This window comes from Equus przewalskii, chromosome 11, assembly GCF_037783145.1.
Source record: "Equus przewalskii isolate Varuska chromosome 11, EquPr2, whole genome shotgun sequence".
In the NCBI taxonomy this organism is placed as follows: domain Eukaryota; kingdom Metazoa; phylum Chordata; class Mammalia; order Perissodactyla; family Equidae; genus Equus; species Equus przewalskii.
The window spans coordinates 17,554,334-17,623,383 of record NC_091841.1 but is presented as its reverse complement, the minus strand read 5'-3'; the positions used below and the strand labels follow the sequence as shown (position 1 = coordinate 17,623,383).

Below are 69,050 nucleotides of genomic sequence, written 5' to 3'. Positions count from 1 at the left end.
TGTCTCTCTCTTCTCCTTCTGGGACCCCTATAATCCAAATGTTAGCATGCTTGATATTGTCCCAGAATTCCGTTACACTGTTCTTATTCTGTCTAATTCTTTTTTCTCTTTTCTGTTCTGCTTGGGTGATTTCCTCTAATCTTTCATGCTCTCTGATACGTTCTTCTGCTTCCTCTACTCTGCTATTGAGTCTGTCTAGTGAATTTCTCATTTCAAGTATTGTATTCTTCATTTCTGATTGGTTCTTTTTTATATCTTCCAATTCTTTGCTGATGTGCTCACTGTGTTCATCCATTCTACTCTGCATATCTGCGAGCATCCTCATTATATTTTGTTTGAATTCCTTGTCAAGGAGGTCACTAGTTTCTGTTTCACTTAGTTCATTTTCTGGTGTTTTGTAGTGTTCCCTTGCTTGGAAAGTATTCCTTTGCCTCCTCATTATGCCTCTTTCTCTGTGCTATTTTCTTTGTACTAGGTGAGTCAGCTATGTCTCCTGATCTTGGAGAAGTGGCCTTATGTATGAGATGCCTTATGAGGCCCAGCAGTGTGCTTCCCTCTCGTCACCAGACCATAAGAACCAGCAGTGACCCCTTTGTGGGCTACTTCTGCTGTGTTCTTCTGCTGTGGCCGGGTTGCTCCCACTGCAGGTACCCAGGGAGTCTGATCTTTCCTTCCCTGGCCAGCTGTTTGTAAATCCAGTTTGTAGGGGCCTCAGCACTTTTGGCTACAAAGTCTATTAGCACACTCTCATTGCAAGTGTCCTCTTAATTGGGTTGGTACCCAGTGTAGCTGGTTGCTAGGCTCAGGGGCGTACAGTTGTGATAGGCCTGAGGCCAACAAGGCTGATGTCAGTTCTCTTAGTAGTGCAGCTGAGTGGGGCTAGCCCTTGGCATGGAGGCACTCAGTTGTTTCAGACTTTGGAAGGTGGGGCTGATCTTTTTTATGGCTATTTGTGAAGCACAAGTCTTCTGCCACTGATAAGCCTCACCCCTCTCTGGACCACATACACTGTCGACACAGTCCTGGTCCGTGCACACTTCTCAACACCCTGGATCGTACCCCAGTGCCACACTGCAGAGGCCCCCACCTCTGCCCCAATGCCCCCCACAGTTCACCTGGTCCTCACACAAGCCCTGCCCCACAGAGGCAGACACCCTTGCTTGCCTGTAGAGGATCAAGGAACTCAGTCAATGCAGGCTGAAAAGTAGCCTGAGGGCTTGCTGTTAGGTGGGGCCAGTCCCTAGGGCTGGTTGCCTGCCATGGCTGAACTGGATTAAATCTGTGCTCTAGTGGGTGTGGCAGACCCCTGAGCTAACAGCCCAAGGGATGCACCTCAATGGCCCCCACTTGTGTCCATATCAACACGCCTGGACCAGCTCAGAACAACAGTCCCCACCAATGTCTCAGTCTCAGGTGAGGATCCTCCTCTCACTAAGATGCCCCAAGAGCCCACCAGGTGAGTCTTGTTTCACCAAAGGACAGTCAGCCTTCTCTCTGGAGATTTTAGGTTGCTGCAATGAGTGAGTTTGTGCATGGGCCCTTTAAGACCTGGATCTTTTCGGCTTTTGGCTAATAGTTTTCTGGGGTGTCCTCGCTGCAGTTAATAGCCAGCAAAGCCAGATAGTAACACCCCCATCTCAGTTGGGCTGAGTCCGAAGGATGGTTATAGCAGTATTGCCCCTGCTCCGGACCTCACTCCTCCAGGGAGGGCTGCGTACCTTAGGTTGGCTCTTGCCTGGCCAGCTGAGAAGCTCAGCTGCTCCCAAAGGTGGCTTTTTTCCTCTCCGGCCAGAGTTACTGCCTCTTCTGTTTACATCAGGACTGTCCCTTGTTGTTGGGGTTCTTTTTATCCAGTTTTCAGTTTTCAATCCAGGGTGATTCTTCTGAAAATTGTTGTAACCTGGTTGTGTTCGTGGGAGGAGGCGAGTTCAACGTCTGCTCACAGCGCCATCTTGACGAGAACTCTCATATTTACGTTTTTAAAATCACATAGTGTTAATTTGTTCTATGAGCTGAGGCAAGGATCTAAACTATTTGCTTGTCCAAATAGCTAGTTGCTCTGATATTGTTAATTAAATAAAGCATCTCTTTCTTATTGATTTACAGTTAATTTAGACTTTAAAAATATCACCTTATTTACTAAAATAACTCAATAAAATCAACCAGCTTCTATATATCATAAAAACCTTGGAGTTTTAGAATCCTTGATAGTTCAGGGGCATTGTTACATATCCTTTTTTTTGTAAAAAAGTATCTTTTTCCAGAATACAAATAAAGAGTATGTATGCTGATTATAAAATTTTACATATAGAAAGATACAAAAACATATATATAAATCATCCACTAGAAGTAACTGCCTTTTAAGTTATTTTCTTTTACCCTTCATATTTTTATGCATTTTATTAAATTGTGTTCATAGAGTATATGACAATTTACTGCTTATAATCTCCAATTTTTGACCGGAAATATATCAGAATTTTACAAACTATTTAATATTCTTCCCAAAGCAAGCCTTCTAATAATCTGTAACAGTTCCTATTTTAAAATTTTGTGATTTTTGTTCTAATTAGTGCTGAATTCTATTATTCAAAATTTGTTTAGAATGATACAGTATTTTCAGGATAAAGTACTAACAGACAGAAATATTGAAGAAGAGAATCTGTACATTAAAATTTTTTGCTTATTGCTAAATTGTCTTTTTCCAGCATTCTTTCTTGTAAAATTTTTTCTGTTAACATGTTACCTCCAATTTACATCCTCTGACTTCTCTTGAAATCATTCCAGTAAGACTTTAACCTCCATTTTGCTACTGAAAGCCTCATTAGCAAGGTCACATTATTTAATCTATCAGTAATATTTGCAGAGTTAATCATTCCTTGATTAACTTTCTTCACTTGGATTCTCACATTCCTGGTTTTCCTCCTGGATGTTCCTTCTCAGTTTCATTGCTGGTTCCTCCTCTTTGTCTTCACCTCTAAATGTTGGAGAGCCACAAGATTAGGTCTTTGTCATTTTGTCTATTTATATCTATACGTCTTCTTTTATTTGTTAATTTCATTCAATTTTATACCGTTTAGCAATGGTCATCTGCGAATGATGCCCAATACAACTTTTCATCCCAGTTCACTCCTCTGAATTCTACAGTCCCATGTTCAACATCCTAATGACATCTTTACTTGGATGTGCACTAAGCATCTTAGATTGAGTGTCCAAAACTGAGTTCCTAATACCCTGCCCCTCCCCACCTCAAGCCTGCTCTTCTCAAACTGTTCTTATCTCAGCACATGGTAACTCTATGGTTACTCCAGGCAAAATCCTTAGAGTGACCCTGGACTCATCTTGCTCAGATTCTGCACCCAATCTGGTAGAAATTCTGGTTGGTGCTACCTTCAGTGTATCCAGTCCAACTAATTTTTACCAGCTAAAATGCCACTCTGTGGTCTTATCTAGCATCCATTCACTAGATTCACTGTCTCCACACTTTCCCTCTCCAGTTGATTTTTAACACCCAGTAATTCTTTTAAACAGTGAATTAGATTATCTTACTCCCTAACACAGAATCTTGCAATGATTGCCCATTTCACCCAGAGTAAAATCCAAAATTCTTTCAAGGGCTCATTATTGTATAGTGATAAATGATAATGAGAAAAAAGTAAATCAAGGAAGGGAGTAGCAGTAGTAGAAACTAATGCTTATTTAGCACTTAGGATCGTCCAGGCATAATTCTACATCTTTAACCACTTTAACTCATTTAATCCTCAAACAGTACTTGAAGCACTTACTATTACTATTTTTCTTTTAAAGATGGTAGAAACAAGACACAGGATATTATGTGACCAAGTACTGTGTTGGCACATAGTGGCAGAACCAGAATTTGGACCCAGATCATCTGTCACAAGAGTCCTCACACTTCCCCACTGTGAAAGTGTCCAGGGGTAAAAGAGTGGGCCGTAAAGATATCTAAGAAAAAGTATCCATGTAGAAGGAACAAATACTGATACCTAAGGCTGGCATGCCCTGAAGTATTTGAAGTCAGTATGGATAGAAGGATGGGAATGGGGGAGATAGAGATTAAAATAATTGAGATCAGAAATCCAACAATGGCCAGCTTCTTCAGTTTCACTAATGATTAAATAAATGCACATAAAAGAGAAAACTTCATTTTAAAATAATAAGCCTGGAACTGTTGGAATCCAAATTGCCAAAAACTTTCTGAGAGATTCATTTATTATTACAATAATTTATCGACTCTCCAGTTTATGTCAAGAACTACAGATAAAGTAACTAAAAAAAGAGACTTCTATTGAGTTATTTTTCCTTTTATTTCTAATTCCTAACTCAGTTTACATCAGTTTTTTTTTTCTTACTCAGTTTATGGTCCTTAATTTCTGATGTCTCTAGTTTCAATCTTTCTTGTTTAACTGCAAAGATGTTTGTGATTATGCATGAATAATCCTCTACATATGCCTTTGCTTGTATTCCTTAAGTTTCTGTTTAAGCATGTGCAGTATCTCTGATAATTTTAAACTGAAAATTTTATTTATTCTTTCAAGCAAGTTTATTTTATTTATTTTTTCTTGGAGTAACTCAATTTGATGTACTTTAATATAATGTTTGCAATGCGATGAGATTTTTGTGTCCTGTCCTATTTCTAGAAAATGATCAAACTATAGTTGCAAGCATTTCGTCATAGTTCAGTTAATAATGCATGTTCTGAAGATATTCAGAGACCAATATTTTGTCTAATTGTTGCAACTCAGTGACCATCACCTACATCCAAACTGTACATACATGGGATATGTCATTCTTATATTACTAGCATGTAACTTTACATTTGATATTTCTATCCTATTTTCATTTGAATAGGGCTCTACTTAGCAGACCTTTTTGGATTTCTTTACTCAGGGAAGAATTAAACATCCATTAGTATTCTTTAATGAATCTCACAGGGCCTTCTGGTTATAGCATATGTCAAAAACCCTAATTGTGAAAAAAGTGTTAGTCAGACATTGATTTGAAAAATTTTAATCAGCGATTATATTTCCAAAATATTTGATACTGGTTAATATACAGTGTCTCACCACAGAACTTACAAGTTCCAGTGCATCTATTGTCTGCTTATACTACATAATATGAAAGTAATTAGGTTAGCCTTTCCGTTTCTAGTCAGGCTATAAAAGTTCAGAGTATCTGAGAAAATTAAGAAAAATGCCACTTTCTGCAGCTACCATTCTTCATCTGTTGATTTTAATTAAATAATTGCTGACCATTAAATAAAAAGAAACTGAAGTCAGAGTTTTCCTAAGTGTTGAAGATGAAACTGTCTCTCTGGGTCTTGTTACCTAACTCTTTATCGCAAACAGAATTCCCCACTGTCATTGCTAAAAGTGGGTTGACTTGCTAATAAGTTTCAAAGGGCCTTATTAAAATTACTCCTTTCTTAGCTTTATCATGGGTACGTTTTAACTGAAACCAATCTCAACAAACATAAAGTTTCAAATAAAGATTAATGAATATGCAGTTTAGTTTGAGTGTGTCTGATTATCTGATTCCCCCAGGGATGACAATTTCCTCTACCTCGAGGTTTCCTTTGGGAGACAAAATAGTGTAGTAGGAAGAGAGGAGGATTTGGAGCTAGACCGAGGTTTGTGCTCAGGCCCTTCTACTATCTACCCATGTACTCTTGGGAAGATCATAGACTCTGAGCCTCAATTAAGACATGAAACACTAGTTATAGCACAGGACATTTTTAAGGAGTAAACCTATCATGGATATTAAATTACTTTGCAAATTGCTGATGCTGTAATGATTACAAGTAGAATGATAACAATAATAATAACAGTGCCTAAAATTTACTGGGTGCTTATTACAGGCCAGGCAAGGTACTAAAAAATCTACTTACATTATATTATTATTCCTTAAAAAACACTATGATGTAGGAAAAATATTCCCACATATCAGATGAGAGGCTCAGAGAACTTAAATAATTTGTCTCAAGTCACAGACGATAAATGCATTAGCTAGAATTGAGATTTAATGTGCAACTGTAGGATGGATACTCTTAACCACTCTTCTGTCTTCTCTCTCTCTCTGTATATGTATATATTTATATATATATTTATATATATATGTACGAATTAATCTAATTCCAAAATTCTCAAGAATATATTATTATAGCAATGTCTTTTAGTACCTGCAACAAAAATCTTGAATACTCTTGCTATTTGTAGTAGCAATAAGAATACTGCCTTAGATAGACAGACAAATACATGTACATGTATATATATATATATGTACATGTATCATTAAATTGTTTTATATATCTCAACCAAAGCACTTCTTTTTCTTCCTCCAAACAAGAATCTCACTGTAACTATGATTCCATATGACACCAATAACACAACTCAGGGAATACTAAAGTATAAAAGTACATCTCTAAATTCTCTCATTTTATTTTAAGCAGTATACACGCCATCTACAACATGAAATTTTTTCATTTTGAATTCCATTCTTTTTCTATTAATTTTTCAACGTATTAGTCTCTTTCAAATTTCCTGCATGTTATTTCATCATGTTAAGCCAACATTTTCTTTGAGGGAGCTCCTGAAATGTATCTGATTATATTAAGCTTGTATATAAGACATTTCTATAGTTTCTCTCTACTGTAGGATTTAGTCCAGACTCATGAGTATGACATATAATGCTGTATGAGATCATGGCCCTTACTGTCTTTCTCACTCTTTCTCCTGCTTTTTCCCTCCTTGTCCACTATACAGGTATTCTCCTTCATTGATTGTGGCTGTCCTTCTTGTCCTTGCACATTCTGTGTCATTGAAATACTTTTCCACAGCTTTTCCTCCCTCTGTAATGTCTAAGTCCTTCTCACCCTTCTAGGACAAGTTCAAAAGTTAGCATTTTAGTAGGATTTTCACCAAATTCATTCCATCTTCTAATTACCCGATCCCTCAGAAGGGAAAAAAGAATGTTTGATTATTTCTCAGTATACCCTGTGCATTCCTTGTGTCACTGCTATATTTTTGATGCTGTATTGTAATACATATTTTCCGTATCTGTCTACCTCATTAGACTATGAGTTACTTCAGGACAGGGAGTCTGACAGAGTCATACCTTTAACACCAGAACGGCAGTTCAGGCTATTATTTTTAATATTTTCAGTAAATAGTGGACTAATGCAAATAAAATTATCTAAAAGAAATCATCAATGTAGTAGAGTATTATCATGTTCATCAAATTTCTAAGCCAAAAAATGTATTTCTTTAATGCTTTGTTTATTTGAATATATTTAATGTATGTCTTAGTTCAATATGGACGTAAATAATAGATCTCACACTGTTATAAATAGGCTATTGTCCATTGTATTTTTTACATTTCTAGGATACCATTTTGGCAAAGTGTCACTATTCCGATTCATTGATTTCCTTGGGTTTTGCTGATCACATTATTTGTGAAGCATATTTTTACTTCTTCCTTTTAAAAATCCATACTTCCTATTTTTCATTTGTGCAGATTTGTTGGCCTCTATAAAAATATTTTAATAGAGATATACTGATAGTTCTAATCCAAAATTGGTGCAATTACTTATGAATTGTTAAAAGTTTTTATTTTTTACTAAATAAATGAATTATTATATAATAATTTTTTAATGAAAAATTTCAAACATACAAAATTCAAATAATTTACATAATAATCCCCCCATAACAATTGCCCAGCTTCAACACGTCTGTTTATGGTCAGATGTGCTTTATCCATCCTCTTACCACACCCACTAACTCCCAAAGTTATTTTGAAGTATATACCAGATTTTATACCATGTCATCAGTTGATGTTCTCCAGGCAAAGAGCACCAGGAACAAATCTCTAGTCAAAGTTGTATTATTATTCTTGTCTCAACGAGGGAGATTATACACCATGGAAAACAGGAGCACCTCAGTAAGAGGTCTTAGGGACCCAGCTTGCTACAGGATTTCAACCTGTGTAGTTATTTAGGGTAGGGTTCAATAACGCATGGTTGCACTCTGGATTGGGTGCTGTCAGATTGTGGCCAGCATTTTTGTGATTCAGTGTGTTAGTTGCTCTTATTTAGAACATGGACAAATTGGAGTACAGGTAAAGCTTTACTTTCTAAAGAGGAAAGAGTCCCTCATATTAGCCAGGTGAAAAGGGTGTTTGACTACTTTTGTGGTTTAGATGATGTTCCTGATTTTGTCTCTGCTCAAAAATTATTACTGAGTAATATCATTTTTCTCTTGCTTCACCACCATTATCAACTAAACTTATTTCATGTTGATATTCTGTGAAATTATTGATATTCTATAACACAATACTACAGCTTAGCTTTTAGGGCCAGACCAGATCCCAGTGAACAATTGGCAAGAGATGTTTTTTCTTTCCTCACATCCACATGTATTTCACTTCAAATATATAGTTTTGATCTCATGAATAAAATGTCAAGGGTTAATATTTTATGCAGATAGTAAAGATCCATGCAGAGAAGTTCTTAGAAATAAGAATATACAGAAATACAGAGAATTTCTTATTTCTAAGAATAGCTATCTTGTCCATTCTTTAATTTCTGGCTTGTTTCATTTTTCCCAATGTCTTAGAATACACCCACCCTCTCTTAAATACATAGAAGTGATTCTTCTTTGTAACAAATTTCCAACACATTTAATTGTCAAGCAAAAATGGGATGAATTGCAAGGGAGTCAGAGAATTATTGATCAGATTCCTGAGAATCAACCTATATAATTCAAATAAAGAGATGTGAACAAGAAAGGAATAGTAACGCACCTAGCATCTAACAAGAGTGCAAACTTATCACGACTCAAGGACTTAAAGAACGTAGAGAAAATTAGGAGTCTAATGAGAACAGGGCTGTGGATGAAAGGCTGCCTGAAGAAATCTCGATAGAGGGATGCATCTACTGCCAGAGACAGGCTGCCAAAGCAGAGAGAGAGAGCAGAAGCAGGGACAAAGTGCCTACCATCTCCTAGTACCACATGACCTCCTGTCATAATTGCCTATTGGCTGCATTTGACTGGATCCGGGCATACTTGATACCCAAGGGGATGCAGTCAATATGCCTATGCTTAAAGCAGAGCATGAAAGAGAAATGTACATTAGTGGTTATACCTCTGCAGTAAGTCAAAAGCATGGGTCTTTCATTTACTTGGTGTGTGACCTTGAGCAAGATTCCCGGCCTCTCTGTATTTCAGTTTCCTCCTTTGTAAATAAGAATAATAACACTACTTATATCACAGGACTGTGATGAGGATTAGAGGTGCTAATATATAAAATGCTTGGAAATGTGCCTTGCCCAATATGAGTGACCCTAAATATGTATTTGTGGATATTATTGTTATTAAAAACTGTGATGCTCTTTTATTCACTCATAGCTAGAAACTGAGAGAGAATTATATAAGATTGAGAAGCCTTACTTCCCTCATCTGTTTAAATCATCATGTTAAACTAGAGGACCTCAAATGCCTAGATTGAGGGTAATGCAAATAATTAGTTGTAAAACATTGAGAAATTGAAAGCGAGAGTTAGAACACAATTCTTGCCATCTGATGCTAAGCTGTGTTTGTGCTTGCTTATAACATATTTTTCTGAGTACTTATTTATAAATTATATGAGTTTAGTTAACAAATATTTATTTAACTTTTTTTTAATATTAGGAATTGCAGTAGTTGGCAGGGACTCAGTAGTGAGCAAGACAGACATTGTCCCTGTCTCATGGAGCTTATAATCTTTTGGGAGAGAGACCTGAAAAAAAAATTAGCTACACAAGGGAGCATGTAATCATAAACTGTGATCATGCCTTCCAAGTAGAGGTACATGATGATTAGAATATATAGAGGAACCCAACATAGCTCAGGTTTATGGGATGTGAGGTAAGGACAGCATTTAAGAAAAATGAGACAATATACCAAGTTTTCTAGGCAGAAATAAACCTATAAGACAAACTGACATAAAACTAGTGTGGGTTAGAAGAAAAGTGAATTCAAAAGAGAGAGCAAAGCAGGGCTAGAGAGGAAAACCTGGGTCAGATCATGCAGAATCCTGCAAAAAAATTCTATGGAATTTGAGAAATAAATTTGAGATTTATTGATTATTGAAGTTGTGGGCATAAAAAAAGATCTAGAATACGTAGGAACTGAAAACAATAACAGGAGCAAAGTAGAGACTGGAACTTATATCAGTACAGTAGGAGAAAAAGAAAGAAAATGTGATCTCTATTAAAATCCCAATGACATTTTTTTACAATCCTAAAATTCGTACAGCCAAAGCAATCCACATGCAGAAGAATGAAATTAGACTCTTATCTTACAGCATACACAGAAATCAACTCAAAATGAATTAGTTAAATATAAGCCCCAAACTATAAAACACCCAGAAGGAAACACAGGGAAAGATCTTCACGGCATTGAGTTTGGCAATGATTTCTTGGATCTGACATCAAAAGGACAAACAACAAAATAAAAATTAGACATGTGGGATTCTATCAAACTGAAAAGCTCTACACAGCAAAGAAAATGAACAGAGTAAAAGAAAACCAACAGAATGGGATAAAATATTTGAAAATCATATATCTGATAAGGGGTTAGTGCCCAAAACATGTAAGAGACTCCTACAACTCAATAACAAAAAAACTGCACAAATAGCACAATCAAACAATGGGCTAAGGATTGGAATAGACATTTATACAAAGAAGACTATAAATTGCCAACAGGTATACGAAAACACAATCAACATTTCTAATCATGAGGGAAACACAAATCAAAACCACAATTCAATTATCATCTCACACCAGTTAGGATGGCTATTATCTATCTATCTATATTTATACATTTATTTATTTAGTTTTTAGGAAGCTTAGCCCGGAGCTAACTACTGCCAATCTTCCTCTTTTTGCTGAGGAAGACTGGCCCTGAGCTAATATCCATGCCCATCTTCCTTTACTTTATACATGGATGCCTACCACAGAATGACATGCCAAGCAGTGCCATGTCCACACCCGGGATCCGAACCGGCAAACCCAGAGCCGCCAAAGCGGAACATTCACACTTAACCGCTGCACCTCTGGGCCGGCCCCATATATATATAGATATTTATAAAGACACGTGTTGGAAAGGATGTAGAGAAAGTAGAATATTTGTACATGGTTGGTGGGAATAAAAAATGGTGTAACCTCTATGGGAAACAGTCTGGAGACTCCTCAAAAAGTAAAAATAGAACTACCATATGATTCTGGCAATCCCACATCTGGGTATATATCTGAAATAATTAAAATCAGGACCTATAAGACATGTTCATTCCTGGATTCATTGCAGCATTATTCACAATAGCCAAGAAATGAAAACAACCTAATTATCAATGAATGAATGGATAAAGAAAAGGTGATATATACATATAATGGAATATTATTCAACTTTAAAAAAGAAAGAAATCCTGGCCTATGTGACAATGTGGATGAACCTGGAGGAGGTTAGGCTAAGTGAAATACACCGGTGACAGAAGGACAAGTATTGCATGATTTCACTTACATGAGGCATCTAAAATAGTCAAAATCAAAGAAACAGTGTAGAATAGTGGTTCCCAGGGACTGGGATGAGGAGTGAATGAAAGTTATTGTTTAATGGATAGAAGGGCCAATAATAGATCAATAAGTTCTAGAGATCTGCTGTACAACACTTTCTTTATAGTTAACAATCCTATTTTGTGTACTTAAAATTTTGTTAAGATGGTAGACCTCATGTTGTGTTCTCACTACAATTAAAAAAAGAAACCAAAAAAAAAAGAAAGTGTGATGCCACAAATGACAAAGACTGAAACAGTGTACAACACTGTCAAATTTCAGAAGAAACCCAACCAAAACTTGAAAATTGTTCATTGTATTTATCAAAGTATGATAGTTAAGCTAGGAAGGACTGGCTCTGATGGTGGAGGGAAAATCTGCATTGGAAAAGGCAAAAGATTATGAGAAATTGAAAGATTAGACAACTTTTTCAAGAATTTTGGCTATTGATATGAGCTGTGTTTTACACACACACACACAGATCTACTCTCTATATATTAGATTTGAAAAAAAATTCTAGTTTGAAATTTGCGAAAGAAATGGATTTTACCATTAATAACAACACATTTCCCTTCTTGTGTAAATTCATCGAGTTAGAATCTGAAACTGTAGTAGAAATAGTTGTGTTTTCTCAGGGAGTTTTCTGGAGCATCTTGATACGATTTATAGTTCTGATTTGTGTTACTTTTTAAGCAAGTATATTTGAACACTTACTACTTACAGTGGAGTTTACTGAGTCCTTTACGTAAATTCATTCATTCAATACTCACGAAAACATACAAGATGTACCATTTTTACTTGATTTTACAAGTGAGGAAATTGAGGCTTAAAAGGAATATGGACAGTGGCCAATGTTTCATAAGTAAGTAACTCATAACTTAACAGCTGGTCTTATCCTTTCACAAAACTTGAGTTCTTATTCAAAGGAACCAAAGTTCGTTGTCTTTTTATGATGTTTCCAACAGTATAGACTACCTTTGCCCTCATGAAGATTGTCTGATTGGTACACTTCAGGCATGGTTCCTTCAGGAATATAGGTAATTAAAAGATGTTTTCTTAATCCCACAATATAATTTGTCCATCTCATCTCACTTTGAGAGAAACATGGAGGGAAAAATTAGACCTTTGATATCTCTAGAGGTTAAAGTTAAGATCCGAAGGGATTTAGAACTAATATATCACCCAAACAACTTCACAATGAGCTCACTGGGAGCCAGGATCATTGCTAAGCAGGTGAGTCATGTGGAGTTTTTATGTGGAATGAATCGCCAATCCTCCACCCATAATCTGGCTTCCCTTTAGAAATCTCCCTCCTTGGTAAACTGTGGCATTAAATGGAATCAGTCTGATTTTGGTGATACTACTGTTAACATCCTGATTGTATTTCCCACTTTCATGCTCTCTGCTTTTTGGCAGCTTCTAAAGGATACCGATTTGTACTTAAAATTCTACTTCATCTCCAACTCTCTCTCTCTGTCACACACTCCTTTAATGACCTCAAACTGGTTTAACTAGATAATCTCCTAGAATTACCCTCCTTCCTGCAGTTATACCTACAAAAGTGAGTTGTTCCTATATGGCAAGTGAGATTTTCTGTTTAAAATTCTCTTATGAGGATTGGTCACCAAGAATGACTCCACACATAAGTGTCGATAACTGGATTTTTTTTAAAGTCCATCCTTGGTCTTTGGAAACAAACATAAGGTAAGAATTTCCCTCTTAAATAAAGATTGGATACTCACTGTAATTTTTGAATCCTGAAATAAAATAGAAGTCTACAGTCAGCCCTCTGTATCTGTGGTTCTGCACCCCTGGATTCAACAAGCCATGGATTGAAAGACCTACAAAAGTTCTGTGTGTACTGAACATGTACAGAATTTTTTTATAATCATTATTCCCTAAATAATATAGTATAACAACTATTTACATAGCATTTACATTGTATTAGGTATTATAAGTAATCTAGAGATGATTTAAATTATATGGGAGAATGTGCATAGGTTATGTGCAAATACTACTCCATTTTATATGAGAGACTTGAGCCTCCCCAGATTTTGGTATCTGTCGAGGTCCTGGAACCAATCCCCAGGGGGATATCAAAGCATGATGTATTGGTATTTCACTTCTCTAATATTGCTTCTCAGAAAAGAGTTTGGTCTCAAACAAGACTCTAAGGCAATCAGACTCAAACCAGTTCATCCTAAACTTTTTTTCATGTCATGGATATTATTTATACGTATTTGGGAAACATATACACATTTTTGGAGGGAACATCTGATGGCTTAAGAAGTCAGGATGCCTGCACACCTGGAGTACACTGGTGGTACACAGTGTGCCTCTGCGGTCTGGTTGGTAAGCTCTGGTAGAGAGACCAAGCTTATGTAGTCCTGGAGTGAAGCATACTTGGCTTCAAAAAGCCTTGTAGAGTCTGATAAAGCACAGAGCAGGACCTGGATAACACTAGGCAGTGAGTAAATCAGGAAATATCTTGACTAATAGAGCAGAGGATAGGAGAGGAGAGGTTTCTTAAGGACCATTTTCTTCTTCCCTATGAGTGAACATTTTTTCTGTGCAAAGTATTTCTGTGCAAAAGTAATATACTTTTATTACTGAAATTATTTCTTTGGTTATTTTACCTTCTTTACCTTATTTCTCTAAAACAAACACACACACACACACACATATGTTCACGCTGATTGGAATTTTATTCTTGTAAACATAAAGATCTATAGGTTCTATATGCTATAATATTAAAATATTTCTGTTTGAGGTATAATCACAATTCTCCTTAGTATAAAATGATTAAAATAACCTATGTATTTCTAATTTTGATGAATAATCTTTAAATATAATTTTAACTTTCATTTGAAATTTGTCTTATTACTGAGATGAGAATGTCTCTTGATGAAAGGAATTATCTAAATGCCAAAATTGTTTAGAACTCTGAATATTTTTACAACTTGGAGCAACGAATCGTAAGATTCCAGATGAGTTAAAAATATTTTTACTTGTAAAGTAGGAGAAGGGTGGATTTTGAAAAGGGGAGACCAAAACAAAGCAAAAATACAAGAGCACAGGTGCCTTCCAAGGCAAATCATTTCCAGAAAGAAATAAGTATGGAAATGGAGAAACTGAAAAGTAATTTTTTAAAACTATTCTTGTCCTTGTAACACTTGATGGGTCTTTTTATATGAACACAGATAGGCATACTCCAGTTTGAATTCCACCAGCACGGTAGAGTCATGTACTCAACTAATTCAACCATAAGTTAAGAAAACAAAACTAAAAAAAATAAATAAATAAGTTTGAAACTATGGCTATGCTCTGCTTGTCATTCTAATCAGTGAATTTCTTCTTTAGATTATCGTTTCTCAAACATGGCTGTATACTGGATCCACCCGGGGAGTTTTAAAAATACTGAAGCCTGGGTGCTACCCAAACCTTCTGATTAATTTGGCAGAGGGTACCTGGACACTAGGATGTTAAAAACTCCATAGATGATCCCAATGTGCAGTAAAATTAGAGTCAAAACTTGCGTTAGGAAAGATGAAGTTTCACAAGAAACAATCATGCTTATTAAGGAAATCTTTGGGTAAAATGTGTCAGTGATTTCAAGAATTTTCCCTCACAATTGAAAGAGGTGAGGAAATGATTGAGTAAATGGTTAGACTGTGGAATAGCTATTGCTTCAGAACAACCTACAGAAACTAATTGGAAGTTATGAAGAAAAACTACTTTTAAAAAACTAGAAGAATTCATAAAATAATGTAGAGAGTTATAAGGTAGATGCAAAGCCATAAGTGATGTGTTTTATGAGTAGTTTAACAGACATTCATAGGCAATTTTGTTTTCACATGATTTTTAAGTTTTTTGAATTTTGAAATCCAAACTCTACCTCAATAAGCAACTCCACAGTAAACTTTGCTTTTCTATCATTAATTTGGTGCCTGTATATTCCACTTGATGGTAAATATCCTCCATAGTTAATGCTCTCATTGAGGCATTTATCTTCTCATATGGTTCCCTCTGAGGTGGTTTGACATGTACTTTGGAGCCACCATAAATCCTGAAGTTATATAAAAGAGATAGCAAAAGAACCTGTAATGCATAGATGGTCTTTGTTATTTTAAGTAAAATATTATGATAAATCATAAATAAACCTTTCCATCTGACACCATTTTTCAGTGAAGGTGGTCTGCTTTACTTTTACTTTGTATAGTAGCCTTGCTGTTGTTCTCCATTATATTTTCATATGTCTTCACAGCTGGAATTGATATAAAAGACTTTGTGAGAAAAAATTGAGTATGTTCAAGTCCCATATGCAAGTAAGATAACCCTTAATTCTAAATATTCTTGAATGAAACAGTTGTTCACCAGGCAGGAAAGCATTGCATAATAACTTTTTAAAAGCTCAGGCTCCTGCAATTTTCTTGGCAAAGTTTATGTAAAGCTTAGCAATCTTCGGTAAACTACAGCTTTTATGTTTGTCATCTCTAAGCTATAAAACTTTTGCTTGATACTATAGCAAAATGGATGCATTAGCCAACCTTATTTTTCTATCTTAGTGACTGACGCTGAACAAGCAGGCCACTAGACTTTGGACAGCATAGCTTGATGAAAACGAATATGTGCTGTACTGTCACACTCATACTATACCATCTATTCTCTGTGACCACAGCCAAAACCCTGAGATTTTTCAATTGTTAATCAGGAATAATGGGATAGAACCTTCTTCATACCATTAGGAACAGACTATCATAAGTGAATCCACGTATTGCACTAAGTAGAGTATCTGATAAGAACAGCACTCAATTGCCACAGATAAATATTAATGATAGTAATAAATACAATTTGAAATATGAAGAATTTACATATGATGATCTCTCAACACTCCTTTCTTTCTTAACATTTTATGATTCCACTTTGGGGAAAATAAAGCCAGGAGAAAAAAATAAAGTTTAAATGGGATAATATTGGGTTTAATGAGTCTTTTACAGACATAAGTTCTGCCTCTTTGGCAGGTATACAAATAATTACAATTATTCTGAAACACATCAAGAACTCTACCTACCTGTGCATATATGTTTCCATAAAACTTTACCTACGACTGAATACCTCCTTAGGATGCATTGCTAAAACGTGAATACTAGAGTAAACGCTTTGGATATTTTAAGCCTTTGAAATATATTGACACATATTTACGGGGAAAGATGTTTATCTACACATAGTTTAGAGTAGTAAGTTATCTGGTAGATTACTTCATGTTAACTCCTTGGGCAATAAACTTCAAAATGTGGTGAATGTTGAATTGGAAAAATCATAATTCTGTTTAATTTGTATGCAAATAAAATTTTACATTTTATCTTCTTTTTCATTAATTTTCTTTTGGCTTCTATAGCATCAAGTGTTTATTCTTTATAAGTGGGAGAAGGAATATAGGAAAGTCAGTCAGTCATAATAGATTATTTTAGTATTTTTTTTAAGTTTGTGGGAACATGCACACAATTGAAAAGATGGAAGAATAAATTTAGTTTTATTTATGAATTAGATGTTTTTGTGCTACCATATTTATATATGCATAGAAATGATAGAGGCAGGAAAAACACTAAAATATTAGTGTTGTTTGTCTCAAGTGGTTTCTTTCAGATACTATTTAACTTTTAATCATAATCCTCTCATATTTTCTAAAAGTACAAAGCTACATAACTGTAAAAAAACTATTTTGAGAGTAAATTACGTCTTTCTCTGGGGCAAGAATGGCATGTCATCAGAGAGGTAAGGTGCCCTTTTTGCCCACATGATGGCATGATTCAAGGTAATAAAATATCAGTGATAATTTCCCCCAACACTGGCAGAGGCCATGAGAAGTGTCATTTTTATTTTTCAATTGCAGCAAAATCCACAAAATCTATCAGAATAAATGGCTGAAGTTAATATCACTTAACTCATTAATATCACTGAATTCATTCTCAAGGGAATTACAGACCGGCCAGAGCTTCAGGCCCCATGCTTTGTGGTGTTTTTAGTGCTCTATGTGGTCACAGTGCTGGGCAACCTTGGACTGATTACCTTAATCAGGATTGATGCTCGACTCCACACACCTATGTACTATTTCCTCAGTCACTTGGCCTTTGTTGACCTTTGTTACTCCTCTGCTATCACGCCAAAAATGATGGTGAACTTTGTTGTGGAACATGACACTATTCCTTTCCATGCTTGTGCAACACAACTGGGCTGTTTTCTCACCTTCATGATCACCGAGTGTTTTCTTTTAGCTTCCATGGCCTATGATCGCTATGTAGCCATCTGTAGTCCCCTGCATTATTCAACATTGATGTCAAAACGAGTCTGCATTCAGCTAGTGGCAGTTCCATATATATACAGCTTTCTGGTTGCCCTATTCCATACCATTATCGCCTTCCGTCTAGCTTACTGTGGCCCCAATGTAATTAACCATTTCTATTGTGATGACCTCCCTCTCTTGGCTTTGTCCTGCTCAGACACACACATGAAGGAAATTCTGATCTTTGCCTTTGCTGGTTTTGATATGATCTGTTCCTCTTCCATTGTCCTCACCTCCTACATCTTTATCATCGCCGCCATCCTAAGGATTCATTCCACCCAGGGGCGACACAAGGCCATCTCTACCTGTGGCTCCCATATGGTGGCAGTCACTATTTTCTATGGGACACTCATCTTTATGTACCTACAGCCCAAATCAAACCACTCCCTGGATACAGACAAGATGGCATCTGTATTTTATACAGTGGTGATCCCCATGTTGAACCCCTTAATCTATAGTCTAAGAAACAAAGAGGTGAAAGATGCCTTTAAGAAAGCTATGGATAAAGGTTGTGAAACCTCAAAGATATTAAAATTAAGAAAATAATAGTAATAAATGCTTTATTAAATACCAGAAGGGAAAGCAATCAAGCTTTCTGTTGCTGAAATTTCTTGTAATTCTTCCCTAATTGACTGAAAATGTGACTGTTACTTCAAAGAGCTTGACACTTTCTACAAGGACCTAAGCCAAACCTGGAAAGTCTGTATGACACAAAGTCCCATTCAGGCCATTACAGCCTTTACAGACCACTGAAACTATGTTCAAATACACTCTCACACACACATATGTGTATCTCAAACAATGGCAACTGCATGTTTTTGTTAGAACTTAGGACCCTGGAACTGCCTGAATTTGAATTCTATCTCCTTGATCTGAACTCTATGTGACTCTCTTGTCAATTTTGGAGAATAATAGGACCCAAATTATCCGTTTGTTTTGAAGACTGAACAGGTTAATATTTATGAAATGTTTAGAACAATATACTGTGATAATAAGTGCTGTGTGCTTGTTATGTAAATGTTTGTTATATATAATTAAAGGTTAATTCATTCATCTCTCAAAGGTTTATCAGTCTTTAAGTAAGAAGACAAAGCCTAGTTAGGTTTCTACTACCTGCAAGGTACTTAAATAAGTAGTCTAACTTAATAAAATCAAACAAACCTAAGAGACGTATGAGATTTTACTCTGGGCCCCAATTATCTATAAATTGTCTAAGGTCACATAATTAGTAATATGAAAATTCTAAATGCAAATTCATGTCTGTTTAAATTTTATTTTCATAATACTATAGGTGTTAAGAATAAAGAAGGTTGTAATATAGATAATATAAACTTAAACGTGCCATTATCAGATTTTTAAATAAAATTGAAAGACATTTGTTAAGAAATTGTGTTGTTAAATGAATAAGTTCAATGCATCTGTACATTTGTTCAAATAGAAAAATCTTAAATTATAATGTTGTAACTGAAAGTTCGGTCCCTGAACCCAATGCCATCCAAATAAGGAGAACGGTGTCTTGAGTGGAAGAGGAAAGTTTTTTTTACCATGCCAGGCCCTGGGAGCAAAGCAACGGCTCATGCCTCAAAAATTGCTACCTCCCCAATCAGGAATGGGTAGGGATTTTTATTTGGGGTTTTGGGTAGGGGAGGGGGCGCATGTAGCTGTGCAGTTTGGCATTTTCTCACCAGCCTGCATTTGGCCTTCAGAGGCTGCTTACAGGGAGGCAGGGGGATGGTGAGATAGGAGGATGGCAGATGGGCATCCTTTGCCTTTGTCTTGCCTTCCTGTTTGAGGCAGTTCAAGTGCAGGGAGTGGAGGAGTTGAGGTCTGGGAAGCCTCCGCTCCTTGATATTCTTGAGACAGCAGCTTTCCTGGCAAACTTCAAGGACACATGATTAGCCAAACTTTAGTGTGCCTCCAACTCCAGGCCACCTGGGCTTTTGACAATTTGTAAGTCCTATTTAGTTGTAAAGCTCAAGGAGTCCAAGGTTAAAGAAGCAGGTATTTACATATGAGTGGAGCTAGAGAAGCAGGAAAGTGGATGATGGGTTTTAGTTTTAACCCCATATATGTTGGGTTCAACGTGGGGGAACTGATATTAGGGCTGGTGTTAAGAGGCTGTAACAACGTCATTTGTCTGTGTCTTCTATTTATTCAATTACCCTGATAGGATCATGACATAAACTTTAAAAATTAGAAATTTGTTATGCTTTTATTATTTTGATACTTCATAAAAAGTAATTAAATTAGTGATTTAGTATTATCTTATCATCCCTATTTTAGAAGGAAATTGTGATGGTGGCAGTCATTATACTTAATACAATTTGAGGTTTGTAATGCATGTGAGTGTTTCCTCTTCTGCACTTAATTTGTAAATAACTCAGATGTGCTGCCATGAGGTGCTTTGGGGACCTTGTGAGTGGAACGAATTCTCAAATTTTTAAGGTAGTTTTGAGGGAAACATGGTGTTTCTATTCACCACACTTTATCTTTTGAGAGTATGTTTACGTGGATAAATGCACACATGCATCTTCACATCACATACAAGAATGCATGGAAGAATCATAGACAGTCTCCTTTTTAACAGGTAAAGAAGTAAGACATATGGAGTCTTTTTTTTGTTGTTGAGGAAGATGAGCCCTGAGCTAACATCTGCTGCCAATCCTCCTCTTTTCGGTGAGGAAGACTGGCCCTGAGCTAACACCCATGCCCATCTTCCTCTAGTTTATATGTGGGACACCTACCACAGCATGGCTTGCCAAAAGGTGCCATGTCCGCAGCAGGATCTGGACCGGTGAACCCCGGGCCACTGAAGTGGAATGTGGGCACTTAACTACTGTGCCACCGGGCCGGCCCCCAGTCCTATAGAGTCTTGATACCTCACCTGAGGAACACTGATCTGGGATCTCCCTGCACCTTTCTTCTTCATAAACTTATTTACAGAAGTATTTATTTACAGAAGGCTTAGACACTAATTGAGTTGAAGTTTTCATGTATTTACACAATTTTAATTCTTTACTATTAGCAATCATTTCATAAGGTAAAATTGGCTTTTCTCAGGGAAATGAACTAAGAAATTCAAGTGTAATCAATAGACATGTCATCCAACTTCTTCGTGGGCAGATGCAACCTCTAAAAGTGGACTCCAGCAATTGCTCTAGATGACTGGGCTCATCTCTTGAAACACCAGTCCCGCAGTCAAAACATTCTTCATTTTGTCTGCAGGTATACCTAAATAGAATATTTGTATGTTCACCCTTCCTTCCGTGGTCTCAACAATGTTTTCCTTTTTTTTGTCTTTATCCGGATACAGAATCGGGAGGATGAAGAAAAAGAAAGTAGGAAATAATCCAACTTCTTCAATGTCCAAGATTAGTGAAGAACGTGACTGATTTCAGAAAAATTTGGCCCCAAATTTGGGATTTTCAATTCCTAGTTTTATTGCATACAAAACCCCAGTTACTTGTAAAATAATGAAAATCTCATCTCACAAACTGGTATATAAGCATTTAGATAGAAATATATGCAAGGGCCGTCGCGTATTCTTGGCATCTAATACATAGGATTGATAAATATCAGCTTTATTATCATTATTGTCAGTGATGTAGACAATCCTGAAGACGTTTTCTTGTCAATAAAGTTTTCTTCTGTAACCACAGCCAATTAATTGTCTACTTTGAATAAGAGTCCAAGCAGTTGTCTTTGCATATTGATATTAGAAGCTTTTAGACTTTGTTTTAGATTTTCTTTGATTTAGATACTCTTCAACTCTTTTCAGCTTATTGAATGAAGACTGAAATGTTCTAAAGAAGACGTCACATTTTCTGTATAAGTTGTTCTTAAATCCTTTAGTTGAATAAATACTACCACCTAGTTCTAAAATATTCTGCAGTAACAAGAATAAGAATAAGGATAGCTAACATTTATTGAATGTTTGCCATTGTTTGGACTAATTCTATGTATTTAGCATTTATCAACTCATTTAATGCTCTTATCAATACTAGGAAATGTCACATTTTCAAGTTTAATACGTGAAAATCAAGATTCAAAAAATAGATTAATCAAGTGATCCTTAACCCATCTTACTTTCAAAAAGGGATCATTTAAAAATATGTGAACTTAGGGCCGGGCCCAGTGGTGTAGTGGCTGCACATGTATGTTCTGCTTCAGTGCCCCCGGCTTCATGGGTTCAGATCCTGGGTGCAGACCTACACATCACTCACCAAGGAATGATGTGGTGGTGTCCCCATGTACAAAATAGAGGAAAATTGGCACAGATGTTAGCTCAGGGACAATCTTCCTCACAAAACAAAGAAAGAACTTGAAAATATGCTTTAATTTAATTAAAAATTCATTTTTTTAGAAGCATAAGATTTTCAGTAATATATCTAGAATGTAAGTACTCTGATGAAGTTGGTTTTACACTTTTTTGGATGCTTACTTGCATTTCCTTCATATTTTATCAATTATATTTTTTATTTATGTATAAGTTCAGAGGAGATTGTATTTTTCCTACATGTTTTGACTCATCAAAGTAATAGTAGAAAGTAATCTATGAAGAAGAACCTCTAGAGATTACATGTTTATACACTATTTTTTTTTTCCTCAGGGCTTCTTCTTGGCACTCAATTTGGTCTGTAAGTAATAAATTAGCATAGAATGTTGGCATCTTATTATATAAGTAATCACACAAATTGAGGACAACCAGAGATCATTTCTCAAGAAAGTTTCCATTTATAGATGCGAAAAGTGCGTGTGTGTGTGTGTGTGTGTGTGTGTTTATTAAGTTCTTTTCCTTAGGTTCTAAACAAAGGCGGTTATAAAGAGTCATGCATGCCATCGATATTTTGGTCGACAGACTGCATGTATGATGGTGGTCCCACAAGATCAGTACCATATAGCCTAGCTGTGTATGTAGTAGGCTATAGTGTCTAGGTTTGTGTAAGTAAACTCTATGTTGTTCCCACAACAATGGAATCATCTAATGATGCATTTCTCACAAAGTATCTCCATCATTAAGTGACATATGACTGTAATAGCACATGGGACCCTGTGACATCAAAGTGTCAAAGTGAAATGTGATTAGCCTTTACAGAAACAGCTATGAATCTGGTTTTGGGGGGAAATGGGAGGTTCTTAGAAAGATTTGAAGTTAGGGCCACTGATAGGCAAAGGGGTGATAAAGGCAGAGCGTCCTCTGCCCCATATGTAGTGAATTTTCCTTTGTTTTCTTCTCTAGAGTATATGAACAACGTGGGCAATCCATTTTCTGTGCCATACTCAGGCTCACATATCTTTCCAATTACTTTTCCAACTTATGAAAAATTTAATTTAAATCTAGTTTGGGGCAGACATTTTTGTGAATCACCATTCAGGTTTTTTTTTTTTTTAAATCCCAGTGTTGTACAGTTTGTATCACTGGAAATATAAGATACGCATTGAAAAACATTTAGCTTTACTGTTGGACAAAATTGAACTCAAATCTTGTTTTTTCTAGTTATCAGTCATGGTGTGTTAATGAACGACATAAACTGTTTTGAATTTCTTTATTCTTTAAATACTCGTCTTAGTAGGGGTTACAAAATTAACTGAGACAGTCCATGTAAATTACATCACCCAGCATGTGACACAAAGAAAAACACTAAATAGATGTTGGTTCTATTTTCACTTTGAAAAGTTTAGAACAAAATAAATTGATAATGTATTAATGTAATCTTTATTAAATGTAACAAAAGTGTCTTCTTTCTTCAAGAAAAAAGCTGATTTTTTTAATAACAGTAATGGAGACCCTAAAAAGAATTAGCTTAAAACATGATCACAAATACACCCCAAAAGAAATAGGAAATAATTAAATTACTTCAAAGATCTCCAAATAATAACTCCCTAGCTTTTATATTCTCATTTTGCTGATTTTAAAATGAAGCATATCATGCTGCCAACTATTTCTAAAAAGGCTATTACCCCATTACCTGAAACCAAATAAAAAAAGAGATCATGGCTCCTATAACAATGTTAATAATGAAGTATAATAGTCAACATTTCTGAAGTGCTTCCTGTGTCCTAGGAACTGTGCAATGCCTTTTATAATTATGGTTTTATTTAATCCTCACAATCAGTCCAAGAGAAAGGAACTGTTACTGCCTTTTGCAAATGAGCAAACTAACATATAGAAATGTGAAATAATTTACCAATGACAATAGCTGTTATTTGGAGAAGCTAAAATTGTTCATCAAGCTGTGTGAATGAAGAGTCCATGTTCCTAACCTACATTAATAGGCAATGAATTATAATTGTGTGAAGTGGCTCCAATGAACTAAAGGGACACAGAATTGATGGCAATAAATGCTCCATGCCAATGTAGCTCTGCTGGTGCTATCCTATCAACTAAATGCAGAAAGTGAAGTGTTAGGGAGATTACCAAGAGTGTTAAAAACAAAAATCCTTGTTACCAAACCTTGACGTGTTTTCTAGATTATCTATGCAGCAAGCCTGAAGTAGAAGATACTGGATGTTGATTGATTTCAGTACTACCCAAATTTCTCAATATGACACAGAATTAAGATAAAGCCAATATTTCCCAATTCTTTCTTTAATTATGAAGACAAAATCATGGTTAAACAGGATTCACATCTCTCTCTTTTTACCTCCTTTTACAATTCAACACCTCAAAATTTACAAAACATCTTTCATGTGGAAATCTCTGAGAATGAAACAGCTGGTGAGACATATTCTGAGTGAATGTGAGCACTTGAAGTGAGGAATTTGGCTCCATCACTTATCAGCATTGCAACTCTAAATAAAGCACAATCTTAAGTCCTCTGATCACTCCGTGTCCAATGACTCTTCAGTTATTTTATAGCCAAACACAACTTTTCTTTCATTCTTTTCAGTGCATTCTTTCCCTCCTGATTTCTCAAGCTATAGATCGATGGGTTAAAAATGGGAATCACCACCACATAAAACACTGAAGCAAATTTATCTGTTTTTAGAGAATGGCTTGAATTTGGCAGTACATACATAAAAACGATTGTCCAATAAAATATTGTGATGGAAGTCAAGTAGGAGCACAGGTAGAAAAGCTTTTTCTCTTCCTCCAGCAGAATGGATCCTCAGAAGGGCAAAGAGGATGAAGACATAAGAAATTATCACAATAAGTAAAGAGCAAACAGTATTGGACCCAGCAATGATTAACAACATCAGTTCTTTGATATGAGTGTCGGAACAATCCAGAGCCACCAAGGGAACATCATCACAGAGAAGTGGTTGACCACATTGGAACCACAAAAAGACAAGTGGAATGTTGCCACACTCTAGACAAGACCCACAGTAAATCTGTAAATATATATGCTAAGCAATTATTTGGTAATAAACTTTTCTAGGCATGAGAATGAGATAGAGTAAAGGGCTGCAGGTGGCAACATGCCGATCATATGCCGTAACTGAAGCAACTATAGTTCACAAACTATAAATATGATGAAGCAGCACACCTGAATGGCACATGCATAAAATGTTTCATGTTTAATGTCACACAGGAAATGAACCAAGGTGTTTGGGGTAACAGATCAAGTAAAAGAAAGATCAATAAAAGCCAAATGACTGACAAAAAAATACATGAGTGTATGAAGCTGAGTACTGATTTGGATTAGCACAATCAAACCAAGATTATTACCCAGGACACTAGCTAAATAGATCACCAAAGAGAATGGCTTGAAGCTCTAGATTATCTCTGAGTCCCAGAGGATAAACTCAGATACAGCTGAAGGATTGCCTTTGGCCATGGAATAGATTTAAAAGTTTTTTTTTCTTTGTTTGTTTTTAAAACCCTCCATACCTGCTGAGTTTTTTGGTCTCCACTGGCAATAATGAAGCAAATGTTAGGAGCTGGCTGACTCACCATGATCTTATGGTGAACACAATCAAAGGAGGATCTTCATGTTACTTCTGGTTTCAGAGTGAAGTGATTTTTTCCACGCAGAAATTCCAAAGCATGAAACTCTATGTAGATACGTAAAAAATAGAAGGATGGTATTTTATTTAAAATTTTACATGATTGAATAGTCTATCTCATAACTATTTCAATAAGAGATATTGAGAGTTATTTGAAAACAGATAATAAAAATAATATTTTACATTCTTGGAATACCTTAAAAAATTATAGTGGGGCTGGCCCGGTGGCGCAGAGTTTAAGTTTGCATGTTTTGCTTTGCAGCCGAGGGTTCGCTGGTTCAGATCCCGGGTGCAGAAGTGGCATCCCTTGTCAGGCCATGCTGTGGCAGGTGTTTTACATATAAAGTAGAGGAAGATGGGCATGTATGTTAGCTCAGGGCCAGTCTTCCTCAGCAGAAAGAGGAACATTGGCAGCAGATGTTAGCTCAGGGCTAATCGTCCTCAAAAAAAAAAAATTATAGTAATCCCTTCAAAAACTTTTACTTAACGGGAAGTGACAAATTACTAAAAAAAAATGATTCCACAAGAAGTAATATGAGAGGTAATAAACAAACTTTTGAATACTGATTATCTCTATACCAAGTATTCAGGATAATTTTTATTTTATTTTATGTTAGTTACGATTTCTAATTTTCCTTCAGTTGTCATGTGGTGTTTGTAAATTAAAGAGAGAAAACGAATATTTAGGAATATAGATAGTCTTGGTTTTTTTGAAAGAGGCATAATATGATTAAAAATACATAAGTGATTCAGAAAACATATTTATTGTGAACTTTCAAACATCTAAATACAAAGCAGGAGAAGAAAAAAATTCAAGGATGAATTTGTAGAAAAAAGAAGCAGGTTTTCATGATCTTTACGTGAACAGAAGAGAGATAAACTTGATTTTCTTTTTTCACTATTTCATCTCAGAACGTCTTTATACCAACCATATAGATTGGCAATATGGCTATCATCTTCATTTTCAGATATGGAAATGGACGGTGAGAGCTTCAGCCCTCTTTATGTTTCAGGATTAGTGTGAGATGAAGCAGAATAACTCATTAAACTAGTCCTTGATTCCCTAACATTGATTGATAGTTTATAGAAATGATCACTTTTCAGAGAAGCAAGAACTTCTCCATTAACCAGAGATGAGGGCAATTTTGGAAAGACAATCTAAGACTTTGTCTTTGTCAAAGGTTTAGAATAGTCCTTATCTTATATATTGTGTTAAATAAAACAATTTTAGCTCTTAATAGTATTAATAGTATTTAGATTGAGGTTTCCACTGCAGAAATCTCTGTGTAATCCCATCGTGCTGATAACTGTAGGAGGTTATTCTCTTTGAAATATTTCCAAGTGTTCTTGCATCACCTCGCTAACTTGTGATCTCAAATCCCTGGCCTGTCTGGGCTCTTATTCTTTCTAGTACTTGCATTTCTCTGATGTATTGGAACCTGTGTAGCTCTTTTCCTGATACTAGCAAACTCCTCCACATCTTCAATCACTTTATTCTCCTTTCCCTGAACTAAAACTTGGCTTCTCCTTGAAAACCAACTTCTCTCTAGGTCACTTCTCTGTGTGTGGCTCCATTTGAAACTCTACATTCTTCAAGTCTAGCATGTGAGATTAAGCATTATTCATGTTTTGAGCATTGTCATTATTTACTGTTACATCTAGTGTTCATGTAAACTCCCCTTATGCTTTCAAGATTATATTCATTTTCACCGTTGTCATATGAATTGCTAGGTCCCTCCCTCTGATTCATTGAAGATGCTGATACTAAGATTATTCTCTTCCTCTTCCACAAAGTTGTCATCAGTGCCCATGAAGACCACCTGTTTAATAATATGGCTTCTCATATTCTTGATCTTGATATCAGTGACCCCACCACAATTCGACTTGAGCTTTCATTCCCGTGGCTCCATTTTGAAACTTGTTTCATCTGGAAACTGATCAAATGCTAAGTATCCAAAATTAAAACATTATCTGATGACTACAACTCTCCGCTCTTTCCGTTTCACCTTGATTAAGACACTCTAACTTTTTATTAACCTATTCAAATCACTATTCCTTTCACTCCACTAATTACCCTTTACCTGTGTTACTCCTTTATTCTATTCTTACCCTAGACAGCTTAGACTCTGTGATTTATTACTACAAATTCTCTTTCCAACATCCAAAACCTTCCTGCCTTATTTCCTCCCAGATATACTAAAATCTAGGTATTCTGAAATATTATTCTCTTTGCAACTGGTCCTGAACTATCAAGAACACCATCTTGGTAAAAGTGAGTTGTTACAAACTTACATTGAAAATCAAGTAGTCGCTTACTTGAACTGCTTTTTCCCAAACCAGTATTTTGTTTCCCAGTCTGTATGTAGCTATTTAAACTCTTTGGATGCTTCCATACTCTCTCAGTAGTTGCTAACAAGTCCAACATTAGAAGAAGACAAAGAACTAAACTGGACCTTTCTCAACTTCTTGTCACCAGTTACACAAAACTACTTGATTCCACATTAATTGCAAACTTTTAAAAATTAAATTATCTCTAAAAAGAAATTCTAAAAATAGATTTTATAATTTTTGACAGAAGGAAAAAACTTAAAATATCTTTCTAAAACAATTGATGAACATAATCTCAGAGGCCCGTGGCTGTGTACATGCTGATAGATGTCTTTCAAGCTTACTTGAATTTCTGTCAAGTCTCTGAGGAAAATCGCAATTAGTATAATCATTTCAGATTAGATACACATAAAAATGCAAAAAAATACAGAGACTTCTGTATGATTTATATTTAAGAGTTTTTATTATTATTTTAGACAGATGGTGTTATAAAAATCAAAACTGGAAGTGGCATAGTGGTTGGGTTTGCATGCTTCACTTTGGTGGCCCAGAGTTCGCAGGTTCAGATCCTGGGCACAGACATGTGCACCGCTCATCAGGCCATGCTGTGGCAGTGTCCCACATGCAAAATAGAAGAAGACTGGCACAGATTAATTTGGAATTAATTCTGTGATCATGACTGTTTCAACTATCTACTGATGTACAAAAAACAACCCCAAACCTTAGTGGCCCAAAGCAATAATGATTTATTATCTCTCATGTTTCTGTGGGTTAACTAGATAATCCTTCTCCAGGTGGTGGCAGCTGGGGCAGTAGGACAGTTGTGTGATCCAATTGACCTCAGTCGCATGACTGACACTTGGTGAGGCTGTCAGCCAAAGTGCTTTCTTTTATCCTTGTGATGTTTCTATGTGTCTAGCTTGTGTTTCCAATAATATGTCCTTCAGTAGGTGAATGGATAAATAAACTGTGGTACATCCAGACAATGGAATATTATTCAGAGCCAAAAAAAAATGAGTTATTAAACCATAACAAAGACACGAAGAAATCTTAAATGCATATTACTAAGTGTAAGAAGGCAATCTAAAAAGTCTACATACTATATAATTTCAACTCTATGACATTCTGGAAAAGGCAAAACCATTGTGGCAATGAAAAGATTAATGATTGCTAGGGGTAGAGGTGGTGAGGAAGAGATGAATAGACAGAGCATAGAGGATTTTTAGGCCAGTGAAAATATTCTGTGTAATATTACAATGAGGGGCCGCCCCGTGGCCAAGTGGTTAAGTTTGAGTGCTGTGCTTCTATGGCCTAGGGTTTCGCTGGTTTGGATCCTGGGCGTGGACATGGCACTGCTCATCAGGCCATGTTGAGGCGGCGTCCCACATGCCACAACTAGAAGGACCCGCAACTAAGATTTACAACTATGTACTAGGGGGATTTAGGGAGAAAAAAGCAGAAAAGGGGGAAAAAATTGGCAACAGTTGTTAGCTCAGATGCCAATCTTTAAAAATTAAAAAAATATTACAATGATGGATACGTCATTATACATTTTTCACAACCCATAGAATGTATAACGTCAAGAGTGAATCCTAAGGTAAATTATGGATTTTGAGTGATAATGATGCACCAATGTAAATTCATTCATTGTAACAAATGTACCACTCTGGTGAGTGATGTTGATAATGGGAAGGCTAGGCGTGTGAGACAGTAGGCAGTATATGAGAAATCTCTGTACCTCCCTCTCAATATTTCTGTAAACCTAAAACTGCCCTAAAAAAATAATGTCTTAAAAAAATGTTCAACCATATCAATAACGACATTGTAAAGTGAAGAGTAAGGTCACTTTTCAGGCACTTTAAATCCAAAACCTTTTAACAAAGCACCTTGTTACTTTTTCCCTCAGTTCAACTATGAAAGAGAATATTACTTATATTTGTAATGTTATTTGCATAGTTCATGTCTTTCAAGATGACCTAAAAATCTCAATATCATAGTGAAACAAGATAAAATTATGATTTTAAGGTGGTTTGTTCTTTGTCTCTATTGTGGAAGCATCTCACATTCAAAGAGAATGAATGATTTTTATCTCTTTTTTATAATTCGACTATTAAACAAACAGACATTGAAATTCCTACTATGTGTAAGTCAGAACATTTTCAAGGAATTTTCAAGGAATGCCTTCAAGGGATTTTCAGGGAAATAAGCATCAGGAAACTAAGCCCCAGAGGACAAAGGCTCCTATACTTACTGGCACTTTCTGACACTTACTGGCATCATTGTACATGCCTGGATTTAAAATCTCCTAACTCAGGATCCAGTACTCCTTTGATAACAACACAATTCATTATCGATTACTAGAATACAACTTTTCAGTAATTTTTTTCAAAGCGTTTTTTACCTCCTGATTCCTCAAACTGTAGATCAATGGGTTTAGCATGGGAATCACCACTGCGTAGAACACTGAGGCAAATTTGTCTTTGTCTAGTGAGTGTTTTGACTTGGGCTGCAAATACATAAAACTGAGGGTCCCATAATATATAGTAATAGAAAACAGGTGAGAAGCACAGGTAGAAAAGGCTTTCTGTCTTCCTACAGCAGAATGGATTCTTAAGATGGTAAAGACAATGAATACATAGGATATGAGAACAGTAATAAGAGAACAAAAAACATTAAACCCAGCAATAGTTAACAACATCAACTCTTTGACTCGAGTATCAGAACAGGCCAGAGCAATCAAGGGAACATCATCACAGCAGAACTGGTTGACCACATTAGAGTCACAGAAAGACATGTGGAATGTAGCCACTGCCTGTATGAGTCCCACAGTAAATCCATAAATGTAACAGCTAGTGACAATTTGAATGCAGAGTTTCTTAGGCATGAGAACTACATAGAGTAAAGGCTTGCAGATGGCCACATACCGATCATAGGCCATGATGGAGAGCATTAATAATTCCCAAACTGAAAATGTGATAAAGCAACACACTTGAGTGGCACATGCATAAAATGACATACTTTTAATTTCACGTAAAGAATTCACCAGGGTGTTTGGAGTGATTGCAGAGGTACCAAAAAAATCAATGAAAGCCAGATGACAGAGGAAAAAGTACATGGGGGTCTGAAGCTGAGAACTGATTTGTATTAGCACAATCAAACCAAGATTACCCAAAGCAGTAACTAAGTAAATCAGTAGAAATACACAAAAGAGAATGGCTTGAAGCTTGGGATTACCTGTGAGGCCCAAGAGGATGAACTCAGTGATTGCTGAATGATTGCCTTTTGCCATGAAATAGATAAACAATTCTATAATAAACTCCTTCAGAGCACTGTCTCTGAATACCCTTGACTTTGTAGGAAATAGTCAATTAAATATGAGAAGATAGCCCTGGCTCACCAGGATGTTATATTAAATTCAGTCAAAGTAGAATCCTGATAAGCACTCTGAAGTATGTGAGGATTATAGTTATACTTTCAGTATGAAAGGATTTGGTCCAAGCATCAATTCCAGGATATAAAATCCACTTGAGAGCTGTAAAAAGAGAGAATATTTCAATTAAAATTTTATAATCAAAGTCTGTGTTGTACTTTTTTTAAAATACAAAAGAAAAAAGCAACGTTAAGAATGCAAGCGCCTATGATAATGCATATCAAAATACTTTCTTAAATTAGAAGTTTATCTAATAAAATTATTGCATAATTTCATCAGAATATTAAAAGTTACCAAAACTATGTGGCAAAAATGTAAAATGAAAGTCAAAAGCAAAATATTAACACTTTATCTTTAGGTGTCCTGTTTGATGTAACATTAAAATTTTCTTTTGCTCATCTCCATTTTCTACTTTTTTTTCTAATACATATATAATACTGACTTTAAGGTAAAATAGGGTTGTGAATTTGTTGGCTTTGTCTTTTGGCAAAATGCACACCAGTGAGTAATTTTCCAGATTGTAAAACGGCTGTAAATGTTTAAGAGACTTCATTTTAGCCTCTATCTTCAGTATCTAAGTGGTCTCAAGTGAATAGCATTTGGGCAGCATTTAGAACATCTAAATTCCAGAGAACATTTCCATAAACCCAAGCTGGATTCTGAACACTTGAAAGTTAGCAGAGTTGAACCCATTTTCCTCCATTCTTAAAGCAGAAAATAAATCAACTTGATTTTCTGACATTATCACTACATTGTCTCAGGTTACTTTGCATTCACCTTATAGACAGTCAAGACATGTAAAACAATAAAATAGAAAAAGCATCTGCCCTCTTAAATTTTGATTGACATTTCCTTGTAAACCTTATTTTTGTTACTGCTTTATCTTTTCTCTTCCTTTCACCACTTTTCAAGCAAATATCTTAGAATGGGCATCTACTCCCAATTTTTCAACCATATTTACAACTTAAGCAAGTATAATCCACTTTCCTTTCCTATTCAATCAAGAAATCCCCTTACCAAGTTTACTGTCATCTTCCCTATTCCTAAATCCAATAAAGCCTCCTTTTCTTTGGCAGCTCTGTAGTACTGAAGTCTATTGGATATACCTTTGGATTCCAGAAGAAAGCAATCTCTGAATTCATTATTTGTCCATTTGATTCTGCACCTTGGCGGCTCTGCTCCTATTATCTATGCTTTAGATGACACATTCTTCAGGCTGTCTCCAAAGCCTTCCAGCTTTCCTTCTTTACAGCTTCTTGTTAAAAAATCTTATCCAGTCCAATGTCCTCAATAAGTATCTACTTGCTGATTATGCACAAGTACATATTTCTATTCCAGATTTATTTTCTCTGTTCCAGCTTTATATATCTAAATGCTTCCCAGAAATCTAGATATTCTAGGTGTTCATCGAAAGTATTGCATTCAGAAAAGACCTTGGTGTCTCTGCACATTGGACCTGATACTCAAGACCCGGAGTATATACTTTGTATCTCAATGAATAAGGCCATTATCCATTCAGTTTTTCAAATCAGAGACAAATTTTTGTTTACTGTACTTTTCTGTTCCTCCTGCCAATATTCAATCTGTCCCCAATTCCTACCAATTTTATAACCTATACACTTTTCAAATCTGTTTACTTATATTGTTTCCTTGATCCAACCACAATGACTTTCTGTTTTGCTGGACTTTTTTGCAAATGGCACCTACCTTTCACTTTTGCCTCCAATCTCTCCTACTTTTCTCTGTTCCTCACATTTCAGTTTATATAAACTTTTTCAGACACAGCTTCATTCTTTTATACTCTTGATGAAATCCTTCAATGTCTTCCCATTGTCCATCAGATAAATTCTAACTTCTTTCACATGGCTGACATAACTCTTAAAAATCTAGTTTCTGCATCTCAGATCAGGCTGATATCTTCCAATACTCTTCATATAATCACCATGTTGCAGATATTCCAAACTACCACTGTTATTCAAATGTGAGACAGAATTTTTTCCTTCTAGTTAACTCTCTGTACTCTGTTGAATCACTTCCTCTTGGAGGCTTTCAGTATTTTTCAGGCCAGATTAAGTCCTCCTCATATATATGGTTTTGCATCCCCCGATTTATTTATTATAGGACTTATAGTGTTGAGTTTTTTGTTACAACACCATAATGCAACAGACTGCTAACTTATCTGTAACCAATTCTAAACTTAAAACTGCTATTTTTATGGAATATTACTTATTTTATACACAATTTAATCATCTACCTCTAATAGTATACAGTACAAAGATGGTCCATAACTATCTGTTAAATGATTAAGTGAATAAAAGTTATAGTTCTGCAAATCCAAAGGCTTTCCCACCCAAGAGAGATTGAGTATAGTTTTTTCTACTACCTGATGCTTTCAGTGTTCAATACTCTGTCATAAAGTTCAACCAGAAATTCCTTAATGATCTAGTGAACGTGGAAGGAATCTTTATGAAGCCAGTACAGTTTAAAATCACCTGGATATTATGAGACAACTTTGCATTTTGACGAATGTGTGTATGTGATCCCTCAGGAAACTTTTTTTTTTACTACATTATTTTTAGCAAACATTGAACAACAGTATAGTTTTCTATTCAAGAATATGCAGTTATTTGATGGCTAGTGTTTGGGGACCAAATTATATCTCTTGAAATGGTAGATCACTTTTTCAGTTATTAGTCAATTAAAAAATCTAGAGTAGAGGAACATATTAGTGATCTCTTTTGGGAAAACAGCTTGATTAATTGCCATCTCTGCTTTACTTGCTATATTTGCTTTAATATTTGTCACAATGGTTTCATATTAAAATTATGTATTTATTTAAAATAAATCTTCAGTTCATGGGCCTTAGATTTAGTAACAGCTTTTGGAAACCATTAGATAAAAATGAATTTTCCAATCACTAACATTCAAACCTTCCTTCTCAGATTAATATCTTGAATTTTTGTTATGATTGATATTCCAGTTCAATAGCAAGGCTTAATTTAATGTTCATTTTCCTTTTCAGTTTCTAGGAAACTGAATGCATGTAAGTCCTAGGTCGATTGACACACTGTTGTAGCCACTCCACAGAAATGGATGAAGCTTTCTATATAAATTTGCTTTAGATGTCCAGATTCACGAAGCCACACACTCACCAAGAGAGGATGAAAAGATTACTGCTCACACAATGAGGCTTTCTCATGTGAGCAGTGTGAGCTCCCAAGCTGGTCTGAAAATGGCTTGAGGGAGCAGGGAATGGTAGTCGGATTTGGGATTTGTATTGTGTTGAGTGGGTGAGGATTCCCACGTTCAGGAAAAGGCTTGCATGGTTCAACCTTCCATTTGGCACCAAAAGGTGGGGCAGTGAGTTTTTTATCAGGTTATCCATATGTAGGGTACAAGGGGGAGGGGAAGTGGTAGAGCTTGAAAGCTGTGAGTAGTCAAACATCAAAACGAAGTCAGACGTTTTATTACATACCTTTTCTCCTCAAAACCTTTATCAAAACCTCAGTCATCTCCAGCTCTTAGAATATTCTCTTTTACTCTTCCTTAACTTCTTCCTACTGCTTTATTATAGAGATAATTTTTCCTTCTCTCACAGAAAGAAAAAATTCTTCCTGTTTAGGACAGAAAAGGATATATTTGGATGTACAAGGATTGTTTACTGATCTCAAAGTGCTGGTAGCCAGATGAGGAGCACTATCATGATAATAAAATTTGTCCAATCACACCCGAAAGAGAGAAACAAATGCTACCAATTTTCCAAGCATATAGATTTATTTGTTTTATGTGTAAAAGATAAGATAGTATAAGATAGTATTAGTAAGATAGTATTTAAAGTAAAACCTCTTTGATGATTAGCAAGGATCTACTCTTCTCATTTTTAAAGCAAATTTATTGGATGCCAAAGTTTTGATGAATTATCTTGCTGCTGGCACTTTTCTTAACGATCATTAATAATCATTTTTATTAATATTGAGGCATTTTTGTATAATGAGTGTTAATATTCATTTGTAAAACATGTTGACAATATTTTACCAGATTTATTTCTATCAATTTTGTGTGCTGTATATTTTCACATATGGTCTATTCAATCATTGTCTCCAACAGATCTTCTCAGTTTTTATAATTTTGAATTTTTATCAAACGGCAACCCACAAAGTGGGTAGGTAATTGTTTATACTTACATCTAGTTCTATGTAGTATAATTTTGTACTAGTAATGCATTGATATTTTGGAATGCACACATGGCGTATTATTGTTACCGAACCTGAAGTGAGTTCGCTCACCCCTTGCGCAGCAAGCCAATCTCTGACACCAGGTGTGGTGGAAGAAAGTAGGAATTTTATTTTTGCACAGTGCTGAGCAAGGAGAGAGGGCAGCTAATGCTGAAATCCCAAACTCCCAGAAAAGCTAAAAGGAAGGGTTTTTATTTGGGGTTTTAGGTAGGGGAGGGGGAGCATATGGCCTTGCTGGTCAGAGCTTTCCCACCAGCCTGTCTTTGGCCTTGAGACTACTTGCAGAGAGGAGGGAGCTCATGACCTTGCTGGTCAGCAGCTTTCCCACCGGCCCTATCTCTTTGCTGGAGGAGATAGTCCAGGTGCTTGTCCTTGACAGTGTCTGTCTCCATGCAAGATAGTGGATTCTGGAGCCAGGAAGCCAGAGAGTAAGCAGGGAATAAGTGTTTTGGTTTTAACCCCATATATGCTGGGTTTAATGTGGGGAAACTGATATCAGGGTCGATATCATTATGTGAGACTTTTTCTCTAATTTTTAAATAAATACAAAATACCAAACACAATTTGTACTTTAGCAATAAATGTAAATTTCAAAATTATTTATATATTAAAAATTCAATCTACTTATGATTGTCTCTGGACTTAAAACTTCTGTGATCTCTCTGTTTATTCATTATTCAAACTACCTTAATTGAATTTTTGTTGTCAAACTTCTCCCACCAAATGGCTTCAGGCAATCACCGAATTGCTTTGTCATTATAGTATTATCTTTTTCAGAATTTCAGCTAAATGCACTCTTTGTGTTTGATTTCCTTCATTTCACACAATGTTTTTGAGATTCATCCATGTTATTGCATGTACAAATATTAATATTTGAGTTTTATCTCTGAGTAGTATCTTATATTGTAACTATGTCACAATTTGTTTATCCATTCACCAATTGAAGGACATGGTTGCTTGCAGTTTTGATTATAAAAAATAATGCTTCAGTGAACACTTACATACACATCTTCATGTGAACATATATTTTCATTTCTCTTGGGTAAATACCTGTGACTGGAATTGCTGGGTCATGTAGCAAATATATGCTTAACTTATGACATACTGACAAATCCAATGTGGCTGTAATATTTGGGATTCCTACCAGCAATATATGAGGGATCCAGTTCTTCCACGTTCTAATCAACTCATACTGTCAGTCTTTAAAACTTTACCATTTGAATGGGTGAGTAACAGTACATCATTGTGGTTTTAATTTCTGTTTTCTGATGAATGGTAATGTTAGCATCTTTTTATCGTCTTCTTGGCCAATCAATCACATATCTTCTTTTGTGAAGTGCCTATTCAAAATTTTTGTCTAGTTTTAAATGTGTTGCCTTTATATTTATTATGGAGTTGTAAGAATTCTTCCTACATACTATATATAGATATATGTTTTGCAAAATTTATCTCCCTGTATGTGGCTTACCTTATTATTTTCCTATCTTTCAAAGACCAACATTTTTAATACTAATTAATTCTATATCAAACTTTTCTTTTATATTTTGTGCTTACTGTGTCTTGTGTAAGGAGTCTTTGCCCAAAGCAAAGTCATAAGTTTTTCTTACACTTTCTTGTTGAATATTTCAGTAAGAGGAAGATTTTTAAATGTGTATTGAACTCATTAAGATGGAAGAAACCTGAGAACTTAGACCTTATCTGTACAGTAATAAATAGAGAAACTATATTGAAATGGCTAAAGAGAGAATCAAAAGTGAACAGTGGAAACAATGAACATGGACACATTTTTCAAGAAATCTGACTACTGCTTTGAGTGAGGTATTTAAAAGAAAAGTAAAAATATGTAAAACAGTGAAATATTCACTAAGTTCAGACAAAACTAAATATGATCATCTTTCATATGTTCCATATTCTCTCTTCAATGTTAGTAATACAAAATAAAACAAAAAAAATCTTGAGCATATGTGAGATTTTTAATTGTTTCGTAAAGTACCCTCAAATTGTTGCTATAGAATACACTGAATGTTTTTGAATAATAATCATAAAAGATAATATTATTTTTATGTTTAGAGGATTCATAAAGAGAGGTGATTTAAATGGGAAAATGTAATAATGTTAGTGTCAAAGATGGAATATATAAACCAGAGCAAGTGAAAATGTGATACATATTGGAATTAAGGGGCTTCCAGAGATGATAATGAGTTCTGAGAAAAAGGGAAAGAAAAAAAATCTTTTACAGATAATCCAATTGAAAAACAGGAAGGTTATATAAATAGTGAGGAATTTAGCACAGTCTGGGTATAAAATTGTAAGCAACTCTGTGTGGAGAAATAATCCCTAAGGCAATGGATTTGCACTGACATGTACTAGTAGGTACTTAGGGGATACTTGTAAAAGTACATCTGGGGAGTTTTGTACCAGTATAGAATATATGAGTGGATAGAGGAAAGTTCATTAACATAAGGTGCTCACCCATTTAGGATGCACTATTTGGGCAACACCACCTGAAGGCTGCCCTAACAATTTGCTGGGATGGCTCCTTAAAGCCTATACTCAAATATGTCTGGTTCCATATCTGATAGATATGCCAGATCATCCTTTGCATAGTAATAAAGAAAAGGGGAGAAGACTGAGGAATGTGAGAGTATGATAATGAATTTACCATGTAGAAAAGTAAAACTCTCTTCCTGGACTTCTCAACCTGCAGCAGCTGATAAGCTAAACTAAGAAGTCCTGCTGCAACTAGGCCTTTAACCAGGCCATGCACTCCATCCAGAACAACCTTAGCATCTCAGCCAACTTCTTGACCATGTTCATGTAATGTCTGCGCAGGCTGAAATTTGAGGTGGTGCAGATGGCCCTCAGGAAAGTGCTGAGTTCACCTTCCTCTAACAAGATCCCTTGGCTTTCTTGCTGCACCGGGCCTTCCTGGTGGGTGTGTACGTCCAGATAGACACCTGAGCCAAGATCTCTGAGGCCCAGAGGATCCTACTCATGCAGGCTTTAATGTTAGCTTGTGCAACAGTCTGACTGCTTGTCAGCCCTGTGTTCCTCAGTTCATTAACTGGGGTTCCCCCTGCTAGGTCCAGGATGCCCTGGTCCACTGGTGGTCTCTTTCCAGAGGAGGGGAGGGCACCTAGTTGCCTCAAGGCTGGGCAGGTGAAGCATTCAGAGCCCACAGCAAGCAGTATGGGGGGTGGTAATCTGTCCCCAGGGTTTCCCTGCCCACAGAGAAATGGAGGGACATGGCCCAGCCATGGGGAGACACTGACGACCAAGGTATGGGGCTGATTTTAAGTGAAATGTTCTGAACTTCCTTAAAAAAAAATCTTTATTATGTATGTTATAGTTTTGGTCCTTGTGCTGTTGCCAATGGCCTAGATGTTTATTCTGCTACTTGGAAAGCTTCATACAGGTAGATTAAAGATACATCTCTTTGTTGCCACAAATGATGGAGGCAAATAATGGTTGCTGATTAATTTGTCTTAGATTTTCTCCAAGTGAGCTAAGGTGGAATCTATATAATTGCTAATACATCCTCTTGTACCTAGATTAATGCCTTGGGGCAAGTGAGAACGTCATTGCAAAACCTTCAAGAGAAAATCACCTGCCTTTCTCAAGCAGACCATGATATATGGGACTTTTTCATTGATAGTGCTCCATCAGAGGTGGCCATAAAAGACAACGGAGAATAGAGATCCTCTCATGAAGCTTAATTCCAAGCAATGCATGTGGCTGTTGACTTTTCTTGAAGGAGAGATATCCAGAAGTATGACTCTACAGTAATTCATGGTTATTGGATGATAGTTTAGTTTGATGATCAGGGATTTGGAAGTGACAAATAAAAACTTGATACAAGTAGTTCTGGATAAACGGTATGTGGAGACATTCCTCTGAATGTAAAATGTGGGTGGGAGGGTATTTGCTCACCTAAAAGCATCCTTACCACAGAAGCCCTCAATAATCAGGTAAGTAGGAACATCATACTGTGGATATGGTATACTTTAGCCACTTCTGCCTTTATGCCATGTGCTCCCGAATAAGGTAGCCATGGCAGGATGGATGGTGGTTATTCTTTGACTCAGTAACATGGGCTTCCAGTTTATATTGCTAATTATTATATTAAACTGCTGAGAATCCAACCTGTCAGCAGCAGATAATAATAGTGTATGTCCAATTTGACAATGTTTGATGGAGGGACCAGCCAGACCTCTGGTGCCAGGTTCATTATATCACCCACTTCCAAAACAGAAAAAGCAGCAACTTATCATCACTAAAATGGACACTTTCTGTGGTCATGGATTTTCCTTTCCTGTTTGCTATGTTTCTGCTAAAACAATCAATTTATGGGAGTACTGTCTTTAATATTATTATATTCTGAGCAACATTACTTCTGGACAAGGAATTTATTTTATACGAAATGAAGTAGAAAATAGTTTTGTGCACATGGAATTCACTTGTCTTACTGAAAGGAGTTGATGTGATAGAATTTTACAACAGTTTGTTGAAGATTAAATAAAAGTAGCAGTTGTACAATAGCTGTAATAATGCAATTTTTCTCTTGGATGGAATATACAGGTCTAGAAATCAGAAGATCATTAATATAATTGTCTATCTCACTATTAAAATCAAGGATCTTCTATCAAAACATTTGCCTCCTTTACCCATAACTTTGTGCTCTGCTGGATTATAGGTTTTATCTTCAAAGAAAGACTGCTCCCCATAGGGAAAACAATAATGTTTTCATTTAATTTATGTGTAGATTTTTAGTTTCAACAAGTTGACTGTGTTGGCTTGTCAGTTGAAGCTGGATATTACTGTGGTATGCAAGAAAATGACACCCCATGGGGCCGGCTCCATGGCCAAGTGGTTAAGTTCGCTCGCTCCGCTGCGGTGGCCCAGGGTTCGGATCCTGGGCGCGGACATGGCACTGCTCGTCAGGCCACATTGAGGTGGCGTCCCACGTCTCACAGCTGGAAGGACCTGCAACTAAGATATACAACTGTGTGCAGGGGGTGTCTGGGGAGATAAAGCAGAAAAAAAAAAAAAAGATTGGCAACAGTTGTTAGCCCAGGTGCCAATCTTTAAAAAAAAAGAAAAAAAGAAAATGACACCCCAAAGACGTCCACATCTTAGTCACAGGAACCTGTGAATATATTAGATTACATAGTGTAAGGATCTTGGCAGCTATGATTAAGGTTATGGACACTGGGATGAGGACATTATCTTGTATTATCTGAATGGGCCTAATCTAATTATGTGAACTCCTAAAAGCAGCGAACCTTTCTCAGCTGGAGTCAGGGCTGCAGGGGAAGAAGAGGCAGGAGAGAATTATTCTTCTTTTTCATGAATTGGAGCATTCAATTTAAAGTGCTATAAAAAAAGATTGATTTTAAATGATCTATGAATCAAAATTTAAGGTACTGTTTGTGATTCAATTTATTTCATTCTCAAGTCTTTTCAAGATTAATGAGAGTTATTTTCATATAATATAAAATAAAATCAGAAAAGTAATGTATTCTCTGCCTCAATATTAACATTTTTGTGTTGTAATATTAGAAAGCATATTACTAATAGAATGCTAATGAAGAAAACTTGAAGTCTGTTTTTTATTGTTGTTGTTGTCATTTCCTTTCTTTTTGCATCCTAACTCTGAGGGCTTTTGGTTAGACCTCAGGTCATTTATTTTATACTAGAACATACCTTTTCCATAATTCTCTTCAAAGCATTTTTGACTTCCTGGTTCCTCAGGCTGCATGTTAAAGGATTTAGCATAGGAATTACGACAATATAGAAAACAAACAATTTTGTCAGTATCCAAAGACAGCCTTGTTTAGGGCTGCATATACACGAAAATGACTGCACCATAAAATATAGTGATGGAAATCAGGTGGGAGGCACAAGTAGAAAATGCCTTTTGTCTTCTTTCAGCTGAATTAATCCTCAGAATAGCCAATGGAATGACCATGTAGGAGATGTGGATGACAAAAAGACGGGAAAAGGTAATGAAACCAGCAAGTGTGAATAAATGTCAGTTCTTTGATATTTTTGTAATGGGTTTTATGATAGGCCACATCAACCAGGGGAACATCATCACAGTAGAAGGATTTATTATATTTAAATTGCAGAAAGACAAGTGGAATGTAAGAGTTGCCTGCAGGAGTCCGCAGAAACCCATACAAATATGTACTAATCACCATTCAAATACAGACCCTTCCGTTCACGACAATGATACAAAGTAAAGGGTTACACATGGCCGTATACTCATCATACCTGTGACTGAGAGCATATACATTTCACAAACCACAAACATTATAAAGCAACACAACTGAGTGGCACAAGCAAGGAAGCATATCCTTTTAATTTCTTGGTGGAAGTATACCAGAGTGTTAGGAGTAATAGAAGAGCTATAGCAAAAATCAACAAAAGTCAGGTGGCTGAGGAAAAAATATATAGGTATGTGAATATGACGACTGATATGAATTAACATAATTAATCCAAGATTGCCTATAACACTCATAAGGTAGACCACTAGAGAGATACCAAAAAGAAGGGTTTGAAGCTCTGGATTAGCTGTCAGTCTTAAGAGGATGAATTCAGTCACATCTGAATTATTGTCTTTGGCCATGGAACGTGCAAGCATATCTGACTCTTATCTCCAGAACGCCCATTCTGGATAATCTTCCACTTCTTAGATTAAGAACTTAAGTCATGCTTATTTTATGAGGACTGTATTGGAAAGATAATTCTCACTGGTCCTGTGGGCCATTCTCATGTTTCTATTCTGCCTGCTTTTGATCTGAAGGGATTTGCTCCAGACAGAAACTTGACCATACTCAGTAATCTGGTGGATTGTTAAAGAAGACAGAATTTTTTGAATTAAATGTGGAATCTCATAAACACAATGAAAAACCAGCATAACGGGTATAGAAGAATAAATATTTCAATGATAAAAGAGACGACAGCATATTTCAGAGTAATATACAAAGATGAAATACTAAACATTTCAACTAACCTCAAGATTAAGACAACTATGACTCAGACTAAACATTATTTTAGTGTGCTAGTCAGTGCAAGGGATGAAGCGGTAAAAACATCATTATTTATAAAATATATGATACTGTATCTGAACCAATAAGTTCAGTAAAAAGATATTATTAGATTTGTTATGATTATAGTAAAGTCTTCTCTTACAGAGCTATAAATTGAAAATGATGCCATAATAAAAATGTAACATCAAAGAAATAGGAAAATAGAATTTTCAAGATTCCATTTAAAATAGTAAACAAAAACATTTAAAACCTAGGGTTTAATATACTATCAAACTTGGCAAAATGCTGGTTTTACATGGTCACATTGTTTATGTTTAAGTTGAATAAATTTATTGTTTCACATTTCTTAGTGAAATGACATTTAGGAAACAACAAAATTCTTCACAAGTTAATTCAACCATGTAATGTATGGTAGATAATCCTAAATAAATCTATGAAATAAACTTGCAAGAACAGTCAGGGCATTTCTTAAAATAATATGTAATGGAGGGTTATTACTCCTTACAAATAGTAAACCATATTATAAACTACATAATATAAAACAAAGTGAGAATCAGTGGCATGCCAGTGAATGTTTATTAACTGGCTTTCAAAAAAGGAAAAACAAAATATTGCTGATTTGTAGCATCAGTTGATTTACTGATTCCTATAGGGTAAATATTCCTACCACAGCTGATCTAAACCTATCTGAATTTGGAGATGGGGAGAGATGTGCAGATGTGGCTTTTATGAGTTAGTAGGAGCTGCACTGGTGGTAGTTATGAAAAGTAGGTTGGTATTATAAGGAAAATAATAGAAAATAGTGTTTAGTAAGAGGCACACATATTTATATGAGTATACTGTATGCTAGAGCAGCACTTAAAATCTATGATGCGTCTCTTTCCACAGCATATTTACACCTATATTTATGGGTCTCTCTCCCCAACCTACATGGTAATTACAAAGAGAAAACATCCATCTCATTAATATGAAAGGACTGGGTAGAAATAAGTTGTCCATCAGACTGATCAAATTAAAAGAATGATAATACCCACTGTTGGTAAAGTTGTAGGAAAACAGATACAGCTAATAGAGATATAATTTGTCTTCATCTTTCTGGAAGGCAGTGTAATAGTAAGTGTTAAATATGCCTGCCACTTGATACAATGATTTAATGCTAGCTACTCAGGGAAATAATATAAATATGCAAATATATAAATTATCCAATTTTTACTTACCAAAAATGGAATTTGTCTAAATATATTATAACTGTTCAGTTATTTCACAGCTTTTTATTAAAATACTAAATAGCCATAAAAAAGCTGAAATGTCTGCATTTACTGATATTGAAAAATGTTAAAAATATAGCAAGTTAAAAAGAGCAGCATTCTAACCAAATTATGTAGTAAGAAATTATTTCTGTAATGTTCACATCACATATTATGACCTGTACATCACATACACACACAGGAAACATACTCAAATTGTATATGGTAAAATGTTAATAGTAGTTATGCCTATAAGGTGACATTGTGGTTGATCCTTCCATCCTTCCTTTCTATTCATTTAAATGATTCTTTACTTCCAAGTCTTGGCTACTGTGAATAATTCTACAATGAACATAAGGGAGCATGTATCGTTATGCATTTGTGTTTTCAAGTTCATTGGATAAATACTCAGCAGTGGAATAGCTGGATCATATGGTAGATCTATTCTTCATTTTCTGAGGATACTCCGTAGTGCTTTCCATAGTGGCTGCACCAGTTTGCACTCCCACCAGCAGTGTATGAGGGTTCCCTTCTCTCCACATCATCTCCAACACTTGTTGTTTCCTGTCTTGTTGATATAGCCATTCTGACCGGAGCGAGGTTGTATTTCATTGTAGTTTTGATTTGCATTTCCCTGATAGTTAATGATGTTGAGCATCTTTTCATTTGCCTGTTGCCCATCTGTATATCTTCTTTAGATAAGTCTCTGTTCAGATCTTTTGCCCATTTTTAATTGGGTTGTTGGTTTTTTTGTTGTTGAGCTGAATGAGTTCTTTGTAAAAATTTGACATTAACCCCTTCTCTGATATATGGTTTGCAAATATCTTCTCCCAATTGTTAGGTTGTCTTTTCATTTTGTTGATGGTTTCCTCTGCTGTGCAGAAGACTTTTAGTTTGATGTAGTCCAATTTGTTTATTTTTTCTTTTGTTTCCCTTGCCCAGTCAGACATGGTACTTGAAAAGATGCTGCTACGACCTATGTCAAAGAGCATACTGCTTATGTTTTCTTCTAGAAGTTTCATGGAAGCACCTTAGTGCCCATCAAGGGATGAATGGATAAAGAAGATGTGGTATATATACACAATGGAATACTACTCAGCCATAAGAAATGATGAAATCTGGCCATTTGTGACAACATGGATAGACCTTGAGGGTATTATGCTAAGTGAAATAAGTCAGAGGGAGAAAGTCAAACACCATATGACCTCATTCATAAGTAGAAGATAAAAACAATGAGAAACAAGCACATAGCAACAGAGACTGGATTGGTGGTTACCATAGGGGAAGGGGGCAGGGAGAAGGGCAAAAAGGATAATTAGGCTCACATGTGAGGTGATGGACTATAATCAGTTTTTGGTTGGTGAACATGATGTAATCTACAGAAAATCTGAAATATATTACAATGTCCTTTGAGAACTATATAATGTTATAATGTTACTGCAATAAAAAAATTAAAAGTAAAATTAAAAAATAAATAAATAACTGATTCTTTACATTTTGTGCTATACTCTACTTCAAACAAACTTGATTTTAATTTCATACATATATTTCCATTTTTCAATGGATTCCATGCTTATGAATATTGATAATTTTTCACATTTAGATACATACAATTTGAGCTTATCTAGTGCCCATATGAATATTTGAAGTATTCCTAATTATTTACCATTAAAAATAACTTCATAATTCCACATTTTTGAGGAAAACGTTTCATTGTGATATATTCCTCAGGAGGACTAATTTGTTAACAAATTTTAAAAAATTGTCTAATTGAAAGCAATTGTATTCAAAATGAACAGGACCAATTTACAAAATCATCATTAAATTTTAAATAAAAATCATGATAAATCTTTTAGCCTGTATTAATAATTATGTAGCAAATTTTGTTTTAACCTGAAACTCTTAAATTTTATTTTGACTAGATAGTTTTCTAAATGTTCAACATTTTCAAATTGAGAGTAGGAAATCTAAAATTTATCATTTTAAAAAGTCTTTAACTCAAATTTTCTTTAATCTGTTCTCTTTTTTTTTTTTTTTTTTGAGGAAGATTAGCCCTGAGCTAACATCTGCTGCTAATCCTCCTCTTTTTGCTGAGGAAGACTGGCCCTCAGCTAATATCCGTGCCCATCTTCCTCTTCTTTATATGTGGGACACCTACCACAGCATGGCGTGCCAAGCGGTGCCATGTCTGCACCCGGGATCCAAACCAGTGAACCTCGGGCCGCCGAAGGGGAATGTGCGCACTTAACCGCTGTGCCACCGAGACCGCCCCTTCATTTTCTTTTTTGATCCTATGACAATACAGATCTTTTGCCTCAGCAAGTGTTAGACCCAGCATTCACATTCAGGTATCCAGACTCCAAGGAATCTGTGCTCTTTAAAAGAAACAGCTGTGGCGCAGTAAATGTGCCACCCTGCCGAGACAGGAGGTTGTGAATTCAAGCACCTTAATGACAATCTTTCAGTATGTAGAATACAGACTTAAAACATGCTAAGGAGCTTTGTAGGAAAACAGAGAGCCACTGAAATGTTCAAATAGTAGGTGAATGAGTTTAAAGAAAAGATGAGGAAAGAGACTTGAAAACTGTGGATCAGACTAGCCCTGTGTCTCTATGATCCATCAAAATATACGTATAGTATATTTTGGGCCTTGGCCTAAGGCAAGATTTGTAAGGAATAATTTTACTTGAATATAATGTCCTTTCCCTGCACATTAATAGCTTCTTCCTGATATTTTGTTATTTAGTATTCTAATAGTCCCTAGATGGAAAAAATATATCAAATTATATGTTTTAGTTGCAAACTCAAAACCATTTTCTGGGTAATGGAAACGTGTAAAATTATTCCATTTATTTGAAAGATATACATAATAGCTATAGCTATATCTATACCTATATCTATATCTTATCTATGTCACAGTTATCAGCTGTGTATGGTAATTCTCATTTATAAATTGTACTCTCAAGTTCATCAGTAGATTCGAGACTAGAACTGAGGTCTTTAGGCTCATGAAAGAAAGGGAGATGATACGCAAATATCTACCACTGTCTATTATCCTTTTTCATGTTGTTTAATCCTAAAAATACTCCAAATTGAGAAATATTGGCCTCCTTTAACAGATAAATAAACTGATGAGAGCCCACACATAGCACGATGCCACGTTTAGGACCTGAGCATGTTTTTTGACTACAAAGCATATGTTCTTTTCACTAGGATACATTGCCAGCTGAGTTCACTGTGGTATAAACTGTACCTTAATCAATAATGATCAATCTACCCAAGATTTTCCTAGTGTAACTGCATATAATCCTTATTACTGGTAAAATGGTCTTTCATGGTTCAATTATCTTGAGTACGTTTCTTTCCAATGTATGATACCCTATGGGATTCCATCTCTGAATTACACTGTTAATTTATTTTAGATAACCAGAAAAAATATAATGAGGTCTCATAGGCATAAAAAAGGCAGTTAACTTAAAGAGTTAGTCATTCCAGAGCAAACCAGACTTCCAGACCAGTGGAAGGCCACGTTAAATCTGTGAAATAGATAAAGTTAAGATGTAGTACAATTTTCATTAATAAAGACAATTTTTGAAATGTGAATATGGGACAGTTTTACACTGTAATAATTGTTTTCAAGAAATTAGCAAATCAAGAAGAAAATATTTAGACTATGCATCTTTACTTTTCTCCTGACATATTGTTAATACAGCCAGAAAATCCTGAACTGGGGATTTTGGAGGGGTGGAGAGTCTGAACTTTTGTCCATATTCTGCTTATAACTAATTGTATATCCAGATGATGGTTTTTGGTGCAATTCTCATTTTGAGAGATGAAAAGAATTGGTATAAATTCTTAGGGCCAGAGAATTAATTACTTTTACTACATTTCCATTTGAAAAATGAAAGAAGGGGAGCAAATTTTTACAGTTACTTTTACATCTGAAATCTCATTCTAAGTGTAAATCTAGAAAATTTCATTATATAGTGAACAGATATACAGAAATCGCATATTATGAATAGACATCCTGGTAGTTTTTTGAGGAATAAAGCTAGACCATGAAGAAAATCCCACTTTTATTTATTCAAGTCACTTTCTTAATTTCATGAACACAAAAGCCTGGTTTTTATAGATGACTTTTTTCAGGACTCCTTTCACCAACTTGTTCTTAAGGCTATAGATTAAGGGGTTCAACGTGGGAATGCTCACTGTGTAGAATACTGAGGCTGTTTTGTCTGTGTCAAGGGAATGGTTAGAGCTTGGATGTAAATACATATAGATCAGGGTCCCAAAGAATGCGGTGAGTGCCAACATATGGGAGCCACATGTGGAGAAAGCCTTGTGCCTGCCCTCAGCTGAACACATCTTCAGGATGTCAGAAATAATATACATGTAGGAGACAAAGACAACCAGAAGGGAAGAAATGAACATGACACCAGCACAGGCAAGGATCCACAGCTGTTTGGCGTGAGGTTCTGAGTAAGTTAGCCTCAGGAGAGGCATGTCATCACAATAGAAATGATTAATGATATTGGAGTGACAATAAGAGAGGTGAAAAGTGAGGATGGCATGAAATACTGCAACCAGGAAGGTATAGCTGTAGGGGACAGCCACAAGCTGATTACAGATTAAATCATGGAGAGCAGAGGGTTAGAAATGGCCACATATCAGTCATAGGCCATGGAAGCCAAGAGCAAGCACTCAGCTGTCATGAAGGCCAGGAAACAGCCTAACTGAGCAGCACATGCATTGAAGGAGATTACATTTTGTGTGTACAAGAAATTCCTAAGCATTTTGGGTGTAATGACAGAAGAATAAAAGAAATCGACAGAAGCCAGGTTGCTAAGAAAGAAGTACATTGGTGTGTTAAGTCTTGTTTCTGTTCTAATGATTAGGATTAAACCTGATTGCCTACTACTGTGAAGAGGTAGATGGATAATAATATCACAAACAAGGGCATCTTCAACTCCTGATGATCTGTGAGGTCCATGAGAATAAATTCTGACCCCCGGGTATAATTTACCTGGGCCATGTGTCTTCAGTGTTTCTGGATAAAGAGAGAAGAATGAAGCTCTGCTTAATTAAATTAAATTTAAATCTTAATATCCTGAAAAACAATTTTATTGTTAATATGAACATGCTAATATTAAAATTATTTGGAGTCTGGGGATTGGACAAAGAACAAAAGAAGATATTTTGTGGGAAAGGCTTACATCCCTTGCCCAAATAAATTGCATTTATGAAGTTAAGAATTGTATGAGGACTCAGTCCACATTGTCTCTCTGATCAAAACTCTTGTGCATTATACAAAATTTCACATTAGTTTTCAAAACTTCAAAACTATTGTTTCTGTTGAAAAAAATCTTAACATTAGTAACATAAAGGAAAATGAATCTTCTGCAGTAACATCACTCTGACAGACGGGTCATCGAGCCTGTGTGATACAAAATAATACTGACAGTTATTGAAGGCTCTGTCTATTCAGCACTCATCATTTACTACAGAGAGGTCGCCATAGGTTGCTACACAATCTTTATGGTTGCATTAATAAGACACACACTGGGAATGGGTAACTTTATGAAAGGCATGATGACATGCTTTATAGGTGTTTATTTACTTCTTTTCTTACATGCCCATCTTACCAATGAGAGAGAGAATTCTGAGAGGTTAAGCACCTGTATTAAGCCCAGACAGCTAGTCTGCAGTACAGCTGTTATTCAAACTTGTGTTTTTCTGATGCAGGAGCTCACCCACTGTTATGTTCTCAATATACCCAATATATTTCATTGTTGCATGCCTAAATTTTTCCAACCATTTCTTGACACAGTGTTTCACAACATCTTTATATGTAAAAAATCAATTTACCTGATCAAATCCAATGAATACCTCCAAATTTTAAAACATTTTGTTTAATTTAAATAAAAATGATATCTAATTTCTAATAGATTTAAACCAATTTGCATGGCTCTTACACTTCAAAACATATAGATTTGGTCTATTTTTGTGTTACTTTTTTCTTTACTGTATTATTTTCAATGGAATGTCTTCATATGTTTTACATAACGTTTTGAACTCTTGTTCATAATTGGAATGTGAATATCAATAAAAGGTTTAATTTAGGACAAGATAACGTCTATAGAAATATAGTTTATTGTTAATAAATCCCATAATGTCATCTGCCATATTTCTCTCTTTATTTTTCCATTCAAAAAATTAAAAACAATTTTGAGATATCATAAATTGCTTTCTACACACTAGACTTTAGAGGGCATAAATATTGCACAGATAACTCATATTCTCTGTCTTTTTAATGATTAGTGACTGTTATATGGCACAACTCTTTCTCAGGTCACGTCAAAAAGTTTTGATTTTATTGCTATTTTTATTCTTTTCCTTTAATTTAAGATGTTTATTGAGCAACAACTTTGTGGAAAGTTTATTCTCTATGTTTTATATTCCATCTTGGGACCCTAATGCAGAGATAGATTTTCAGTATCTAATGATAGCAATAAAGGCGGGGAGGAAAATATAGACCTAGAAAACTTCATTCTAATTTATTCTAACTTATATAAGAAGAAATTAAAGTCCATTGTGAGAAAAAAAATTAAATATGGAAGATAAAAGTATGCATTTGTTTATAGAGCTACTCGGAGTAACATCCTTTTCTTGACTAGTGGCTTTAAGACATTTTTGGCCATGACCTACTGAAAGAAATATGTGTATCAGATGTCATAAAGCACATGCACATATCTAAAAAGACAGTCTCATGTCTGTATATGTGAATGCACAGATCCAGAAGGATTAACAGAATGCACTAATATTTTCTCTAAAAAATCAATTTCATTAAAAAATTCAGGCTACAATATTCTAAAGCACATTCACCATCTAATAATATTTCCTTAGGGTAGTTTAGCTCCCCCCACACAAAGCTACCTTTCACAGCCACCAGCTCAGAAATGCAAATATATTCTGCTTACCTACAACTACTTCCTAACAGTAATATTGCTTGCTCCTAGAGCATTTCTTTTATTCCTTTTCTGAAATAAAGTGTCACTTTTTTCTTGCACTTAGTACTTGCACCAAACATTTTTATTCTACACTTCTGTTATGAGGAAATATGTCTATATTAATATGTGTACCTATGTGTATGTAAATGTATGTATGTGTATATATACATATATATATGCATAAATATACAGAGATACATGTTTGATTATCAAGTATCTGCTAACATATAATCAAAACCAGAGGGAAATTGATTATCTTTGGAGAAATCCATATTATTTCCTTTTGTCCCTCTAGAAATTTCAGCACACCACTAAGCTTTCAGTTTGTTGTTATATGCCATCAAGTCAGCTCTGACTCCTAGGGACGCAAAGACAAGGATTTTCACAACGTCCTGTCTTCAACGACCCTACTCAGCTTCTGTAGACTCATGCCTGTGGCTTTGTTTATGGAGTCAATCCATCTTATATTTGGTCTTCCCCTTTCCCTCCTGCGTTCTACTTTTCCCAGCATTGTTGTCTTCTCCAAAGAATCCTCTCTTCTCATGATGCGCCCAAAGTAGGACAGCCTCAGTTTTCTCATTTTGCTTGTAGTGATAGTTCAGGCTTACTTTGCTCTAGCATACACTTGTTCATCTTTCTAGTAGACCAGGACATCTTTAGAGCTCTCCTCCAACACCATATTTCAAATGAATCAATTTTTTCCTGTCAGCCTGATTCGCTGTCCAGCTTTTGCACCCATACATAGTAATTGGGAATACAGGGGTGTGGACAATCTGGGCCTGAATCTCTAATGTTACCTCCTTACATTTGATGATCTTTCCTAATTCTCTTACTGATGCCCTTCCAAATCTCAGTCTACTCTTGATTTATCGGCTACAGTCTACATGTAAATTATTACTGAACAAAGGTAGACAAAATCTTCAACAATTCAATGTCTTCATTGTCTACGTTGAAGTTATATAGGTCATCTGTAGTCAGGATTCAGAAGGTCCTCAGAAAATGCCTGCTGAGTTGGACTGAATTTTCTATCGTAACTGTGTATATCAATAAGCTTTCTTTCCATCATCAGTTATAGTCTTACACAATACTTGGCCCATGTATTTAGATTCTTTTATCCTAATGCTACATTAAAACCTTTACTTCAGGGCCTGCCCGGTGGCGCAGTGGTTAAGTTTACACGTTCTGCTTTGGAGGCCCAGGGTTCACTGGTTCGGATCCTGCGTGCAGGCCTATTTACCCTTTGTCAGGCCATGCTTTAGCAGGTGTCCCACATATAAATTACAGGAAGATAGGCATGGATGTTAGCTCAGGGATAAACTTCCTCAAAAAAAAAAGAAAGTAAAAATACAACAAACAAACAATTTTATGTAATCATGATGATAATGATCTTTCACATTAAAAGGCAGTGTGCTATAGCATTAAAAGAATATGAGACTAGAATTTAAATCATGGCAATGCCATATATTAGTAATAGTGTCCCTTAGTCAAATTATTCAAACTTTTTTGGCTTGTGTGCTGAAATATAAAACATAGGCAATCTCCTTCTTAAAGAGTAAATGTAAAATTTCCATGTGCATTCACTCATTCTATTACATCTGTTAGAAAGAAAAAGCACTGGAGTTTCTAGCACATTTAGCATTTCTGTGATGAACAATTTATTTTCTAATGACAGATAACTATTCCTAATGTAGCCCCTTCTAGATGCTTGGTAATGGGGCATCAAAGATTAATTTTTGGAGTAATATTTTGATACTTATTTCCCTTGCCCATGTAAACGCTGCTTACATCAGATATATTGAGGGGCGTATTGATGACTTGATTTTAATGTGCTCACCTCTCATCCTGGGTAAAATGTCTAGCTTTCACAAAAATGGGAAAGGAAGTTTTCACATAGATTACAATCTAGTCATTTAAGCGCCTGACATTTCCAAATGGTCTGCTAGAGTCTTCTTGGAGCATATTATAGAATCTATCTTATAGTCTATAATTGAGTCTGTAATTTTATTTTATTAAATAAAATTATTTATTTACTTATTATTTATTTTATTAAATAAAATTAGGGAAATGCCACGTAAAATGTTTTATTCCAGAATCAATTGTATTCTATTCTACCTCATTTTTAAAATACTCATTTGGATCTCAAGTTTTAATTACAGTCTATAAAACTACCTGGGTAGAGGGTGTTCCTATTTCTTCTCCAAGTGGGTTTGGGCAACCACATACAGCAGGGTTTTTCAGTGACTCTATCCCATGGGATCTGTCCTAGGGATATGATGCAAGTAAGATCATCAGAAAAATTACAGTCCACACCCCATAGGAATCTAAAGGCAGCCTGGAGATCAATTAACTATCAATTAACTATTCTCTGCTTTTGCAGAACCAGACATCTACAGCTCTTTCTTTCGTATGACATTATTTCCCCATAGTTCTCTAATTTAATTATTTATTTGTTTAGTGGAAGATTAACCCTGAGTAACATCTGCCACCAATCCTCCTCTTTATGCTGAGGAACAGGTCCTGAGCTAACACCCATGCCCATCTTCCTCTACTTTATATGTGGGGCACCTGCCAAAGCATGGCTTGACAAGCAGTGCTTAGGTCTGCACCCGGGATCCAAACTTTTGAACCCTGGGCCATGAAAGTGGAAAAGAACGTGCAAACTTAACCACTGTACCACCAGGCTGGCCCCCTAAATTTCCCTAATTTTTGAAGTGCTATTATTTATTTATTATTGCTTTAATTATTCATAGTGGTAGTGTTATTGTTGCTTAGTGACAGGAGTTTTACTTATCTTTGAAAGAAAAATAAGAATTGCCTTGTGAGCTTTCTTCCAACATGTCTTTCAAAGAACTGAATATCTAATACTCCCAAGAACGTATTCCTGAACATTTTAATACATAATGCTCTCTCTTTGTCTTACTCTTTGAAATGCTCATGAAATATTTGTTTCCTCTTCCAGGTTGTCTCTAGCTTTTACTACTTAATTTCCTTGGTTACTTCGTCTAAAGAGCATTCTTCTAGCCAATCTGTGGTCATAGCAAGGGTGTGCAGGAAGGACATGTTTTTAATAGTTATTAGTGAGCAATGCATCTGCTATGGACTAAATTGTAACCCCTCACTTCCACCTGCCACCCCCAAAATTCATATGTTGAAGTCCTAACCCCCAATGTGATGGTATTTGGAGTTGGAGCCTTTAGAAATTAGGGTTAGATGAGATCATGAGGATGTGGCCTTCCTGATGGAATTAGTGCCCTTATAAGAAAAAACATCAGACCTCAATCTCTCTCTCTCTCTTTCCCCACACACATCCTAAAAAAGAAGATATCATGTGAACACGTAATGAGATAGTGGCTGCCTAGAAACCAAGAAGAGGACTCTCACCAGAAGCTAAATTTCCAGAACCTTGATCTTGGACTTTCCAGCCTCCAGAACTGTTAAAAAATAAATTTCTGTTGTTTAAACTACCCAGTTTTTGGATTTCGTTATGCTAGTTTAAGATGACAAAGACAGCATCTCCATGGAAATGAAATAATCCTCTAAACTACAAAAGGCTTTTTTGGTAGGGGAGGGGAAAGAAATTATGGAATTATTTCCTTTTTTGCAATATACTGCCTTTTCTGTTGTCTTCTCAGTAATTTAGGGAGACCAGCATTTAAATAAGGGTGAAACAGATTTCTCTGAGATATCTTCTAGAGGTTTCAAATAGACAGGAGGTGAAAAACACAACTGAGCTTATACACAGTGACCTTAAAATATATAAGTAAGTAACGCATTTGATATAAATCCTGCGATCCAAAGCAAGGAGAAGCTTACATCCCCTGGAACACTGAATTGGATGATAGATAAGCAAAGGATGTGAATATGGCTTGTGGGAAAATAGGGTGGACTGTCGGTGTCACAATCCAATGTACACATCAGGATAGATGCGGAGAGGGCTGATGGCCACTCTGAGTTTATTATAACCAGCGTTTCAATATATACATAGCTTACAGCTGTTAAACATACACGGCTGTTCTGAACAATGTAATTAGCGAATGCCAAGAATTCTTAGTGATTTCTCAAGGCACCCTCCCTCGGCCTCTGTTTTGATATTATCATGTTATTGCTGTGCTCCTATATTTTTATCTTGGAGCATGCAAGGCCTTCTAGGCAATGGCCCCTCCTGCTCCCAATATCATGTCTCCATCTGTGCCCCCAGGTGACCACACCTGGCTTAGGTTGCCCCGCCTTGGAGGTCTTTCCAGTCATTGGCTAACCAGCCTTCTCACCTATGGGTCACAGTTTGTTGGAAAGCCTTTTCCAGTGATTATTAACCCTTCCTGTGTCAGGGGTGGCTACAGTGGACTTGTCTGTTTCATATACTAGCTTTGAATATACTATTTGCCACATAGTTTCCAATGAAATAAATTTCAAATTATAACTCTAGGTTTCAGTATAATGAAGGAGGAGAGTCGGTATCTAACATGGTTTACAAATAATGCATTAACACACCTGGTTCATTGAAGAGGAAAAGGCAGCAATCCCTTAGTGATAAGAGCCTCATATGATCACATTGTGTCACAGTTAATCAGAATATATGTATAAACATGAACTATGTTTGAAATAATGAAGTTATTTTATAAATAGACAGTACTTGATTTTGTTTTAAGTTTGCAAACATACTTAATACAGATGGTAAAATGTTTTATCCTTGTTTATGTCTTGCTGTAAAATGCCATGATTTGGTACTCGGTATTGAGATATTGGAATAATAACTAAGAAGAAATATTCTATGAAAATTAATGCATGTAAATGAATTATACTGAATTCAAATAACAATGAAAAGAAGTTATTAAACACAATTTATTAAGATTGTGTTTTTATAATGGTTTTTTCAACATTAGTTTTATATAAGTTATTCCAGCCTCTTCTCAATGAATGTTTTATCTTTGCATTTCTTAATCTTTAGGGAAAATAGTTCTGCAGGGATGATCAAAGTTTGGGGGACAGGGGAGTATTTGATTAGGAGACACATAGGGAAACTTTGAGGGTGAAGTAACTGTTCCACATGTTACTGAGGTGGTAGTTACTTGACTTTATGCATTTTCCATAAAGGCATAGAATTGTACATCACAAAGAGTAAATTTTATATGTAATGAAAAATTAACCACATTGTTGGCAAATGTCAGGAAGAAATGCATACTATGATAAATGTATGTAACTGTATCTAAATGCATGATATAGCCACACTGAAGGATTAACTCACCTAACTAACTTTGGACAATGGTGTTCTGATCAGAAAATGTAAAATTATAAACAAAAGGAACTGTACACAAACTCTGTATCCTCGTTTGTAGATTTGTTTCTCTTGGTGGTGTTAGCTAACAACTGTGAAATTGTTGTACATGTATATTTGAGCTGAATAAATAATTAAATTTTTTTATGTGGAAGGATCCAGGTTACTCACTGTTGGAGAGGGACTTTATAGACTAGCATGAAATTAAGTCTACAGTGAAGCTTGTGGTACTGGATTAGAGTGGATGCTATCAGAATGAACTCACGTTTAGCTTAACATACACACAGTGCTCTCTCCAATCCTCCCCTGGAAAATGTTCCTCAACATTGTGTTTTTCACTTGTGTAGAGTGAGTTTGGGAGTTTCTTTTTGCTTTTTCTCCCATTCTCACTTGAAAACCCAGGAGAACTTAAAAGAATGTTTCATGGCATCTCCAATGAGAAAGTATCATCGGGCTACTTCTATTTCACATTCCTTCCTGAGTTATTACTAAAGAGTGATCTGTGAGAACTTGGGGGTTCAGCCTCTACAAATAAAGTAAATATGTTAATATAGTTATTTAGAAAATTCTTCACGTTGTGGAATAAATTATAACAAATTATGATCAATTTTGGCAATGGAAACCGTGGATCTCCAAGCATTTCATTAAAATTATCCTCATTTCAATAACATAAAAAATAAAATTTTAAATCAGACTTACACTACAATTTCATGTTTTCTCTAGCAGCATTATTAAAGAAAAATTTTACTTCTTAACATTTGGAAAAGAATAAACACATTTCAAGACATTCAGATCTCAAATTTTCCAAAGGACAGCATTTCCTTTTCAGTGTTAGATTTTACAAACTGTAGGATGTTAGAACCCCTAGTGGACCTTAGAGTCTCATGAGGGCTACTGCAGTTAATACAATTATTCACAATTGGCGAGCCAAGTAGACATGATTGTCATAAGGAATGAAGGGGCTTCGAGCACGGGTCTGGAATAGTACTGGTGAGAGAGACCTCCACTGGCAAAGCAGTGCTCATGGGATGCCTATGAGAAAGTGAAAATCAGAGAATTAGTGGGCTTCAGGGAGTAGTAGATTGCATTTAGTCCCACAATTTTCAGACAGTGTTTTGAATAGTAATATGATTCTGTGAAGATGACTCAAGTGTTGCTGAGCGACCTGAAGGAAGAAGTCTGGAAAATATGTTAAGAAGAACAATTGGGCAAAGTTTTGTGCATGCCACCTCATTCTACAAGAGTAGCTGTAGTTATTATTGTTGCTATTATTAGTAGTAATAATATTAAGAATTCACTTGTGAGCAAAATAATTCTGTAAAAGAAAAAACTTAAAACCATATACTTAGCACAATTTCATCATTTTACCAATGAGAAAACTCACACCCAAAGAGGAAAGTACTGAATTTCCAAATGTAATTCAGCCACTCATTCTATCAGGAGTCAGGTTCATGTCTCCTGACATCCACATCTATACATTTGTCTTCCTTCGCCCAGGAGAAAAAGCACACAGAATTTTGTGGTAAGGACCAAACTAAGCCTGACTATATACCCTAAATAATTCTTCAGACTTTTAATTTACTAAAGTTTTGTTTTTTAAACTTCTAAGTCCATTTTGTGACAGAAAGAATTGCTGGAAGTACTCCAGTAAGACTCAACAGACTGAGAAAGATTGGTGAATGTCAAACAATTTTAATCTTTCAAAAATACATTTATTTTAGGGGCTGGCCCTGTGGCCGAGTGGTTAAGTCTGTGCGCTCCGCTGCAGGCGGCCCAGTGTTTCGTTGGTTCGAATCCTGGGCACGGACATGGCACTGCTCATCAAACCACACTGAGGCAGCGTCCCACATGCTACAACTAGAAGGACCCACAACGAAGAATATACAACTATGTACTGGGGGGCTTTGGGGAGAAAAAGGAAAAAATAAAATCTTTAAAAAAAACATTTATTTTAAAATCACATTGTTTTCTGTCAAATTATGCAAATAATGTGGAGTATAGAAATTATAATACCTTCTTAACTTAAGTTTCCATAAAAGAAACATTAAGTCAATGATTTGGATAAATGGGATTTATTAGGAATTGTTCCTCAACAGTCATTTGATTGAGCGAGAAGTGGAACCTGGAAAAAGGTAAGCCAAGCAAGGGTGTAGTATCAAAGTTTCATGATATTAACTTTGGTTAAATCCCATGGAAGAGTTTTGGAGACTGACAGATCAAACCCCAGAAATATTCTAATAAGTAGGTGAAGGAGTTTGAGTATTTATACTCCTGTGCATATATCAGTCATTGAGTAAGGGCTGTCCCATGTTGGGTGTAAATTCTCAGTAACTTCTGGCACACATGGCATGGAGAAAATAGCTTCAGGAAGATTGATACTGTTCTCCATCAAAGAGATGTGTGCACTGGCTCTTGAGAGGGAAAACACACCAGGATCTGTCTACAAATATGGTCAAGGGATCATATGAAGTAATAATAATCAAAGTACAACCCTGGACAAGCAGCATCAAGATAACTTGGAAACGTGCCAAAAATGAAAATTCTTTGGCTCAATGTTAGACCTACTGATATAGAAACTCTGGAGGCTTAACCAAGAAATCTGTTTTAACAAGCCCTCTGGATGACACTAATGCATGTTTGAGTTTGGAAAAAACATTGGCAGTACCCATTGAAAATACTATCTTGCTAAAGAACTACTACAGAGATTATAGTGACTTAAATCCTAACTAACAACTGCCTTAAAATTGGTACATCTTTTTAAATTAAATCTCCCTTATTTGCTGCCCACCTTGGTGGGGTAGGTATAAGTTTGATATCAGAAGGTTGAGGGAGCTCAGCTGCCTGGCATAAACTCAAAAGAATTTTGAGCTGCCTGGCTCAATCTGAGATGGTTCTATTAAAGTCTGAAAAAATAGACTTTAAGACAAGAAATGCTACTAGGAACAAAGAGGGCTATTTAATAATCATAACAGGAAAAAATGTCAGTAAATTTATCAATTACAAATTCACGTAAAACTGACAAGGGCACCTCAAAGTTTATGAAATAAAAACTTACAGATAAGAAACATAAAAACCTAATTCAACTGGGATTTAATGTCACTCAGAAATTGATAGAATGAAGAAAGAGAAAACCAGCAAGGCTAGAGAAAACTTGAGCAACACTATTCACCAGCTTGTTATAGAGTTATATGAAACCTATGATTGTTTAGGAAACAATTATTTAGGGTAAGTTTTCTCAGCTTTGAAACTATTACTATTTTGGATTGATAATTTTTTGTGTGAGGGAATTTCCTATGCACTGTAGTTTATGTAGCAGCATCTCCAGCCTCAACCCCCTAGATAGAAATAGTATTCCTTTATGATACCTTGTAATGTTTAAAATCAATAACATTTCCAGACATTGCAAAATGCGCCCTGGAGGGAAAATCACTCCCAGTTGAAATCACTGGTTTATAGTTGTCTTTTAGCATTTAATTTGGAATATATTATTAAAACACTCTTAAAAATATACTACTAAAGCACTCATAATTCTAAAACGGTCATTCATGGTATCTTTACTTTTGTCTCTGCGTTGCCCGTTCCTAGTTATGTAGCTATCAGATGAGATAATAGATTTTTTAAATATATGTTTTATTTTGAGAGATAACACAATGTAACTTATGATACTTTCTATATATAAATTATAATTCTAAGTCAAACTTCCTTACAAAGATTCAGAGATTGGTTTAATTTTACAGATAACAAAACTTTATTGACCACCAAATAAGATCAAGCCACTCTACTAGTTTTATTAATAGAAGAAAAATCAGATCATGAAGGAAAGTCCACTTTTATTTATTCAAATCATTTTTTAAATTTCATGAACACAAAAGCCTGGTTCTTACTGGTGATGACTTTTTTCAGGGCGTCTTTCACATCCTTATCCTTAAGACTGTAGATCAAGAGGTTCAACATGGGAATGATAACTGCAGAGAAGACAGATGTCATCTTATCTGTGTTGAGAGAATGGTCTGAGCTTGGCTGTATGTACATAAATATTATGGCACTGTAGAATACGGTGACTGCCAGCATTTGGGAGTTACATGTGGAGAAGGCTTTGCATCTTCCCTCAGCTAAGTGCATCCTCAGGATGGCAGAAATAATAAACTTGTAGAAGACACAGATCATCAGAACATAAGAAATGAATATGATATCAGCACAGAGCAAAACCTATAGGTGTTTGGAGTGAGTGTCTAAGCAAGTTAGCCTCAAGAGAGGAGAGTCATCACAATAGAAATGATTGATGATGTTAGAAAGGAAATAGGAGAGGTGAAAGGTGAGGATGGTATGAAACAGTGCCATCAGGAAGCTATAGCAATAAGGGATAGCTACAAGCTGAATGCAGGTTCCTGGGGACATTGTGACCATGTAATGGAGAGGGTTACAAATGACCATGTATTAGTCATAGGACATGGAATCCAGGAGTAAGCACTCAGATAACATGTAGGTGAGGAAAGTGCCTCACTGAGCAGCACAAGCATTGAAAGAGATTACATTTTGTTTCTACAAGAAATTCCCAAGCATTATGTGTGTAATGGCAGAAATGAAAGAGGAATCTACAAAAGCAAGTTGCTTAGAAAGAAGTACATTGGTGTGTTGAGTCTTGTAACAGTTCTAATGACTAGGATCAAACCTGGATTGCCTACTACTGAGAAGAGGCAGATGGATAAGAATACCACAAACAGGGGCATCTTCAATTCCTTTTGAATCATGAGGCCCACGAGAATAAATTTATTTATGGAGGTGCAATTTGTCTGAGTCATATCTCTTCAAGGCATCTGCATAAGGAAGTAGAGAAAAGTGTTAAGTTCAAGTTGCCATTCCTATAAGTGGTGTTTTTACACTTTAATATCTTGTAAAGAAATTTTTTTTGCTAACATAGAGATCATTAGCATACTGAGATTCTGGGAATAGGAGGGAGAACAGAAAGAGGTATATGTGGAAAAGGCATATTTCTCTACTCTGAAATCCACTGAAAATACAAAGATGGGAACTATGGAACAGTCCACATTGCCTTGGTTTCTGTTCAAATGTCTTGTGCATTAAGCTAATTAAAACTGTAATTTGACTTGTTAAAATGTTTAAGCTATTGCTTTTACTGAAAAGATGTTAACATTAATAACTTAAAAGAAAACAGAGCTTCTGCAGTGGCATCACTTTGACAGATCTGTCATTGTACCTGTACAGACATAACTCCACATTGCCCCAAAGGTAGCAGAAATATAGTTTTGGGGTGTATTTTCTATTTTACTTTAATAATTTATCACATAACGGTCACTATAGGTTGCAAAACGATCTTCATAGTTATGTTAATAACGCAAATACTGAAAATAGATGAGTATGGAAGGTAGAATCAGGTGTTTATTTACCTCATTTAATCTCACTAAAGCTCTATGTAAAAGCCATATTATTTGTTGGCTTTACAGATGAAGAATAGGAGATTGAAACAGAAACATCCAAAACAAAATCAGATGGCTGATGAGTGCAATTAGTTGGATTTCAAATCCATGTGTTTCTGAGTCAAGAGTCCACACTTCATCATTATGTTCTCAATATAGAATATCTTATTTATTCTGTGGTTAGAAACTTAAATTATTTCCTGATTTTGCTTGCTAAAATATCTCACATTTTATCTCTGGAACATGAAGTTACATGATCAAAGAGAATGATCCTCGTATAATTTTTTTTTTTTTAAAGATTTTATTTTTTTCCTTTTTCTCCCCAAAGCCCCCCGGTACATAGTTGTATATTCTTCGTTGTGGGTCCTTCTAGTTGTGGCATGTGAGATGCTGCCTCAGCGTGGTCTGATGAGTAGTGCCATGTCCGTGCCCAGGATTCGAACCAACGAAACACTGGGCCGCCTGCAGCGGAGCGCGCGAACTTAGCCACTCGGCCACGGGGCCAGCCCCATCCTCATATAATTTTATAATATGTTGTCATTTATAATAAAATTGATATTTTCTTTCCAAGAGATTTGGAAATAAAAGTCAGTTTGTATGTCTCTTTCAATATTTTACCTTTTATTAAAAAATCATAGATTTGAATTTTATTGTGTGTATTAATTTTTGTTTTACTTCTTTAAGTTGGATATCTTGCTATTTATTCTTATTCATTTTCATTGTTTTTAATAATTCAATTATTGAATATTAAAACTAAATTTATTTTAGGAAAGTGTAAAAATTGTAGAACTAGGTTCTTCTTATTAATGTCAAATGTCATGTTTCCCGTCTACTCCTTTTCCTTTTCTTTGTCTCTGTCTCACATTTATACTTGAAAAATGAAAACAAAGATTTATTAGGTAAATCATACAAATTACTTTATAGAGTCTGGAAAGTACACCGAGAATAAATATACAAATAAAATAATAGTCTGTGTTTCTTCAAATTTTCTTCAGAATTTACTAATAGCTCTTTTGTACTTACAACTATTGTTTACTTTATTGAATATGCATTGTTATTTTCTGTTTGTTTCAATCAATATGCTTGAAACTTTCTTTGCTTTAAATTTTTCCATATTGGTTTTGATAATGCTTACCAAGAGAAATTTTCTCATAACATTCCCTTTCTCAAATTCTTCTAGTTACAGGATCTCCTCTCATGTGTTCCCTTTGTATCCAGTACTTAACTCCATCAGATTACTGTAACTCATCATTCTGAACCTGCTTGATTGCTATCTTCCTCTCTTTAGACTGTAAGTAAGCTTATTGATGGCTGAACTCTGACCTTTATTTATCATCACCTCAATACTCCGAAAGACCTTTAAAACACTTTATTTTACAAAATGTACTCCAAACTTTTTAATTCTAGTTCATTGTGTTATACTCTACTTACATTTTAAAATTCTTATCTTGAGGTACTATAGCGATGTTAACAGACATCAATGAGTCAAAGTCCATTTTGAAATATACTCTTGCCCAGGTATAGGGTGCTCTTATTTATCCTCATAATGAGTCTGATTAGCAGCTGATTGCATGGTTTTGTCAGTGTCTCTGTCCCAAAGGACTTACCTCAAAGCATGACGTAAGTAAGATTATGAGAAAAATTACAGTTTGTGCTCAGTTTAGATCCTAAGGTAGGATGAAAATATTGATTTGATTCCCTGTTTTTGAAGAACATATCTGTAGCTCTGCCTTTAGCATATTATTGGTCTAAGGTTCTCCTAACTCTTCAAATATTATCATTAGTTTATTTTTTAAAAATACTTTTGTTGTAGATTCTTAGTGTCAGTTTTTGCATTTGGCTTTTAAAGGCAGGTAGGAATTACATTTTTAAAATTCTTACAAATAGCTTTCTGTGAAAGGTGCATTCAATTCCTTAAAGTACCTACTCCCCAACACTGTATGTACTGTATGTATGGTAAAATCTCTGGGCATTAGCTTACATCCTAGTCACTCTGAACCAGATGATGAATAAGAAATACATCATCAATTTAGTGTGTGGAGAAAGAAGGGTGGACTTGTGTTTTTATACTGATGATGAATTTAAAATTTGTCTTTAGTTTCAAATTAAATAAATTTTTAACTATAACACTGTGTTGCAATATAATGAAGGGGGGATGGAATCTTAGATTTCTTTTTTATGGTGTATGAACAGGACACTGACAGAAAGAGAAAATATAGCAAAAGCTTGGAAATCACAACCTGGCTACATTGTGTAAATGGCGATCAAAACAGGAAGTTAAATATGTTTGAACTATATTTTTTCAATATTAATTAATTATTCTATGAATATACAATGTCTCTCCTTTTTTTTCCAACTGAGAAACACATCTGGTACACTTGGCTAAATGTCCCATCTCTGCTTTTGTTTGTTATAAAATGCCATGACTTGTGGTTTGGTATTGCAATGCATGTTCATTGTGTATGTACAGTACAATACTTTTTAAACAACAAGCAAAACAGTCTTTAGGAGCACGGGTATTGTCCCTGGACAAGCCATTCGACACTAAATGTAATTAAGAGGAAACCCTTACTGATGAATTAGAAATATTGAGTCCCTTTGATTTCCCAATTCTTTTTCTGTTTCTTTATATAAAAATACCATATCAGGTTAAAATTTTAAATAAAGCATAACTGATAGAGGACATTTTATAGAGGGCCATGGAAAACTAAAAATACATTTTATATGCGAGTTCAGGAACTTTATACAGTGAGTCCTGCATATATTTCATCTGATGGTTTTGTGCAGTGTAAATTCATAGATTTCTATTCAGAGATGTAACAACCACTGCAAGCATCCAAATGTACTGCATGGCTTAGTTCATCCTGCAACATCCATTTCCTTGCTCTCATGTCTCATCACTAACAAGATTTATAGGTCATAGCATTGGTAAATAAACATGTAGTAAGGACCATGCCCAGTAAACACAGCTTGGCTGCTCAGACAAACAAAGGGAAAGTAATAAATTAAGGATTTCCATCTTGCAACATTAGACTCCATCAATATATCAGTGTTTTAACAGTGATTAGCAAGAGCCTGTATACTAAAAGATGCTACATAGTTTCATTCTTTACTATTTTTTAGTGGATATATGAGTTCTCATATCTAATTTCAGGGAAACAAAAATATTCCAAAGAACTGTGGTAGCTTCCTCGTTTACTAAAGCATATTCTCTAGCTGCCCATTCTGAAATTATTAATAATTTTATAAAATATTAAACGAAACAAGAGACAACGCAAAGTTCAACTAAAGGCTTTATCACGATGTTAGTGTAATTGAGAAAAAAACATCCTCTGACATGCCTCATATTCCTTCTCTCTAAGATGAATAATTTAGAAGACAACCCTTTGGATAACTTTACTAGCAAGAGAATTAGTAGGAAACAGTTTGAAACAGATTTTGGGGGGGTAATCTGAGGATATCTTAATTAACAATTTTTCCATGTCTATGAGTCTAGTTTTGTCTTGTAGGTTACATTTCTTTTCTTATATCATAACTATTATGACTGAGGATTTAGTGCCTCTACTTGAAGCTCTTCAAAACTGTAATCCATTTATAAATAAAGTAAACAGATTCACAGAATGTTAATATGATTTTTCATATACCTTTTCTAGTTGAGTTCTTTGACTATTTGTCAAGACTCATTCCTAAGGCTAAATGTCAGAAGCACTCATGGAGCTTGTTAAAATGTAGATTTATTGACCTGTATCTAGTGATTCCCATTTGCTAAGTCTGAGATATAGCCTGGTCACCTCTATCTATTCAAAATTGTACAACAGATTTTAGAGTACATTACTGTTCAAAAACTATCAGAAAATAGAACAATGACTATTATAAAAACAATTAAATGTGTTCTCAAATGATATAAGGAACTCTCACAAGCATGGTCCATTGAATGTGTAGTGATATCACAATACAATATATTTATTGCGCACAATAAGGGAGACTGATATTATAGTAGGGAGATAGGAAAATCTTTAGAGAATCCACTAAGTGTATGAGCTAACATGAAAGCATATTCTATGCTGGTACTCTGGGTCTTTCATTAAAAAGTCATATAAATTATATTAATTGGAATAAAATAATTTCAATCATATTTGGTGAGGATTCGGAATATAAATTCATGAGTAGTATATATTTTTTCAATCAAATATGTTAATAAAGGGTCAGCATTTCACATAGTCATTATTTCAAGGAATGGGGTAAAGTGAATGTTAAAAGGAGGATGTGTTATCTAAAAAACTGTTTTCAGGCAATGAAAACACTATTTTATTTTTTTCCTTATGATTGCATTTTAGGTGAAAAAGATAGGATATAACTACTAGAGAAGAGCCAAACAGAATATTTAAAAATGAAACTCTTTTGTTATATTTGAACATGTCTATAAATTTCCTGTCACACAAATGTATTTCAGTTCTTTTCCTCCATTTTTATTAAGTTGTTCACCTTTTCATTATTGATTTGTAGAGAATATTTATATAGGTGTTGGATCCCATTGAATTACTTTGGCCTCTTAGCTGATAATCAGTTGAACATATATATGCACACGTTTTAGTCTCTTCATTCTTTTCCATTGATCTATTTACTATCTTTATAGCATATTACTCTGTCTTGATTACTATAGATTTATGGTTAGTCTTGAAAACAGTATTATAAATTCTATAACTTTCTTCTTTTTCAAGATGCTTTAGCTATTCTGGATCCTTTCTTTACTGTACAGAAGCAGATGTAAAGCCATACATGGGAGACCTTGTTTGTGTTAGAAAGGGAAATTTCCCCCTCTACCACTCTTGAGTTCTTATGGCTTGACTAATAACAAAATTGACACAAGACTACATCTATGGGAAAAAATGAAAACAATTTAATATGTGTACATGGGAGAGCATAAAAAATGATGCTCAGAGAGTAAACAAAGCAGGCAGCTAATATATATATTTTTTACACAAAGTAACAATAAACTTGTGAGGATTTGAGAGGACGAAGAAACGTAGGCTTGAGTGTTTAACTATTAAGGAATTTAAGCAGAGTTTGGGTTTGAGGCAACAAATTAGAAAAGAAATAATGTTTGTTTATTTAGGCTTCTCAGCTCTCACTTTCCCACTTTGGTGATAAAAAATGTAGAGAAATTATCTTTCACATGGGGGAATTACTTCCTGTTTTCAGGAAGAAGAGAGAGAAGAGGGTCAAAATGCCTCTTTTTTTTCACTGACTGCTTCTCAAGTAATTTTAATTCAAAATAATCAATATGACATTGTGAGATATTTTAGGGTGGTCTGCCCTGAGCCCCCAAAATTGTATTTCATGTGATTAGGTCCAGACCTGTCTACTCTAAGAACAATCACATTTGGTGTCTGTTACTAAATTATTTGAATATTAAAATTTGATTCCTGGATAAAGTAAGTTTCAGGAAGTTGAGTGCCTCTCAGAACTCACAAACCCACTTTCCTTTTTTAAAGATTGGCAACTGAGCTAACAACTGTTGCCAATCTACTTTTCTTTTCTTTTCTTTTTCTTTTTTTTGCTTTTTCTCCCCAAATCCGCCCAGCCCATAGGTATATATTTTTGTAGTTGTGGGTCCTTCTTGTTGTGGAATGTGAGATGCCACCTCAACATGGCCTGAGGAGCAGTGCCATGTTCGCGCCCAGGATCTCAACCAGCGAAACTCTTGGCTGCTGCAGCGGAGCCCACAAAATTAACTGCTGGGTCACGGGGCTGGCCCCTCACAAACCCACTTTTAAGATTTTCCCAATTTTAATTATTTTTAATGTTGGAAAATCAACTTGTGAAAAAAATTCCATTGGTTGCTTGCAATAAATTAGATCTTAGTGGTCTAAAATTGTGGTCTTGTTTCTTTGCCTATGGAGTGGCCATCTGCTTTGTTATGTAAAACTTTTATGTTACAGTAGAACTGCAGACCAGCCCTCCATCTGCACCAAGAAGTCTGGAAGCACCAAACTTTTCATGATTGGAGATACAAGGTTTCTTTTGTTCTTTTTGATCAGCCCTATAGATAGTGTAGGGGAGGAGGACATTTCCTCTCCCCAAATGGGGGTTCGACTGGCTGGAGAATGAATTAAATTCACATGAGACAGAATAGCAAGAGAAAATTAAACAAAGCTTTATGAGGAACCATGGCCCGGGGCCTTTCTTCCCAAAGGAAGAAAGGGCACTGAAGAAGTGGGGTGCACAGAGTGGTTATATAGGCCCCAAACGGGGTGTTTCACATGTGATTGAAATGTCCCTTTTACAATAGTCACGAGGCTGCTCTGTCAGCACAGCGCTTGATGGAAACGGCAGATAGGTCTGCTGTCTCAGTGAGCGCCGCAGGGTGGCAGGTGTGTTGCCTCGGGTTGGGGGGGGTCACAGATGAGCGCCGCAATGGGTTCCCAGCCTAAAGAAAGATGCTTAATCCTTAAAGAAATGCCAAAGTTGGGAGGGGGAGGGAAGTCAGTTACAGGAGGTTACCAGACTACCACAATAAAATGCAGATTTAAGTCCTTGCCTTTGGTATTGATTAAGAGTTTTTAGAGAGAAGGTCATCTCCTTTCTTCTTCCTGGTACAGAGAGGGAGGCACCTTTTACAGATAGAGGTTTACCTTACAAATGTAAATGTGTCCTAAGGAAGGGCAAGTTCCATTTCTCAGAGCCTCCTTCCCTGTCCCAGTTTATCAAAAGCAATCAACCTCAAATAATCCTGATGCCAAAGAGACATATCTTGGGGTGGCCAATTTCAGGTCCCCACAATAGGAACCGAACAAGACCCATTTGCTGGTTTCTTCAAGGTGTCATATAAAGAAAACTGTGCTTACTTTGCTGGTGTTACTTAAAGTGCTGGACACAGAGCTGTCCAGATCCAGACTGGCAGAATGTTCCTTTAGGCCTCTGGATTTATTACCCTATATAAAGAAAAGACAATCAAGTTATGACCCTGAGACTTCAGCAAAGGTATCAGCTAGAAGCAGCTTGATCTACTTAAATAAGCTCAGGAAAAGTGCATCTACTGAGAAATGCTGCTGAGCACATATGTACATTAAGGCAATCAACATTTTTGTCATCTTTTTCTTTTTTTAATAACACACCAACCTAAATGTTCCAAAGCACCTTGTGGAT

The 69,050-nt window shown here is 35.6% G+C and overlaps 2 protein-coding genes and 3 pseudogenes across 2 annotated transcripts; 1 reads left to right on the top strand and 4 right to left on the bottom strand.

Annotated features, from left to right (window-relative positions):
* The first annotated feature begins 17,519 nt into the window (after positions 1-17,519).
* On the top strand, positions 17,520-18,488 carry OR8U3 (olfactory receptor family 8 subfamily U member 3). Its single transcript, XM_008507397.1, is given in 1 exon segment — positions 17,520-18,488. A coding segment is annotated over 1 exon segment (969 nt).
* Positions 18,489-24,790: 6,302 nt separating this feature from the next.
* Positions 24,791-30,504, bottom strand: LOC103540742 (olfactory receptor 5AL1-like; annotated as a pseudogene).
* Positions 30,505-30,564: 60 nt separating this feature from the next.
* Positions 30,565-31,539, bottom strand: LOC103540743 (olfactory receptor 5AL1-like). Its single transcript, XM_008507398.2, has one exon. The coding sequence runs from the start codon at positions 31,504-31,506 to the stop codon at positions 30,565-30,567; it is 942 nt and encodes a 313-aa protein (XP_008505620.1). The 5' UTR covers positions 31,507-31,539.
* A 16,731-nt stretch (positions 31,540-48,270) lies between these two features.
* LOC103540747 (olfactory receptor 8U9-like) lies at positions 48,271-49,213 on the bottom strand (annotated as a pseudogene).
* Positions 49,214-60,306: 11,093 nt separating this feature from the next.
* Positions 60,307-61,265, bottom strand: LOC139074587 (olfactory receptor 8U8-like; annotated as a pseudogene).
* Between the last annotated feature and the right edge of the window lie 7,785 nt (positions 61,266-69,050).

What these genes read in the sequence shown, in the direction of transcription:
- LOC103540743 (XM_008507398.2), bottom strand. Translation starts at nt 31,506, where the DNA reads ATGGCAAAAGGCAATCATTCAGCAATCACTGAGTTCATCCTCTTGGGC.